At 43.9% G+C, this 71,690-nt stretch overlaps 3 protein-coding genes and 1 non-coding gene across 10 annotated transcripts in view; 2 read left to right on the top strand and 2 right to left on the bottom strand.

The window, feature by feature from the left end:
* The window catches only part of LOC121537907 (sentrin-specific protease 1), a 12,346-nt gene extending 1,913 nt beyond the window's left edge, over nt 1-10,433 (top strand). Inside the window, exons 5-17 of one of the 3 annotated variants that reach the window (XM_045207076.1) lie at nt 42-219; nt 483-633; nt 858-973; nt 1,234-1,496; nt 2,489-2,552; nt 2,640-2,678; nt 2,876-2,960; nt 3,187-3,330; nt 3,760-3,891; nt 6,342-6,545; nt 7,611-7,775; nt 7,884-7,979; nt 9,171-10,433. In XM_045207076.1, the coding sequence (XP_045063011.1) occupies nt 42-219; nt 483-633; nt 858-973; nt 1,234-1,496; nt 2,489-2,552; nt 2,640-2,678; nt 2,876-2,960; nt 3,187-3,330; nt 3,760-3,891; nt 6,342-6,545; nt 7,611-7,775; nt 7,884-7,979; nt 9,171-9,233 (1,700 nt within the window). In that variant the 3' untranslated portion in view covers nt 9,234-10,433. Of the gene's footprint in view, nt 1-41; nt 220-482; nt 634-857; nt 974-1,233; nt 1,497-2,488; nt 2,553-2,639; nt 2,679-2,875; nt 2,961-3,186; nt 3,331-3,759; nt 3,892-6,341; nt 7,320-7,610; nt 7,776-7,883; nt 7,980-9,170 lie in introns of those variants that run through there. The other 2 variants (XR_006657385.1, XR_006657384.1) reach the window with 2 other exon arrangements.
* A 5,287-nt stretch (nt 10,434-15,720) lies between these two features.
* Nucleotides 15,721-49,266, bottom strand: LOC121537906 (RNA-binding motif, single-stranded-interacting protein 2). Of its 2 annotated transcripts, none has more exons than XM_041845551.1 (13): nt 49,134-49,266; nt 35,754-35,926; nt 27,852-27,910; nt 25,939-26,030; nt 23,269-23,426; nt 22,786-22,865; nt 22,468-22,577; nt 22,187-22,233; nt 21,989-22,082; nt 20,532-20,585; nt 20,197-20,307; nt 18,328-18,408; nt 15,721-18,244 (listed from the first exon to the last, which is right to left on the bottom strand). In XM_041845551.1, the coding sequence occupies exons 1-13, from the start codon at nt 49,203-49,205 to the stop codon at nt 18,167-18,169; spliced, it is 1,209 nt and encodes a 402-aa protein (XP_041701485.1). In that variant the 5' UTR covers nt 49,206-49,266; the 3' UTR covers nt 15,721-18,166. The 2 variants fall into 2 exon arrangements, with proteins under 2 accessions (XP_041701485.1, XP_041701486.1); XM_041845552.1 differs by having other exon boundaries at nt 15,721-18,223.
* trnak-uuu lies at nt 21,850-21,923 on the bottom strand. The gene has a single exon. It is a non-coding gene; the product is annotated as a tRNA-Lys (tRNA).
* A 14,008-nt stretch (nt 49,267-63,274) lies between the features above and the next one.
* The window catches only part of LOC121537905 (low-density lipoprotein receptor-related protein 1-like), a 211,359-nt gene continuing 202,943 nt past the window's right edge, over nt 63,275-71,690 (top strand). For all 4 annotated transcript variants that reach the window (XM_045207075.1, XM_045207073.1, XM_045207074.1 and 1 more), the window contains exon 1: nt 63,275-63,854. In XM_045207075.1, the coding sequence (XP_045063010.1) occupies nt 63,758-63,854 (97 nt within the window). In that variant the 5' untranslated portion in view covers nt 63,275-63,757. The remainder of the gene's footprint in view (nt 63,855-71,690) is intronic.

Genomic DNA, 71,690 nt, shown 5'->3' with positions numbered 1-71,690 from the left:
AGTTGTTTGACACACTCTTTTTCCTCCTTTCTTCACTGCAGAGTCCTTTAGAATTGAGAAGTCGATGATGGGATCGAAGGTCTGCAGGCGGCAAGTTTGCATGGCTCTTACACATCGTGAAGCACCCAAAACAAATGGGCACTCTGTCAGTAGCACCCCTAAGCCATGTCCCTCTCCCCACCTGGGAAGGACCCACCTCAGAACACCTGCATCAAATAGGTATGCTCATATTGTCAATAGATATAGGCCTATCTTTCTCACTGATGAAAAAAGTAATTCTGCTATTAATTAATCAAGTATTGTACGGGTGCTTGAAAACCTCGAATAAGATCGATTTTGAACAGGACCATTTCAAGGTTGTGAAAGTGCTTGATTTTCAAAAGGAGTGCTTAAAAATGCTCTATTTTCTGTGCATGGTAGTGCTCCATTCACAATAATTTCATTCTCTCTCTCTCTCTCTCTCTCTCTCTCTCTGTCTGCAGACGGTTTACCTCAGCAGGGTTAGGGACAGGAAGCAGCTCCATCACCAGCATGTATGAGAAGACCTTCCCTATCCGCATGGTGCAGAGTCCTTCACACGGCAGCTCTTCCAACCGCCTCCTCAAAGCCTGGGCTCGCTGCACTGCACAAGAGGTCAGATACCCCTGACCAGAATTTTTATGGATCCCACTTGCTGCACTGTTTGCTGAACTTTTGCTATTGGGCTGTTTTGGATGAACTTTGTTATATAACTATTGTTCTGCATTGTAAGTCAAGATATACCTGGATAGATACAATAGAATAACTTCCCCCCCAATATTTTCCATATCAAAGCCTAATTTATAATATAGTGTTGGATCCTCTCTGTGTGTCTCCAGTCTGTCCGTGAGGAGGAGAAGGAGGTGTACAGACAGCTACTGGCCATGGTCTCAGGTGGACAGTCCTCGTGTCTCAACGGCAGCTCCCATGGCTTTCCGCACTCACACAGAGACTTGTGAGTACAACAACCACAAAGCCAACACGACAGTCCTCTCGCTCTCCTCTACACAGACAATTCAGTCATGCTCAATGACCTGTACTGGCAAGTTGATGCAAGCACACACGTTTTCATCAGGAAATGTACGTTTTCTACTTCTCCCTGGGGTTTGTAGTCCTACATTTGTGTGTACTGGTGCTCCCCTTTCCCTTAGTTCTGACATGTCCCTCTCTCTCTCTCTCTCTCTCTCTTTCACTCACTCACTCACTCACTCTCAGCACCAGCTTCCTGAGTACCAGCAGACGTCTGCTCCAATGTTCGTCCCCTGCCGGGTCAGGAGATGCCTCACAGGGCCCCAGTGGACCCCCCAGCCAGGGGTACAGCAACGTCCCCAGCCCAGGAGAGGGCTCCACCAGTGGGGCAGGGAACCAGCCATGGGCCTCTGACTCAGACCTCACCCCCAGGGGACCAGAGCCACTACAGTCTGCCCCCTCACCAGTTACCCTACAGGACACCTCTTCTCAGGACTCACAATCATCAGGTAATGATTGAGACATCATTATTCAATTCATCCAAGGTAATTATTCTAAAAATAGCTGCCGAAATTGTTGCAACCCCTATTACTAGCCTGTTCAATCTCTCTTTCGTAACGTCTGAGATCCCTAGAGATTGGAAAGCTGCCGCTGTCATCCCCCTCTTCAAAGGGGGTGACACTAGATTCAAACTGTTACAGACCTATATCCATCCTGCCCTGCCTTTCGAAAGTTTTTGAAAGCCAAGTTAACAAACAGATCACCGACCATTTCGAATCACACCGTACCTTCTCCGCTATGAAAGCCAACACCTCCTTTGGAAGCCATTCCTTCCAGTTCTCTGCTGCCAATGACTGGAACGAACTGCAAAAATCTCTGAAGCTAAAGAGACTCTTATCTCCCTCACTAACTTTAAGCATGAGTTGTCAGAGCAGCTTACCGATCACTGCACCTGTACACAGCCCATCTGAAATTAGCCCACCCAACTACCTCATCCCTATATTGTTATTTATTTTGCTCATTTGCACCCCAGTATCTCTATTTGCACATCATCTCTTGCACACATATCATTCCAGTGTTAATACTAATTGTAATTATTTTGCACTATGGCCTATTTATTGCCTTACCTCCATAACTTGCTACATTTGCACACACTGTATATATATTTTCTGTTGTATTTTTGACTTTATGTTTTGTTTTACCCCATATGTAACTCTGTTGTTTTTATCGCACTGCTTTGCTTTATCTTGGCCAGGTCGCAGTTGTAAATGAGAACTTGTTCTCAACTGGCTTACCTGGTTAAATAAAGGTTAAATAAAATAAATAAATTCAATCATCCCTTTTAATTGCTCGTAGGGAATGAATAACGTTTATTGAATTGATGGTTGGATGCTGTAGTAACAATTAGTGTAGTTATGCATCATGTTTACATTAAAGCCTGTCTGTCTGTCTGTCTTCACCATCATGGATTTGTGGTCACCTCTTGTCTTGTTCTGAACAGCTTATGATGGGGACTCCGTAATCATTGTGAAAGAACAGAAGGGCAAAAAGCCAGACAGTTCAAGGTAAGTGTTTTTGTTCAGTTGTGGATGTTTGTTATGTGCTTTGTTGTCCCCACCTAACCTGGTTAATCTATCTCTCTATCTCTACAGTGTACCATGCTTCCAAGCTGAACTCTGGATCAAAGAATTGTAAGTCCCCTGATTCCTTACACTCATGATTGGTACCGCTTTCGTTACTATTTCTTGATAAATTCATGGTGTATTTTGCTGTATATCGCAGTGCGCCAGTGCATACTAGATGCTCCGCATAAATAAAAATGAAACCCTCTTCTTGCTCATTACAGAAGTCCTTTCCTCAAGTCAATTTGTGTGTCTGTGTTTCCCAGGACTAGCATGTACGACTCCCGTGCCCGGGAGAGACGGAGGCAGATAGAGGAGCAGGAGGCCCTAGCTGCTCAGCTGCTGCGACAGGTACTTTCTCTGTCCTCCTCATTGGTGTGATGTCAGCCATCATGTCTATACATAGTCCCACACTTACCTCACCCAATAGAAATGATAAGTTCTCCCTCTAGGCTTTTATTCATCGTTGCATAAGAATATGAGATGAGATGCTCTTTCACCACTCTGAAATAAACATTCAACTCTGTGGTGGTAGCTCTAACCCTAACCCTCTTCTGCTGTGGTCTGGTGGTTCCAGCGTATATCAGATGACAGCCAGCTGGGCCACGGGGCCGTGGAGCTGCATGTTAGAGTCCCTCTGGAGAAGGAGGTTCCTCTGGCTCCCTTCATAGAGGAACCCAAACCCACAGAGGAGAAACCAGAGTTCCCCGAGCTCACCGAGGTACATTCACTGTCTTTTAGTTTTGTGTATTGTGCCTATTTTAGCACTTTGAGTTTGTGTGAGAGGGCATTACCAATACAATGCATTATTGTTATTTTATTGTTCAGTGCATTGAGGTGTTTTAAATGCAGTTTAAATAAATCAAGTTGGTTTGATCACAGTGCGCATCAGGAATGTACATAATAATGATAATAATAATTGATTGGATTTATATAGCGCTTTTCTACCGAGGTACTCAAAGCGCTTTACATAGTAGGGGGAAACTCACCTCATCCACCACCAATGTGTGGCACCCACCTAGGTGATGCACGGCAACCATTTTTGTGCCAGAACACTCACCACACATCAGCTGTCAGGTGGAGAGGTGAGGAGTGATATATGCCTATTAGCCTTTAGCTGAGCCAGCTTGTTTGTGTGTCTGCCACCCAGGATATGAAGGGGGAGGTGGGCCGGGCGCTGAGGGGAGGCAGCCAGGACGAGGTGCTGAGTGAAGGCTTCAGACTCACCATCACACGCAAAGACCTCCAGACACTCAGCCACCTCAACTGGCTCAACGATGAGGTGAGAGCACATCACACACTGCTTCTGTTTGTCATGCTGCTTGGTCATTTTTCTGTCCGTAATTTGAGTAGCTTTTATTTAGTGTGGGTTTGAGTGACAACTGAGTGTACTGGACAGGTGTGTGTGTGTATAGTGTACTGGACAGGTGTGTGTAGTGTACTGGACAGGTGTGTACAGTAGAGCAGCGATTCTTAACTGGTGGGTCGCGACCCAAATTTGAGTGGGTTGCAAGTGTCTGCGTAAAAAAAAAAGCCATGAAAACGACTTAAATTTTTTCAATATAGAGATATTAGCAGCACTATGTTGGTTGATTTCGTGGTCTCAAGCCAGTGAGTTTATTAACATACTTCATCAATAAAATGGGCAAAATTGTATTATTGACAATGAAAGAGGTGGGAATGTTGTTCCCTTGTCATATAATTCTTACATTTACTATCAGGAAGCGGCACAGGTCCTAATCCAGGCACTTGTCATCTCCCGTCTGGATTACTGCAACTCGCTGTTGGCTGGGCTCCCTGCCTGTGCCATTAAACCCCTACAACTCATCCAGAACGCTGCAGCCCGTCTGGTGTTCAACCTTCCCAAGTTCTCTCACGTCACCCCGCTCCTCCGCACACTCCACTGGCTTCCAGTTGAAGCTCGCATCTGCTACAAGACCATGGTGCTTGCCTACGGAGCTGTGAGGGGAACGGCACCTCCGTACCTTCAGGCTCTGATCAGTCCCTACACCCAAACGAGGGCATTGCGTTCTTCCACCTCTGGCCTGCTGGTCCCCCTACCTCTGCGGAAGCACAGTTCCCGCTCAGCCCAGTCAAAACTGTTCGCTGCTCTGGCAGCCCAATGGTGGAACAAGCTCCCTCACGACGCCAGGACAGCGGAGTCACTGACTCCAGACACAGACACTTGAAACCCTACCTCTTTAAGGAATACCTGGGATAGTATAAAAGTAATCCTTCTACCCCACCCCCACAAAATAATAATAATAATAATAATAAATAAAATAACAAATATATATATATATATATATATATATATATATAAATAAAACAAATTAAAAATATACTCTAAAAAAATTTGAGAAATATACTCTAAAAAACATTTTGTCCCACTGCCTATCATAAGGTGAATGCACCAATTTGTAAGTCGCTCTGGATAAGAGCGTCTGCTAAATGACGTAAATGTAATGTAAATGTAAATATAACAGTAAAAATTATTTTCCAGATTCTATTTTGGCGATTATTTTTTGTGATTAAAAAAACAAACATTTTTAGTCATTTAGCAGACGCTCTTATCCAGAGCGACTTACAGGAGCAATTAGGGTTAAGTGCCTTGCTCAAGGGCACATCGACAGATTTTTCACCTAGTCGGCTCGGGGATTAGAACCAGCGACCTTTCGGTTACTGGCACAACGCTCTTAACCACTAAGCTACCTGCCGCCCCATGCGAGTGATGCGAGTATTGGGTCGTGACTGAGAGAACTTGGTTCAATTTGGGTTCTGAGGCAAAACCACTTGAGAACCACTGCAGTAGTGTACTAGACATTATATTTACAGTAGTGTACTGGACAGGGTATTTACCGTAGTGTACTGGACAGGGTATTTACCGTAGTGTACTGGACAGGGTATTTACCGTAGTGTACTGGACAGGGTATTTACCGTAGTGTACTGGACAGGGTATTTACCGTAGTGTACTGGACAGGGTATTTACCGTAGTGTACTGGACAGGGTATTTACCGTAGTGTACTGGACAGGGTATTTACCGTAGTGTACTGGACAGGGTATTTACCGTAGTGTACTGGACAGGGTATTTACCGTAGTGTACTGGACAGGGTATTTACCGTAGTGTACTGGACAGGGTGTATGTAGTAGTGTACTGGACAGGTGGATACAGTAGTGTACTGGACAGGATATTTACAGTAGTGTACTGGACAGGTGTATACAGTAGTGTACTGGACAGGTGTATACAGTAGTGTACTGGACAGGTGGATACAGTAGTGTACTGGACAGGTGGATACAGTAGTGTACTGGACAGGTAGATACAGTAGTGTACTGGACAGGTGTATACAGTAGTGTAATGGACAGGTGGATACAGTAGTGTACTGGACAGGTGGATACAGTAGTGTACTGGACAGGTGTATACAGTAGTGTACTGGACAGGTGGATACAGTAGTGTACTGGACAGGTGGATACAGTAGTGTACTGGACAGGTGGATACAGTAGTGTACTGGACAGGTGGATACAGTAGTGTACTGGACAGGTGGATACAGTAGTGTACTGGACAGGTGGATACAGTAGTGTACTGGACAGGTGGATACAGTAGTGTACTGGACAGGTGGATACAGTAGTGTACTGGACAGGTGTATACAGTAGTGTACTGGACAGGAGTATACAGTAGTGGTCTACCTATGTTGTATTTTCTTCATTCATTGCTTCTCTCCTTTTACTCTGCAGGTGATCAACTTCTACATGAACCTGCTGGTGGAGCGCAGTAAGGATCCCAGCCTGCCGACGGTCCACACCTTCAACACCTTCTTCTTCCCAAAGCTACGCAGCGCAGGCTACTCTGCCGTACGCCGCTGGACCAAAAAGATGGACATCTTCTCAATGGATGTCATACTGGTGCCCGTCCACCTGGGGGTACACTGGTGCCTCTCTGTGAGTACTATACTAACACCCTGCTGGTGCCCGTCCATCTTGGGGTGCACTGGTGCCTCTCTGTGAGTACTATACTAACACCCTGCTGGTGCCCGTCCACCTGGGTGTACACTGGTGCCTCTCTGTGAGTACTATACTAACACCCTGCTGGTGCCTGTCCATCTGGGGGTGCACTGGTGTCCCTCTGTGAGTACTACACTATACTAACACCCTGCTGGTGCCCGTCCACCTGAGGGTACACTGGTGCCTCTCTGTGAGTACTGTACTATACTATACTAACACCCTGCTGGTGCCTGTCCACCTGAGGGTACACTGGTGCCTCTCTGTGAGTACTATACTAACACCCTGCTGGTGCCCGTCCATCTTGGGGTGCACTGGTGCCTCTCTGTGAGTACTATACTAACACCCTGCTGGTGCCCGTCCACCTGGGGGTACACTGGTGCCTCTCTGTGAGTACTATACTAACACCCTGCTGGTGCCTGTCCATCTGGGGGTGCACTGGTGTCCCTCTGTGAGTACTACACTATACTAACACCCTGCTGGTGCCCGTCCACCTGAGGGTACACTGGTGCCTCTCTGTGAGTACTGTACTATACTATACTAACACCCTGCTGGTGCCTGTCCACCTGAGGGTACACTGGTGCCTCTCTGTGAGTACTATACTAACACCCTGCTGGTGCCCGTCCATCTTGGGGTGCACTGGTGCCTCTCTGTGAGTACTATACTAACACCCTGCTGGTGCCCGTCCACCTGGGGGTACACTGGTGCCTCTCTGTGAGTACTATACTAACACCTTGCTGGTGCACGTGCACTGGTGCCTCTCTGTGAATACTGTACAGCAGCCCTATAGCTATAACTAACTATTATACTGCAACTCTCCTCCAGTCAGCAATGCCTGATTCCCACTAAAGAGCCGAGCTGTACTGGGCTGCCCTGGAACCTTGCTGGAAAGGACAGTGTGAAAGCGAAATATCCGAGCCAGCACTGTGCGGTTCAGGGCGGCCCTGTAGTGTGAATCACACTATCTGAAGTGGGATGTTTATATTAACATCCTTCTCCTCTCAGGTGGTGGATCTCCGTAAGAAGAGTGTCACATACTTTGATTCAATGGGAGGAAACAATGACGAAGCCTGCAGGATATTGCTGCAATACCTGCAGCAGGAAAGCAAGGACAAGAAGGGCAAAGAGCTGGATACCGCAGAATGGACTCTGCAGAGCAAGACACGCAACGTGAGTGTTACATAACTAACAGAGATCGGTCAACTCAACATTCATTAACACATCACTTATTGATGTTGCCATCTTTTTAAACATTTATCTCAATGTTTCTCCCACCAGGAGATTCCTCAGCAGATGAACGGAAGTGACTGTGGAATGTTCACATGTAAATATGCGGAGTACATCACCAAAGACAAGCCAATCACATTCACACAAGTAAGTACTGTCAAACTTCAATTAATATCCCGCACATGTATTTGATTCAAGCGCCAAGCTGCCCCTGTGTCTGTTGGAGACAGGCTCGTATTGGAGGCCGGTGTTTAATCCAGTCAGAGGGGTGCAAAGCCCAGCTCAACCTGTTATGATTCACGCTAGGAACACAAGCGTGGAGCGTGGTCCTCTGTAGCTCAACTGGTAGAGCACGGCGCTTGTAACGCCAAGGTAGTGGGTTCGATCCCCGGGACCACCCATACACAAAAATGTATGCACGCATGACTGTAAGTCGCTTTGGATAAAAGCGTCTGCTAAATGGCTTATTATTATTATTATTATTATGATTCAGTTTCCTCGCTCTGCTTCTGTCATTTAATAAGTTCTATGATATTTGTAACACTGGTTGCATATAGTTTGCACTGCATATGTTGCAAAAGGGATGAATTGATTAGTATTTCTCACTGGTTACATGGACAGACTTGCGTTTTGACATGCAGGGATCAATAATTTAGCGCGAGAAAAGAGATGCTGTGAAATTCTACTGGAGCAGACTGGCCTTAAGTGGCACGCATCATTTTTTGACCCGGCACTTGTAAGAGACTGCCGTTTTATTTGCTCAAATGTGAAGTGATGGCCAGCCACTATATGAAACCGGCCCTTGTTGGAGACTCTGGGTTTAATGGAAGTGTTATGGTAAGCATGAGCAGTCCTGCCAGTACAGGAAATGTCCTACAATCCAATGACTTTACTTCTATCTCAAGGCCATCAGACTGTTAAATAGCCATCGCTAGCCGGCTACCACTCGGTTACGCAACCCTGCACCTTAGAGCCTGCTGCCCTATGTACATAGACATGGAATCACTGGCCACTTTAATAATGGAACACTAGTCACTTTAATAATGTTTACATACTGCTTTACTCATCTCATATGTATATACTGTATTCTACTGTATTTTAGTCAATGCCTCTCCGACATTGCTCGAGCTAATATTTATATATTTCTTAATTCCATTATTTTACTTTTAGATTTGTGTGTATTGTTGTGAATTGTTAGAGACTACTGCACTGTTGGAGCTAGGAACACAAGCATTTCGCTTGCTACACCCGCAGTACCATCTGCTAAATATGTGTATGTGACCAATAAAATTTGATTTGAGTAACTAACTCAATATTTCCCCTCCCTCCAATTTACAGAAACACATGCCCTACTTCAGGAGACGGATGGTCTGGGAGATATTGAATCGTAAACTGTTGTGATGAAATTGGGGATATTTTTGAACTGATAGCTACAGTTTGGTCAAGGGGAGGTGTCTGAAATGATGATGGTGCCCAAGACGCTGTGGCTGTTAAACTGCAGGAGGATTCAGCTGGTCCGCTCCTGGATGGGAAAGAGACTCAGAACAGGGACCTATGACCTTTATCAGGTGGAGCTCTGAGGTCCCCCCCATACACACGTCCAATCCAGTGGAGGATCTGACACTGTCATCTCTAAGGGTTTTGCTTATTTGGTCTTGAGCTTGAAAGGAGGAATGGAATAGAAAAGCAAAGCACTGCCTCTGCATAAGTTCCCCCATCTCAGTGTTTTATGTTGTGGTCCACTGTCACAATTTGGGAAGTCCAAGGTGCATTTTGTGTATCACCCAGCAAAGTTTGAGTTGGCGTTGTTTTCATTTACAAATTATACTCTCATCAGAACTTCTGTCTAGTGAAGTTGGACCAACCAGAATTTTGTCACTGATATTTTTGTAAACTACTTAAAAGTACAGTTCAAAGAAAGATTGGTGTTCGGATCTGACGCTTACTGTTAACCATAGACTTTATAAAAATAAGGTGTTAACACCCATACCTGGTTCAATAAACTGGTTAACTCAGAGAACCGAGATTGAGATATGGTGACATTATTTGATTTATATCTGGACATCCACATTTGATCATTGTTTTTAGCTAAATTGAAAATATATGCAACTGATTACAGTACATGTACTATTACCTCAGAGTATAATTTGTAAATGGGTTGCAATTGTATTGTACTTGACACTAGTTTTTTCATTGGTAATTGGACCCCAAAACAGATCAGCTGCAGTGATGCTTCCTTGATCAAGAGACCAATAGTTCCAAGACTAAATTGTAACCTTAAGTTTAAAGTCTATTTTGTTTAAATAAGCAAAGTGAAAAAAAAAGAAAAAAAACAGTTCAGCCCTTTTTTCAGGATATTTTCAACATTGTACATACTAAGGAGTATACAGTTTCTTAGGTAAAGTATTTAATCTACATTTTGTAACTTTTTTGAATGTTTTGTATCTAGAACAAAATATTTTTTTAAATAAATCCTCAAGTGTTATGTATGTGCATCTCTGTCTGGAAAGGTGTACTGTACATGAGCATACACACTAAGTAATCAAAGGCACATGGACATAAACAAGTTCAAAAACATCAAACCAAAGAAACCTCTTGAAAGCTGTGTTTGTCTAGAATGGGGACAATTGGACCTGCTAGTGTGGCACACAAGCAGATTAATGGAGGAAAGTGAATAACATTGTACATGGTTGCTTTACAATGGACTTGCTAAAGCCATGGGATAGTAGATGTTAAGTCTGTGAGCCAATGATCTATGAAATGTCAGTTTTCAATCTGTCTGACCACCCATGACGTGGATGACTTATTGCTGGACTGAACTTCAGCTGATGATTTCCCCCACCTAGATGTTGTAGGACAATTACTAGAACCCACTCCTCCGCAAACCTTTCAAATCCTAAATTGGCAGCAAGATGTTTCAAGTGGACTCTTCGGGTAAATCACGTGTCAAACTAATTCCACGGAGGGCCGAGTGTCTGCCGGTTTTCATTCTTCCCTACATGATTGATGAATTAAGATCACTGAATAGTAAGGAACTCCCCTCACCTGGTTGTCTACAGTGCATTCAGAAAGTATTCAGACCCCTTCACTTTTTCCACATTTTTGTTACTTTACAGCCTTATTCTAAAATTGAATTATTTTAATTTTTTTCTAATCTACACACTATACCCCATAATGACAAAGCAAAAACAGGTTTTTAGACATTTTTGCAAACGTATAACATTTTTGCTGGAATATCACATTTACATAAGTATTCAGACCCTTTACTCAGTACTTTATTGAAGCACCTTTGGCAGCGATTACAGCCTCGAGTCTTCTTGGGTATGACGCTACAAGCTTGGCACCCCTGTATTTGGGGAGTTTCTCCCATTCTCTGCAGATCCTCTCAAGCTCTGTCAGGTTGGATGGGGAGCGTCGCTGCACAGCTATTTTCAGGTCTCTCCAGAGATGTTCGATCGGGTTCAAGTCCGGGCTCTGGCTGGGCCACTCAAGGACATTGAGACTTGTCCCGAAGCCACTCCTGCGTTGTCTTGGCTGTGTGCATAGGGTCATTGTCCTGTTAGAAGGTGAACCTTGGCCGCAGTCTGAGGTCCTGAGCGCTCTGGAGCAGGTTTTCTTCAATGATCTCTCTGTACTTCGCTCCGTTCATCTTTCCCTCGATTCTGATTTGTCTCCCAGTTCCTGCCGCTGAAAAACATCCATACAGCATGATGCTGCCACCAAGCTTTACCGTAGGGATGGTATTGGCCATGTGATGAGCGGTGCTGGTTTCCTCCAGACGTGACGCTTGGCATTCATTTACATTTACGTCATTTAGCAGACGCTCTTATCCAGAGCGACTTACAAATTGGTGTATTCAACTTATGATAGCCAGTGGGACAACCACTTTTTTTTATGGGGGAGGGTAGAAAGATTACTTTTATACTATTCCAGGTATTCCTTAAAGAGGTAGGGTTTCAAGTGTCTCCGGAAGGTGGCCAGTGACTCCGCTGTCCTGGCATCGTGGGGGAGCTTGTTCCACCATTGGGGTGCCAGAGCAGCGAATAGCTTTGACTGGGCTGAGCGGGAACTGTGCTTCCGTAGAGGGAGGGGGGCTAGCAGGCCAGAGGTGGATGAACATAGTGCCCTCGTTTGGGTGTAGGGTCTGATCAGAGCCTGAAGGTAAGGAGGTGCTGTTCCCCTCACAGCTCCGTAGGCAAGCACCATGGTCTTGTAGTAGATGCGAGCCTCAACTGGAAGCCAGTGGAGTGTGCGGAGGAGCGGGGTGACATGAGAGAACTTGGGAAGGTTGAACACCAGACGGGCTGCAGCGTTCTGGATAAGTTGTAGGGGTTTAATGGCACAGGCAGGGAGCCCAGCCAACAGCGAGTTGCAGTAATCCAGACGGGAGATTACAAGTGCCTGGATTAGGACCTGTGCCGCTTTCTGTGTGAGGTAGGGTCGTACTCTGAGAATGTTGTAGAGCATGAACCTGCAGGATCGGGTCACCGCTTTGATGTTAGCGGAGAACGACAGGGTGTTGTCCAGGGTCACGCCAAGGTTCTTTGCACTCTGGAAGGAGGACACAATGGAGTTGTCAACCGTGATGGCGAGATCATGGAGCGGGCAGTCCTTCCCCGGGAGGAAGAGCAGCTCCGTCTTGCCGAGGTTCAGCTTGAGGTAGTGATCCGACATCCACACTGATATGTCTGCCAGACATGCAGAGATGCGATTCGCCACCTGGTTATCAGAAGGGGGGAAGGAGAAAATTAAATGTGTGTCGTCTGCGTAGCAATGATAGGAGAGGCCATGTGAGGATATGACAGAGCCAAGTGACTTGGTGTATAGAGAGAATAGGAGAGGGCCTAGAACTGAGCCCTGGGGGACACCAGTGGTGAGAGCACGTGGTGCGGAGACAGATTCTTGCCACGCCACCTGGTAGGAGCGACCTGTCAGGTAGGACGCAATCCAAGAGTGAGTAACGCCGGAGATGCCCAACTCGGAGAGGGTGAAGAGGAGGATCTGATGGTTCACAGTATCAAAGGCAGCAGATAGGTCTAGAAGGATAAGAGCAGAGGAGAGAGAGTTCGCTTTAGCAATGCGGAGAGCCTCCGTGACACAGAGAAGAGCAGTCTCAATTGAATGACCAGTCTTGAAACCTGACTGGTTTGGCTCAAGAAGGTCATTCTGAGAGAGATAGCAGGAGAGTTGGCTAGAGATGGCACGCTCAAGAGTTTTGGAGAGAAAAGAAAGAAGGGATACTGGTCTGTAGTTGTTGACATCGGAGGGATCGAGTGTAGGTTTTTTGAGGAGGGGTGCAACTCTCGCTCTCTTGAAGACGGAAGGGACATGGCCAGCGGTCAAGGATGAGTTGATGAGCGAGGTGAGGTAAGGGAGAAGGTCTCCGGAAATGGTCTGGAGAAGAGAGGAGGGGATAGGGTCAAGCGGGCAGGTTGTTGGGCGGCCGGCCATCACAAGTCGCAAGATTTCATCTGGAGAGAAAGGGGAGAAAGAAGTATAGGGTAGGGCAGTGTGAGCAGGACCAGCGGTGTCATTTGACTTAATAAATGAGGATCGGATGTCATCAACCTTCTTTTCAAAATGGTTGACGAAGTCATCCACAGAGAGGGAGGGGGAGGAGGAGGAGGATTCAGCAGGGAGGAGAAGGTGGCAAAGAGCTTCCCAGGGTTAGAGGCAGAGGCTTGACATTTAGAGTGGTAGAAAGTGGCTTTAGCAGCAGAAACAGAGGAAGAGAATGTAGAGAGGAGGGAGTGAAAAGATGACAGGTCCGCAGGGAGTCTAGTTTTCTTCCATTTCCGCTCGGCTGCCCGGAGCCCTGTTCTGTGAGCTCGCAATGAGTCGTCAAGCCACAGAGCAGGAGGGGAGGACCGAGCCGGCCGGGAGGATAGGGGACATAGAGAGTTAAAATATGCAGAAAGGAGGAGAGGATGGTTGAGGAGGCAGAATCAGGAGATCAGAGGGAGAAGGATTTAGCAGAAGGAAGAGATGATAGGATGGAAGAGGAGAGAGTAGCGGGAGAGAGAGAGCGAAGGTTGCGACGGCACATTACCATCTGAGTAGGGGCAGAGTGAGTAGTGTTGGAGGAGAGCGAGAGAGAAAAGGATACAAAGTAGTGGTCGGAGACTTGGAGGGGAGTTGCAGTGAGATTAGTAGAAGAACAACATCTAGTAAAGATGAGGTCAAGCGTATTGCATGCCTTGTGAGTAGGGGGGAGGGTGAGGTCAAAAGAGGAAAGGAGTGGAAAGAAGGAGGCAGAGAGAAATGAGTCAAAGGCAGACGTAGGGAGGTTAAAGTCACCCAGAACTGTGAGGGGTGAGCCATCCTCAGGAAAGGAACTTATCAAGGCGTCAAGTTCATTCATGAACTCTCCAAGGGAACCTGGAGGGCGATAAATGATAAGGATGTTAAGCTTGAATGGGCTAGTGACTGTGACAGCATGGAATTTAAATGAGGAGATAGACAGATGGGTCAGGGGGAAAAGAGAGAATGTCCACTTGGTAGAGATGAGGATTCCTGTGCCACCGCCGCGCTGACCAGATGCTCTCGGGGTATGCGAGAACACATGATCAGGCCAAAGAGTTCAATCTTTGTTTCATCAGACCAGAGAATCTTGTTTCTCATGGTCTGAGAGTCCTTTAGGTGTCTTTTGCCAAACTCCAAGCGGGCTGTCATGTGCCTTTTACTGAGGAGTGGCTTCAGTCTGGCCACTCTACCAAAAAGGCCTGATTGGTGGAGTTCTGCAGAGATGGTTGTCCTTCTGGAAGGTTCTCCCATCTCCACAGAGGAACTCTAGAGCTCAGTCAGAGTGACCATCGGGTTCTTGGTCACATCCCTGACCAAGGCCTTTCTCCCCCGATTGCTCAGTTTGGCCAGGCAGCCAGCTCTAGGAAAAGTATTGGTGGTTCCAAACTTCCTCCATTTAAGAATGATGGAGGCCACTGTGATCTTGGGGACCTTCAATGCTGCAGACCTTTCCTTGTACCCTTTCCCAGATCTGTGCCTTGACACAATCCTGTCTCGGAGCTCTACGGACAATTCCTTCGACCTCATGGCTTGGTTTTTGCTCTGACATGCACTGTCAACTGTGGGACCTTATATAGACCGGTGTGTGCCTTTCCAAATCATGTCCAATCAATTGAATTTACCACGGGTGGACTCCAATGAAGTTGTAGAAACATCTCAAGGATCATCAATGGAAACAGGATGCACCTGAGCTCAATTTCGAGTCTCATAGCAAAGGGTCTGAATACTTATGTAAATAAGGTATCTTTTTATATATATAAAAAAAATCTAAAAACCTGTTTTCGCTTTGTCATTATGGGGTATTGTGTGTAGATTTATGAGGAAAACAATTAATTTAATCAATTTTAGAATAAGGCTGTAACGTAACAAAATGTGGAAAAAGTGAAGGGGTCTGAATACTTTCCGAATGCACTGTAGGTCTTAATTGAAAGGGAAAACCAACAGACACTACTAGGCCTTCCATTGAATGACTGACACACCTGAATGAATATCTGAACTATGGAAAAGGGCAAGAGCATTTTGACATTTCAAACTAAGGCTGAACATTTTATTTGAGTTAAACAACAATCTGGAATAATGACAGCCTCAAAATAAATACGACAGATAGTGTATCAAACATTGAATTGTGGTTTCCTAAGACTGATACTACAAATCTGATAAGAAAAGTATTCCTGTTTATCAAACAGTTTCAGACAGTGCATGAATGTTTCCAGATAGCAATGTAGTATGTAGCACCTTTTAAATCCCCTCTTGATGAAATCTAGAAGGCATTTCTGTGATAATATTCTTACTTCCTACCACAAATTAATTCATGGGGCAACAAAGCTTGGCATGTACAGTAACAAATCAACTAAAGGGAACAAGATAAAACAAATTACAAATTTATTCACTTAGAAATGTTCAATGCCTACCGGATGATGTCTTTGGTAACAAACAAAAAAATCAACAACCAATATTTGTTTGACCAACAACAATAAGGACTCTGTATCTGGATGGACAAGGTAGTCAGTATCCCATTGTTAGGAGATGGTGTGAGGCCTTTAGCAAGATAGTTTAGTGATTTTCTCCAATCTCATTAACCATGTTGTACACAAAAACATTCCCTTTTATGCAGCCATCTCACTGTCATTAGATGAACAATGAGGCTGATAATCTTACAACTAGAGGTTTTGGATGAAGTTAAACTCAAATGAAAGCCACCGATAGCAAAATGATAAATGAGTGTTTCAAAAGTCACTATTGACAAACAGTCCATTGTTGTCACCTGAAATATAAGTATTGCATTATTGTGGACAATAAATTAATTGCATAGATCACTGGCCATTTTGAGAAACAAAACAGTCAGACTGGAGGTTTGACCTCGGATGTAGGCCTAGTTTCTGAACATAGGACAGAAGAGTGAGGATATGGACACAGTACCTGCTGTGACTGTGAGAGCAGCCTTGAGAACCATGGAGTTGTGACCTCATAAAACGTCTCAGAACCTTGCACATTAACATTGTGCAAGGTTCTACGTTGCTCTAGTAGGAGGTAATATTACTTTTCAGACACTGCATTCCCTAACCACTGACTGACTGAATGACTGACTACCACTTGGGACACATTTCAGAAATAATTTGTAAGAGTTATAACACATAATTCATTATCTTGGACTGATGAACAGTAAGCTCTTGGAAAGTGCCAAAGTGTCAAAACTTGTTGACACAGACGGATTGGAAATCTCTCAAACATTTAAAGCCTTTTCCATGTGATTGAAAAATAAAAACATGGTTCTGACTAGCAGGAGTACAGCTACAACCGGAAGTGCCTTTTTCATATCAGGTTAGGAGAATTTATGAAGCAGGTTAGGATAATTAACATGGCATGCTAGGAGACTTAGGTTAGGAAAAGGGTTAGAGTTAGCTAAAATGTTCTCCTAACCTGCTACAAAAATGTACTTCCGGTCGTAGCTGTATTCTCTGTAGTCACAACCCAAAACACAAATGACAGTAATGGCAGACACTATTTCAAAAGAAAAACTTGAATCTACTGTCCAAAGAAACAAGTACCTACTCAATGCACACTACCAAAAATAACATTGATCAATCTTAAAAGTATTAAATTGAATACAAAATCTCAATCTTTTATAGAAAAAATTGTCCCTCGGAATCAAAACAAACAAACAAAAACAGGAATCAACAAACAGACAGAGAGAAAGCTGGAATCAAAAAGACACGGCTAAGCATCTCAGTACTGGCCATACTTTTTGGATCTCTAATTTACTTCTTTAAACTACTAGCTCAACACTCGATGATATGAACTCCTAAGAACAACTTTGGGTCTGTTAAAAGGGTAGCAGCTTAACCCACTAAAACCAAATTGAAAGATTGATTTATGTTGTTGGGTAGCATTGGAGCAATTTAGCATTATATTCCCCAAATATAACCAACAACTACATTTCTCTGTCAAATTTTATTGTGCGGATATTTTTCATTTTCCCTGTATAAGTTTATTATAATTGGCCAGAATCTGGAAATAATCAGTTAAATATATTTTATTGTCTTAAGTGTTCTTTCTAAATATCTATTTAGATTGTAAAAATTATTGTGAGAATTTTAACTAGGGACCCAAGTGCTAAAAACAGTAAGACAACTTCCAATAATGTTTCATTCTCCTGCAATACTTGTCACTTTGGAGAGAAAAAAAGTTGATAGCACCAGATTTGACACACATCTAAGTAACTTGAGCAGTTTGTTCAGCCTTCTCTCTTCAAACATTTACACAATTAAAACAAGCAGCGTGTAGGGAACAAAAACAATAATGTGAAATGAAGAAAAAAATCATTGATCAATTACTTTTTGAATCTGCAACAAAAAAACAGACGAAAAGCTTAAAAATAACAGACGACAAAAAACAAAATCTGCATATTTAACTAAAAAGTCAAACTAAACGATGACTCTAAAATGACACACGGTGGTGTAACTTTATGTTGCTGGTTTTCATCCTCCTCAGAATAGTTTTGAAAATAATTTGTTAATACATGCACAGAAAATAATGTGTGTGTGTGGTGTTTTTCTCTTTCTTCGACTATAGTCATGTTCTGTTATCAGAATAGATGTTCAACGTTCCGTTCATTTTCATTGTATCCATCTTCATCCAACAGTTTACCATAACCTCTGATTTGAAAATATCATTTTGTCTTTAGTGTGACAGTCTGGTCCATATTCCTCCTAGTGTCTGGTGTGTACTGTCCAGAGTCACTATGAGCTGAGCTGTACGGACGGCAGGCGGCCCAGGAGATGGACTCTAGGAAACCCACCTGTCCCTCCTCTTCATTTGCTGTGCTGGTAGGAGTAGTCTGGGTGTTCCATGGGCGTCTCCAGGGCAACCTGTTGTAGGACGGCACTTTCCTGTTAACATATTGAAGAGGTGAGGAGGATCAATTGATCATTCAATCGTCAGTGAAGTGACTGTGTAGGAGGACGTTTCTTACCTCGACTGAAACGTTGGTCTGAGGCACTTGGGTGTACTGAGGGATGTAGGTCCCTTGCATTGATGTGTTTGCAGGCATATACTGAAATAGAGAGGAGAAACATATTAGAAAGTAATCGTTTTAGAATCTATTCACGTGTCTGAGTAAAACTGTCTTTATTGAGGGATGGAAAGTGGCATTAGGAATTGCACTGAGAACACAATGTCTTTGTCCAGTGTATGTATCTACAGTGAGGGAAAAAAGTATTTGATCCTCTGCTGATTTTGTACGTTTGCCCACTGACAAAGACATGATCAGTCTATAATTTTAATGGTAGGTTTATTTGAACAGTGAGAGACAGAATAACAACAAAACAATCTAGAAAAACGCATGTCAAAAATGTTATAAATTGATTTGCATTTTAACGAGGGAAATAAGTATTTGACCCCTCTGCAAAACATGACTTAGTATTTGGTGGCAAAACCCTTGTTGGCAATCACAGAGGTCAGACGTTTCTTGTAGTTGGCCACCAGTTTTGCACACATCTAAGGAGGGATTTTGTTCCACTCCTCTTTGCAGATCTTCTCCAAGTTATTAAGGTTTCGAGGCTGACGTTTGGCAACTCGAACCTTCAGCTCCCTCCACAGATCTTCTATGGGATTAAGGTTTGGAGACTGGCTAGGCCACTCCAGGACCTTAATGTGCTTCTTCTTGAGCCACTCCTTTGTTGCCTTGGCCGTGTGTTTTGGGTCATTTTCATGCTGGAATATCCATCCACGACCCATTTTCAATGCCCTGGCTGAGGGAAGGAAGTTCTTACCCAAGATTTGACGGTACATGGCCCCGTCCATCGTCCCTTTGATGCAGTGAAGTTGTCCTGTCCCCTTAGCAGAAAAACACCCCCAAAGCATAATGTTTCCACCTCCATGTTTGACGGTGGGGATGGTGTTCTTGGGGTCATAGGCAGCATTCCTCCTCCTCCAAACACGGCGAGTTGAGTTGATGCCAAAGAGCTCCATTTTGGTCTCATCTGACCACAACACTTTCACCCAGTTCTCCTCTGAATAAATAAAAATAAAAAAGATGTTCATTGGCAAACTTTTGACGGGCCTGTATATGTGCTTTCTTGAGCAGGGGGACCTTGCGGGCGCTGCAGGATTTCAGTCCTTCACGGCATAGTGAGTTACCAATTGTTTTCTTGGTGACTATGGTCCCAGCTGCCTTGAGATCATTGACAAGATCCTCCCGTGTAGTTCTGGGCTGATTCCTCACCGTTCTCATGATCATTGCAACTCCATGAGGTGAGATCTTGCATGGAGCCCCAGGCCGAGGGAGATTGACAGTTATTTTGTGTTTCTTCCATTTGCGAATAATCGCACCAACTGTTGTCACCTTCTCACCAAGCCGCTTGCCGATGGTCTTGTAGCCCATTCCAGCCTTGTGTAGGTCTACAATCTTGTCCCTGACATCCTTGGAGAGCTCTTTGGTCTTGGCCATGGTGGAGAGTTTGGAATCTGATTGATTGATTGCTTCTGTGGACAGGTGTCTTTTATACAGGTAACAAGCTGAGATTAGGAGCACTCCCTTTAAGAGTGTGCTCTTAATCTCAGATCGTTACCTGTATAAAAGACACCTGAGAGCCAGAAATCTTTCTGATTGAGAGGAAGTCAAATACTTATTTCCCTCATTAAAATGCAAATCAATTGATAACATTTTTGACATGCCTTTTTCTTTGTTGTTATTTTGTCTCTCACTGTTCAAATAAACCTACCATTAAAATTATAGACTGATCATTTCTTTGTCAGTGGGCAAACATACTAAATCAGCAGGGGATCAAATACTTTTTTCCCTCACTGTATGTGTCTATAGTTGTGTTCTGTGGGGACTGACCGTGCCACTGCTGCCCATAGAGAGGTGGCTGAGCTGCTGTGTGAGAGGCCCCATCATAGAGGTGGGCTGGATGGACATGGTGTGGTCCATGCCCTGCGTCAGGACTTGGCCCTATGGACACACACAGAGAGTTATCATACACACAGACAAAGAGAAATGCATGTATGCACATACACACAAGTGTGTCTCAGAGCTCAAACATCAAAGAGAGCATCTGTTTATCCTTAGCAGGTGTGTCTTTCTCAAACAGAGAGAGATAGACAGAGACGGATCACACTGATTCACTAATAGGCAGTAACAGACCCACAATAACAGTAGTGGTGAGTACAACTTACTGAGGTCTGCATGAGGTACGACTGATGATGCATCCAGGACTGTGGGCTGTGAATCTGCAGCAGAGTGGAGACACACAACATAAGATCGATGATTTCTGCAGATTTTCAGAATAAGAAATACATCCTCTTTACACAGTAATACATCCATAGAAATACAGTAGACTGTGTACTGACCAGGTAGGTATTTACAGGAGAAATACAATAGACTGTACTGACTAGGTAGGTATTTACAGGAGAAATACAATAGACTACACTGACTAGGTAGGTATTTACAGGAGAAATACAATAGACTACACTGACTAGGTAGGTATTTACAGGAGAAATACAATAGACTACACTGACTAGGTAGGTATTTACAGGAGAAATACAATAGACTACACTGACCAGGTAGGTATTTACAGGATAAATACAATACACTGTACTGACCAGGTAGGTATTTACAGGATAAATACAATAGACTGTACTGACCAGGTAGGTATTTACAGGATAAATACAATAGACTGTACTGACCAGGTAGGTATTTACAGGAGAAATACAATAGACTGTATCAGGGGTGTAGGCACGCCCACCACTGGGGAACCAGGCCCACCCAATCAGATTGAGCAAAAATATATATATATTTTCTACATTTCTTATGCTCTTTTTTTCTCCGTATTCAAAATGGGACATTTGTTGTCTTTTACCTAAACATGCAAACACCATCAGATAGAATTCCTAGCAAGCAGTGCACTGGGTTAGTCAGATTTGATGAAATATAACAGAACAGTTGAACTGGAATGACATTCACTCTCAAGGAATTGGTTGCCAAAAAGAACTAACTGAAAGCCACACCCACAGTAAGCCACCGATATGACTGCATTGAGGCATGTCACTGTGCTTCTATAGCTATATGCACCATGCCACTGCCTACTTCATTTGTTCATTTAGCAAACAAGACCGCGCATGATCCAGTGCCTTTATCACAGTCAACACACCTATATTTTAGCTTTAATTAGCTTTAGAAATGCTAAATGTTCTCTCAGCCTCATGTAACAATGTGTAGAATAGCAGGAAATTAGCTTTAAAACAAAATTTTCTCTCCGCCTCATTGCAAAAAGTGTAGAATAGCATGAGATTAACTATAAAATGGCACATTTTTCTCTTTGACCAATGGAGAAATGTGTAAGATTGCAGGAAGTTAGCTACTTCCCTCCCCCAACAACAGACAGTGTACTGAGCTTTTAGGTATTTACAGGAGAAATGTATTTACATTTTTGTCATTTAGCAGACGCCCTTATCCAGAGTAACTTACAGTAGTGAGTGCATGCATTTTCATACTGGTCCCCAGTGGGAATCAAACCCACAACCCTGGCATTAAAAGCACCATGCTCTACCAACTGAGCCACACGGGACAACTGACAGTGTACTGACCTGGTAGGTACAGTATTTACAGGAGAGATACAACAGACTGTCCTGACCTGGTAGGTATTAACAGGAGAATGCATGTAGGGGGAGAGGGAGGTCTGAGCGATCATTCTGTTAGGGGCCATACTGTAGGGAGATGAGTAGAACCTGGAGAGAGAAGAAACCCATCAGTATCCAACACATACTGCTTCCCCTGCAGTACATATGTCTAGGATTATCTCAGTGAGGTTTAGTGGTGTATCTGAACTCACCCGTTCTGTAAGGCTGTGGTGGGGTCATATGTCAGGGTCATTCCTCCCTGTGGTCAAACAGATACATGCAGTAAGCACACATACAGTATGACATGCATTTGACTGAGAAATACCTAACCAGATAGAAGTTGTAACAAGACACACATTTGAGCTTTAGCGTTACTGTACTTGATACAATTAAACATGTATCTGAATAGCTTTGATAAAATGATAGCATTTGCAAAGACACGAGAGGCTACGGGGAAGATGGCAGACTGTTTACTGTCTGAATGAGAACTCACCGTTTCCCCATCTCTTGTCCAGGGACGGCCATGCTGCAGGTACTTTCCCTGGCTCTGTCTCTTCTTCTGTCCTCCATCTGCAAACTTACATAACAGGGGTTCCGAGGGCACTGTGGAGGGGAGGAGAGGAAGAGGGTTGAGTGACTGTGGAGCACTGAAGGGGGATATTCTGTGTGTATATACTGTATATTGTATATAAAAATAGGACAGTGAATCCAGATACTGTGGAAGAGCGTTTCTGTTACTCCTGACCTGCTCCTTAGCTTCATACAGAACTGTCTAATAAAAATAAAACATGTTCAGATAGAGATGTCTCACCTGGAACTCCAGGTGGAGTCTTGATATATTTGCCGTTGAAATGTTGAATGATAGTCTCACATTTCTCTGTTGACTCCATCCTGAAAATAAAGTGTGATTTACAGGATGACATACTATCCCCAATGACCAGCAGAGGATCCAGCAGATAGTTGAGTTCACCTGGCAAGCCAGCTATGCCTTAACCTGACGTAGCAGGCGTAAATGAAACGTCTGAGCGGGGTCTACAAAAACCAGAAGCATCCGGTTTTCATGCTTCGCCTCTTCCACTATGCTTTTGCCCTAAACCAGGTGCTTCCGGTTTCTACCGACCCCGCTGAGGGTGGCCATGCATTGACAAAGGTATATGTAACCATAACATTGCATTTGTCACTGTTTAAATATGGAGGTATGCTTTATTCAGTATGAGGGAGTCTGTTTATGCTTCTCCTACATACCTGTGAACTTACACTTTGTTTTCAGGTGAGAGGTGTAGAAGTTGTTTACCTGGCAAAGCCCACTCCTCTGCTGGTGCCATTGGCGTCTCTGAGGATGCGTGTAGAGATGACCTGACTGAATGGCTTCAGCATATTCTCCAGCTCCTGCTCATCCAAAGACACAGGCAGGTTGGAGATGTACAGGTTAGTGGGGTCCTGCTCCTGTTGCTGTGGGGAGAGGGAGGGAGAGAGAGAGGGGGAGTACAGGGTTAAATCTGCTCATCCATAGACATAGGCAGGCTGGAGATGTACAGGTTAGTGCATGGGGTCTTGTTCCTGGATATATATGAGAGAGAGAGAGAGAGAGAGAGAGAGAGAGAGAGAGAGAGAGAGAGAGAGAGAGAGAGAGAGAGAGAGAGAGAGAGAGAGAGAGAGAGAGAGAGAGAGAGAGAGAGAGAGAGAGAGAGAGAGAGAGAGAGAGAGAGAGAGAGAGAGAGAGAGAGAGAGAGAGAGAGAGAGAGAGAGAGAGAGAGAGAGAGAGAGAGAGAGAGAGAGAGAGAGAGAGAGAGAGAGAGAGAGAGAGAGAGAGAGAGAGAGAGAGAGAGAGAGAGAGAGAGAGAGAGAGAGAGAGAGAGAGAGAGAGAGAGAGAGAGAGAGAGAGAGAGAGAGAGAGAGAGAGAGAGAGAGAGAGAGAGAGAGAGAGAGAGAGAGAGAAGGATCAGGGGTAGGATCAGAGGTAGTAGGATCAGGGATAGGATCAGAGATTGCCTTTCTAAGCTTGAGGAAATAATTTCATAAGTCAAGATGTCTGGCAAAAACAATTGTGAGATGTTATCTGTGTGGTTCCTACATGGGTGATAAATGGGAGCTAAAGGAGGGAAACAGAAAGTTAGATACGAAGAGGGTAGAGGTAAAAGAGGGGGATGAGTTGAGCGGGAGTCTGGAGAGGCAAGAAATTAAGTGGAGATCTAGAGACAGTCTGGCTGGACTTCATCTGACCTCACTGAAGAGGGGGTTCTTTCTCTCTACCCCTCTCTCTGCCTCACTCCCTCTCTCTGCCTCACTCTCTAACCACCTCTGTCTCTGCTTCACTCCCTCTCTCTCTCTCTCCCTCTCTCTCTGCCTCACTCTCTTTAACCCCCCCTCTCTCTGCCTCACTCCCTCTCTCTCTCTTGAACACGTTATTAGACAGCCAGTCACTGAGGAGAGAGAAGACAGGTCCATTGTGTTAGACTAGCTGTGTTAACAGGACCGAGGGTTCATGCTTCAGTCATGTAATATGATATCACAGTATAATTACAATGCAATGGGCTCTGAGTCTCCACAGATGGTCTCTACAATGATTGTTTGATCTGGAGAATTATACCTTTCTGAGACGTTTGGAAATCATTCTGATTAATTTCCCAATGGGGATCTGACCAGGGCATGACAAAATGTGTCAGTCAAATGCATAATCCTGACCTTGAATTCATATGCAGGGACTAGCTCTTCTGGCTTGCATATATCAGTAATATTATGGTTACTGGCCCAACACTCTGCAGCTATGACAAATACGATCTGAAACTCAAAGAGCCAAGAAGTCCTCTGAAAAACTCTTGGAGTTTTTCTTGAAATACCTGAATTATGCTTTTGATTAATTCAAGTGATTTTCCACATCTACTCAGTATGCTACCTGCCTGCCCAAACAAACTGAATTGGAATAACAGCAAAGTAAGATAGCTGTATGATAGCATATCTGAATCTCAACCATAACTGTTTAACATATTCATTAGTGTGCCAATGTGATTAAAACGCTATAAAATGCATTTCAGATTAATCTACATCATGAATTATTCATAGTCTAATCACTGTGACCTGTAGTGAAGGTGATTCCTCTCTATGAGGAACACAGAGGGACACACACACATACACACACACACACACACACACACACACATACACACATACACACAGCCCACGAGGAACACACATACACACACAGGATCAGAACAGAGCAGATGAGAATTGCACCAGGAATGACTGTGAATGACAATGAACAATGCGGTTGTAAACCTCCCAATGAATGCCAGACAGACAGACTGAAATATGGGTTATTCGGTATGCGAGAACTATGGCTGCAAAAAAAGATGCCCGGAATAAGGAGGAAATCCGGAATCCTCCAACCAGGATTTCTGGAAAACCAGGGAATGTATTGAAAGTTCCCGGAATTTTGTAACCCTAGTGAGAACCCTTGTGTGAATGTCAATGATCCAGCACAAGGGAAGATCAGCTTCTCTGTGGTGTTTGGCGTGTGTCGGTGATGGTTGGAACAGTATGTGTGTGGTTGCAAAGTGTGTGTTTGGTGTGTGTTGTTGATGATGTGGCGCTGAGGTTAGAATTGCGTGTGAGTGTGTGTGGTTGCCAAGTGTGTGGGTTGAGATTGTGCCGAGGGGCCGGCTGGTGGGACGAGGCTCATGGCTGGGCCCTGGGCATTGGGCCCTGGGCGCTGGGCCCTGGTGACTGGGCATGGAAGGCTGGGGGAGAGAGCTGCTCAGACAGTGACTCAGCCTCCTGCCTCACCACCAAGGAGAACAGGCTAGCCCTTTGTACAAGGTGCTGAGGAAGCAGGAGCTGCCTGCCTGGGACACACTCCCTGAGCACCTCTCTAAGACACACACCACTTGGTGCACACACACATACATACACAAGCAAGTACACACACACAAACACACTCGTAGGCAGAGGGGAGGAGATGTCTTACCTTAGCCATCTGAGCCTGGACTCCACCAGCCTTCAGTGCTGTCACTGCTTTCTGTGCCGTGGACGGACTGTCAAAGTCTACAAAGCCATAGCCTGCAGAGACAATGACAGACAGACATACGTTGAGTTGTGACACTGAGAAATACACAATGTAGTAACAGGACTAGGGGCAGGAGTTTTGTGAAAACTCCAGGCACTAATTAGACTGTAGCTAAGGCCCATAGTTGTTCCTGGACAGGTGAAGGGTAATGAAAATCTCCTGGCCCTGTAAAGTACTATCTTATCTTATGCCTGACATCAACTTCTGGAAGCACTACTGTACATTACCCAGGTAATGTACAGTACACTTCCAATAGGTACGCTTTGAATGCAGGTTTGGGATCATGTTAAAGAACAGAAACAGGTTTAGAATACTAGTCTATCCCTCTACTGTGGCCAGATGTGGAGTTATGTAACCAATGCTACGCTGCCCACAGTGGCGTTATTGTTACATCATGACACACCTGCTGAGAATAAACAGACGGGCGCTGTCTGGGATGTTTGCACACAATGTTTGAGCTTTGTGTGACATATAGTATCAGTCAAAAGTTTGGACACACCTACTCATTCAAGGGTTTTTCTTTATTTTTACTATTTTTTACATTGTAGAATAATAGTGAAGACATCAAAACTATGAAATAACACATATGGAATCATGTAGTAACCAAAAAAGTGTTAAACAAATCAAAACATATTTTATATTTGAGATTCTTCAAAGTAGCCACCCTTTGCCTTGATGACAACTTTGCACACTCTTGGCATTCTCTCAACAAGCTTCATAAGGTAGTTACTTGGAATGGATTTCAATTAACAGGTGTGCCTTGTTAAAAGTTAATTTGTGGAATTTCTTTCCTTCTTAATGCGTTTGAGCCAATCAGTTGTGTTGTGACAAGGTAGGGGTGGTATACAGAAGATAGCCCTATTTGGTAAAAGACCAAGTCCATATGATGGCAAGAACAGCTCAAATAATCAAAGAGAAACGACAGTCCATCATTACTTTAAGACATGAAGGTCAGTCAATAAGGAACATTTCAAGAACTTTGAAAGTTTCTTCAAGTCCATTAATGAAACCATGAGGACCGCCACAGGAAAGGAAGACCCAGAGTTACCTCTGCTGCAGAGTTCTAAGTTCATTAGAGTTAACTGCACATCAGATTGCAGCCCAAATAAATGGTTCACAGAGTTCAAGTAACAGACACATCTCAACATCAACTGTTCAGAGGAGACTGCGTGAATGAGGCCTTCATGGTCGAATTGCTGCAAAGAAACCACTACTAAAGGACACCAATAATAAGAAGAGACTTGCTTGGGCCAAGAAACATGAGCAATGGATATTAGACCGGTGAAAATCTGTCCTTTGGTCTGATGAGTCCAAATGTGAGATTTTTGGTTCCAACCGCTGTGTCTTTGTGAGACGCAGAGTAGGTAAACTGATGATCTCCACATGTGTGGTTCCCACCGTGAAGCATGGAGGAGGTGGTGTGATGGTGTGGGGGTGCTTTGCTGGTGACACTGACAGTGATTTATTTAGAATTCAAGGCACACTTAACCAGCATGGCTACCACAGCATTCTGCAGCGATACGCCATCCCATCTGGAAATGATGGACTGTCGTTTCTCTTTGCTTATTTGAGCTGTTCTATAAAATATATTTGGATTTGTCTAACACTTTTTTGGTTATTACATGATTCCATATGTGTTATTTCATAGTTTTGATGTCTTCACTATTATTCTACATTGTAGAAAATAGTAAAAATAAAGAAAAACCCTTGAATGAGTAGGTGTGTCCAAACTTTTGACTGGTACTGTACATCCACATATAGGTGCGGTGTGTGTGTATGTGTGTGTGTGTTTGTCACAAAACACCTCTCCTCACCTTTGCATGTGTTAGTGGTCTTGTCCAGGATGGCTTTAGTGGACACAATTTTCCCATACCTGTAAAACACAAAGGTGGATGGATGGTCAGGGTTTCTGTGGATGGTCAATGCTTCTACTATACAGACCATTTTAGCAAAGTTGACAGGATTGAGGTATTATAAAGGCGTTGGGGTCTAATCTAGTTCAAAGTGATTATGCTATGTGAATTGAACTAATTGAACTGTGGAGATAAATGTTTTGAGAAGTGGAACGTGGTAGAGAGTAGAACCAGTGGACTAATTCCCTTAAGGAATCCCACATCCTACTCAATCCAACATCACTCCATCAATGTCTATGAGGCTCATCATAACCCTGTCATCTCAAGACGGAGCACACAGTGAATTGGATTGTTGTTGTATTAAAAATGAACCGACTTGCATTTTCAGACAGCATCACAGGACTGCATGTCCTGAACGGAAATTGTAGATGAGCAATTACACACTGTTTAGTTCTGAATATAAATAAACCCATATGATTTCCCTCTGTTTCTGAGCAACCATACATTGCTATCTTACTCATGGGCAATTCCATGGTAACGGAATTACGCTGTGACTCAGACTTTTCACTTTAAAATGTATACCAAACAAAAAACATTGATTTCAAAGTTTAACAAACCATAGAACTCTATGCACAAAGACTACAGAAATGTATACTTAACCATCTAGGTTTCAGGAGGAAAATATAGGGTCTTTACATGGCTGTCTAGTAACGTTGCTGACCTAGCTATACAGAGGAACATAGGGCCTATAGCTTTTGCTGTCTAGTAATGAATATTGTAGACCTAGCTTATAAAAAAACACCCAATGCATGATTGATCATTAGTTTGTTGTAGTTGGATTGCTGTCTACCAACTCTGTGTACTGTAGACCTAGCTATACCATCTCCCCTGTTTCTGAGCCAACACTACAGCAAGGTGGTCTCAGCTCCCTGCATATCTCTAGGCATGTGCATGTTCTGGAACATGATCTCTCACTCCTTGCCTTGGCTGTGCTGTTCTGAAACTTGATCTCTCTCTCTCCTTGCCTTGGCTGTGCTGTTCTGAAACTTGATCTCTCTCTCTCCTTGCCTTGGCTGTGCTGTTCTGAAACCTGATCTATCTCTCCTTGCCTTGGCTGTGCTGTTCTGAAACTTGATCTCTCGCTCCTTGCCTTGGCTGTGCTGTTCTGAAACTTGATCTCTCTCTCTCCTTGCCTTGGCTGTGCTGTTCTGAAACTTGATCTCTCTCACTCCTTGTCTTGGCAGTGCATGTTCTGGAACATGATCTCTCTCTCCTTGCCTTGGCTGTGCTGTTCTGAAACCTGATCTCTCTCTCCTTGCCTTGGATGTGCTGTTCTGAAACTTGATCTCTCGGTCCTTGCCTTGGCTGTGCTATTCTGAAACTTGATCTCTCTCTCCTTGCCTTGGCTGTGCTGTTCTGTGCTGTAGAAGCAACCCTGGCTGGCTGAGATCCACAGCCACACTCTCTCTGGGCTACACAACAGCCAGAACAGAGCCTCGTCTCTGGGTCCTACTGCCCCTCTATCTACCTAGCATAGCTACCCGAGTAAGGGCTGCCCTTGTTCTCTCTCAGCACCGATCATACTTTTTACTACAGTATATGAACATAATACTTGTTAAGGAGACAGGTGTTTTGAAAATCCATATAGCTGATGATGATATTGTTGGATTGATATAGTGAATCTATGAAGAATACAGCAAGTGGTAGTAGTGTGATAGTCCCTGAGAGTGTTTCAGAGAGTGTGATAACCCAGGTGTTGATATCCTTGTGAAACAAACCTCTCATTGTTCCTCAACCTGCACTGTGCTAACAGAGCCAGACAGAACAGGAAGTAGAGCCCCCCCTTATCTTTCTATGTAGACTTTCCTCCAACTATATACAGGTATTTGGGATATACAGTGAGGGAAAAAAGTAAATTTGCCCACTGACAAAGAAATGATCAGTCTATAATTTTAATGGTAGGTTTATTTTAACAGTGAGAGACAGAATAACAACAAAGAAATCCAGAAAAAACGCATGTCAAAAATGTTATAAATTGATTTGCATTTTAATGAGGGAAATAAGTATTTGACCCCTCTGCAAAACATGATTTAGTACTTGGTGGCAAAACCCTTGTTGGCAATCACAGAGGTCAGACGTTTCTTGTAGTTGGCCACCAGGTTTGCACACATCTCAGGAGGGATTTTGTCCCACTCCTCTTTGCAGATCTTCTCCAAGTCATTAAGGTTTCGAGGCTGACGTTTGGCAACTCGACCTTCAGCTCCCTCCACAGATTTTCTATGGGATTAAGGTCTGGAGACTGGCTAGGTCACTCCAGCACCTTCATGTGCTTCTTCTTGAGCCACTCCTTTGTTGCCTTGGCCGTGTGTTTTGGGTCATTGTCATGCTGGAATACCCATCCACAACCCATTTTCAATGCCCTGGCTGAGGGAAGGAGGTTCTCACCCAAGATTTGACGGTACATGGCCCCGTCCATCGTTCCTTTGATGCGGTGAAGTTGTCCTGTCCCCTTAGCAGAAAAACACCCCCAAAGCATAATGTTTCCACCTCCATGTTTGACGGTGGGGATGGTGTTCTTGGGGTCATAGGCGGCATTTCTCCTCCTCCAAACACGGCGAGTTGAGTTGATGCCAAAGAGCTCGATTTTGGTCTCTTCTGACCACAACACTTTCACCCAGTTCTCCTCTGAATCATTCAGATGTTCATTGGCAAACTTCAAACGGGCATGTATATGTGCTTTCTTGAGCAGGAGGACCTTGCGGGCGTTGCAGGATTTCAGTCCTTCACGGCGTAGTGTGTTACCAATTGTTTTCTTGGTGACTATGGTCTCAGCTGCCTTGAGATCATTGATCGTGTAGTTCTGGGCTGATTCCTCACCGTTTTCATGATCATTGCAACTCCACGAGGTGAGATCTTGCATGGAGCCCCAGGCCGAGGGAGATTTACAGTTATTTTGTGTTTCTTCCATTTGCGAATAATCACACCAACTGTTGTCACCTTCTCACCAAGCTGCTTGCCGATGGTCTTGTAGCCCATTCCAGCCTTGTGTAGGTCTACAATCTTGTCCCTGACATCCTTGGAGAGCTCTTTGGTCTTGGCCATGGTGGATAGTTTGGAATCTGATTGATTGATTGCTTCTGTGGACAGGTGTCTTTTATACAGGTAACAAGCTGAGATTAGGAGCACTCCCTTTAAGAGTGTGCTCCTAATCTCAGCTCGTTACCTGTATAAAAGACACCTGGGAGCCAGAAATCTTTCTGATTGAGAGGGGGTCAAATACTCATTTCCCTCATTAAAATGCAAATCAATTTATAACATTTTTGACATGCGTTTTTCTGGATCTTTTGTTGTTATTCTGTCTCTCACTGTTCAAATAAACCTACCATTTAAATGATATACTGATCATTTCTTTGTCAGTGGGCAAACGTACAAAATCAGCAGGGGATCAAATACTTTTTTCCCTCACTGTATAAATTTTTTAAATAGGCTACTAAAAGCTAAGATCAAAATATCCTATTCTGCATATACTACAATGGTGGTTTGATTGAACGAACCCAGTGTCTCTACAATTCCAAACAACTCTGAAGAATTGGCTAAAGGACATTCTCCACCATACTGTAAATGTGCTCTAAAGCAAGCTTGTGTAATATACATTTGACCTCCAATGTAACATTACTATTTCACGTTACATTTCCTGGTCTATGCAGGATGCCGTCAGTTACATTAGACCTCGGCATAACATGTCCATTATTTTCTAGTAACATGAACAATACGTTCATCAGTTATTTATGGATGAACATACATTTTTATTTTTAATTCCAGCCCGTCCCTGCAGGAGGCCTTTTGCCTCTTGGTAGGCCGTCATTGTAAATAAGAATTTGTTCTTAATTGACTTGCCTAGTTAAATAAAGGTTAAATAAAAATAAAAATACATTGATAGTATTGCCCTGTGTGCACATGAAAAACACCCCTAGAATAGGCCAACTGCATGGGGGAAACGGATTGCTACTAGCTCTCTGCTCTGGGCACTATATACTATTTGCTGGCCTACTTAGTTGAGCAATGGATATCCCCATAGAATACTGCATGAGGGAAAGATTGCTACAAGCTCTCTCTCTCTGGGCACTAGCTGTGTACAGTACAGTATTTACTAGCCTCCTTAGTTGAGCAATGGAGAGATGCCTGTCTACTATTGCATTCAACTGGGAGATCTGACTCCGTAGCTATATAATGTGGAGAGAGGGAGGTTGGAGGAGCAGGAGACTCAGTCATATGTGAGAGAGCAGAGAACAGTGTCCAGCGTAGCACAGCGCCCATGGTCAGCTGGAGCCACGCCAGAGTCAGCCACCCAAAGAAGCGCTCTGCGGGGGCTAGGAGGCAGAACCCCCAGTGATGGGTTCAAACAGTATTTGTTTTCGTTCAAATAATTTGAGAGTGTGATTTCGCATGCCAATTGTGTGCCAGATGGGCTCTTATGAGACTCTTCCATTGGTTTCATTGCACCAGGCAAGCCTAATCAAGCACAGAAAAAGTATTTGAAAGATTTCAAATACTGTTTAAAACCCAGCTCTGTGTGTTCTGCCTCCTAGCCCCCGCAGAGCGCTTCTTTGGGTGGCTGACTCTGGCGTGGCTCCAGCTGACCATGGGCGCTGTGCTATGCTGGACACTGTTCTCTGCTCTCTCACATATGGCTGAGACTCCTGCTCCTCCAACCTCCCTCTCTCCACATTATATAGCTACGGAGTCAGATCTCCCAGTTGAATGCAATAGTAGACAGGCATAGTAACATATATACAGTAGACCATGCTGCTCTCTATAGTAACATATATACAGTAGACCATGCTGCTCTCTATAGTAACATATATACAGTAGACAATGCTGCTCTCTATAGTAACATATATACAGTAGACCATGCTGCTCTCTATAGTAACATATATACAGTAGACAATGCTGCTCTCTATAGTAACATATATACAGTAGACCATGCTGCTCTCTATAGTAACATATATACAGTAGACCTTGCTGCTCTCTATAGTAACATATATACAGTAGACCTTGCTGCTCTCTATAGTAACATATATACAGTAGACCATGCTGCTCTCTATAGTAACATATATACAGTAGACCATGCTGCTCTCTATAGTAACATATATACAGTAGACCATGCTGCTCTCTATAGTAACATATATACAGTAGACCTTGCTGCTCTCTATAGTAACATATATACAGTAGACCTTGCTGCTCTCTATAGTAACATATATACAGTAGACCATGCTGCTTTCTATATAGCTACATACACTACAAAGTGTGTGGACACCTGCTCATCGAACATCTCATTCCAAAATCATGGGCATTAATATGGAGTTGGTCCCCCTTTACTGCTATAACAGCCTCCACTCTTCTGGGAAGGCTTTCCACTTGCTTCCATTCAGCCACAAGAGCATTAGTGATGTCGGGCACTGATGTTGGGCGATTAGGCCCGGCTCGCAGTCAGTGTTCCAATTCATCCCAAAGGTGTTCGATGGGGTTGAGGTCAGGGCTCTGTGCAGGCCAGTCAAGTTCTTCCACACCAATCTTGACAAACCATTTCTGTATGGACCTCACTTTGTGCAGATGGGCATTGTCATGCTGAAACAGGAAAATACCTTTCCCAAACTGTTGCCAGAAAGTTGGAAGCACAGAATAATCTAGAATGTCACTGTATGCTGTAGCGTTAAGATTTACCTCCACTGGAACTAAGAAACATCATGAAAAACAGCCCCAGACCATTATTCCTCCTCCACCAAACTTTACAGTTGGCACTATGCATTCGGGCAGGTAGCGTTCTCCTGGTGTCCACCAAACCCAGATTCGTCTGTCGGACTGCCTGATGGTGAAGCGTGATTCATCACTCCAGAGAGTCCAATGACGGCAAGCTTTACACCACTCCAGCCGACACTTGGCATTGCGCATGGTGATTTTAGGCTTGTGTGTGGCTGCTCAGGGCTTCAGCACTCGGCGGTCCCGTTCCGTGAGCTTGTGTGGCCTACCACTTCGCGGCTGAGCCGTTGTTGCTCCTAAACATTTCCACTTCACAATAACAGAACTTACAGTTGACCGGAGCAGCTCTAGCAGGGCAGAAATGTGACAAACTGACTTGTTGTAAAGGTGGCATCCTATGACGATGCCACGTAGAAAGTCACTGAGCTCTTCAGTACGGGCCATTCTACCGCCAATGTTTGTCTATGGAGATTGCATGGCTGTGTGCTCAATTTTATACACCTGTCAGCAACTGGTGTGGCTGAAATAGCCGAATCCACTAATTTGAAGGGGTGTCCACATACTTTTATAGTGTATATATAGTAGACTTTGCTTACCGACATGCATTCCTATTTTATTGCCTTTTTCTAACATAGCATATTTTCATGTCAATAATGGTACACAAAACTGTACACCTTTTTTAAAGCCCTCCTCTACTCAAAAGCAAATTTCATGCAGTGATTTGATCTACTCTGTAAAAGCCAAAGCAGAAACATAACTACCCACATACCAGCAGCCTGATACAGAAAACCTTAGCTCCCTATATTCCTCTGTCTGATTACCCCTCCCTCCCTCCCCCTCTTCATGCCATTGGCCTTGTTTGTCTTTCCTTTTCCCCTGGGCGCAGGGTTTCCTGTAGGGTTGGGCAGCCTCATGTGAGCCATATCTTCCAGACAGCTGTAAAATAGCGGGCCTCACTCCCTTTCCTTCTCTCCTGTCTCTCTCCCCACCCTTTCTTGCTCTCCTTCATTCACCCTCGCCTCTCCCCTCCCCTCTGTCACTCTCGCTCCTCGTTGCATTACTTCATGGAGCAAAACATGTATTTATTTTAATAACGGAGCATTTTCTAAATTCAAACGAACCACCTGCAACTGGACACGGACAGTTTAGAAGATACATGTTTGGCCGAATCGAGAATGAAGATAGTTTCACCAAGTTAATGTTGGTCGAAAATTCTCTGGGCTACGCCAAACAGTACCTATCTTGTAACGGTTAATAGAGCTGCATTACATTAGCCCATTACAATCTGCTAACTACAGGGGAAGAGACAAAACATGCTTAGTAAGCTTGCTGTTGGAAAGTCTGCCTTCAGTTCAAGGCATTCATAGACGCATCACTTGCGGTACGGTTTTGGAAACATAAGGAACGTATCTTTCATATCTGCGAGAAATTATTTCCAAAAAACAAAAGGTAAAATGACTACATAGGGTTTCCGCTTGTTTACGGAAAACAGGCAGAAGACGGAGGCGTACCTATGCTAATTAGCTATCTGAATCTCCGAAACACCTGTGTGTAAATGGAAGACGGACGCACGCCACAATAGTTGTCACTGAAAAATACTGTCGGCTGCAACTGTGTTAAAACCGGTTAAAACAGTGTACAGTAAGTGTATATTTTGCCTTTGTGAAATTATTTTTATGCGATATGAAAGTAGAGGTCATTATGTTTCTAGAACCGTACCACAATTGAGAATCGATTCACGTTTAGTGAGTATTTGGCTGTTTTAGCTTCCAGAGCCAATTGGCCTCTAAAATGAACATGTAAGGTCCTTGGACTATAAGGAGTAACATGAGGCTCCTTTAGTCCATTATTGGGCTACCCTCAGTTGTGCCAGTCTGAAAGGTCTGAGGTTGCAACCCAAGCTCCTGTTGATCTTTCCACAGGTCACAGACTGGTGATAACTTGTGTACCCACTTCTTGCCCTTTTCACCTTAAGCATTATTTCAGGCCCCCATTAACACAATTTCCTCAATCACTATCCTCTTCTAGCTTAGTTCATTCATATTACACAGATCCATAGATTTACTGTGTGGTGTGGTGGTAGTTTGTTGATTAGCTACTCACGGCTGACACAGTTTGGCCAGGTCCTGGTCTGTGGTTCCCGGATGTAGGCCGCGGATGTAGAGGTTAGTTTTGCTCAGCTGCTCTCCACTGAGGCTGCCGTTACTGCTGCTGCTAGTGGTGGTGTGGTTGGGGCTGGGTGGAGACATCTGGTGGCTGGAGGACACATACGTCGGCTGGGGCGAGACAGAGACAGGATATTACATCAGCAACAGGATATGATGACATTGGGTAGTAGCTGGCCAGCATGTATGCGAGATTTGGTTCTGGGAGAGATTAGACATCTGGTGGTAATGTAACAGAGGTTGTTCGGTAAAACAAATTTACGTGAAGAGTAAGCTAACCTTGCTTGAGTTGAGACTTTATGCCTATAGGCTTTAGCTCAGAAGGCTAAGATGTGCAGGAGACACAGATTTAAACGGCAATCTGTCACTGTACAATCCTACAATCCTCTACAGTTCACAATCCTGAAAAGGCACCTCGAAACATGACCCACCAAACCGCACTTCTTAACACCTGCTCGCTTAACCCGGAAGACAGCCGCATCAATGTGTCTGAGGGAACACCGTTCAACTGATTACCGAAGTCAGCCTGCAGGCGCCCGGCCCACCACAAGGAGTCGTTAGAGCGCAATGAGCCAAGTAAAGCCCCCCTGGCCAAACCCTCCTCTAACCCGGACGACGCTGGGCCAATTGTGTCCCTCTGGGACTCCCGATCACGGCCGGTTGTGAAACAGCCTGGAATCGAACCCGGGTCTGTAGTCGAATACTGACTTGTATCACGAGTGACCTGGCTAGAATATACAATGCCCCAACCAAAAAAAGCGAAGAAAAAAAACAAACACTTCAGAGACTGAAATAGACGTGCTAGTGTCAGAGATTGAGCACAACCAAAAGGTTTTATTTGGCTCGCTCAGTTGTGGCTTGACCAGTAAAATAAAAACATAGCTACAAAGAGATTTATTTTTTATTTTTATTTAACCTTTATTTAACTAGGCAAGTCAGTTAAGAACAAATTCTTATTTACAATGTCGGCCTACACCGGCCAAACCCGGACGACGCAAGGCCAATTGTGCGCCGCCCTATGGGACTACCAATCACGGCCGGTTGTGATACATCCTGGAATCGAACCAGAGGGTCTGTAGTGACGCCTCAAGCACTGAGATGCAGTGCCTTAGACCGCTGCACCACTCGGGAGCCCATTAGGACAACTCAAGTTGCTTTAGCAATGACAAAATATACTTAAAATGAGTAGGCAACACTCACCAATAAGCCATCCATCCTCAACAGCTCCCTCTTGTAGGTGTATAGGCCAACATTGCTGTTCTGCATAGTGATTGAGTGGTGCATTCCACCTGGCCACCACATTCAGCAGCGTCTTTTGCACATCACATAACCTATCACCTGCACATTAAGAGTGGAAGCCTTTTCTGTTCACATAGTTTAAATCGTTTTGGGATGGTGATTTTACGGCGATGTGGGTGCCGTCTATTGCTCCGTTCGTATTTGGGAACCTATTGATGGCAAAGAAGCCACTCTTAACTTCAACCTGTTGTGCGATGGTGTATGGAAACTGTATGTGTTACTGTTCGTTTTGCTGATGTTTGTTTTGCTGATGATTGCATCCAAAATATTGGCTCATCGAGGGCTGTGAGATGCCGATCGACAAGCTCCCCCTGAAAAGTGCCAGTTCCCAAAAACCTGAGGGAGGATAGGACTTGGATGTGCACCGAAATGGCATGTGTTCACCCTTTTAAAGTAAGTCTTAAAGCTGCAATATGTAACTTTTTGGGCGACCTGAAAAAATTAACATAGAAAAGTGAGTTATAGAGTCATTCTCATGGAAAGCAAGTCTAAGAAGCGGTAGATGTGTGCTATTTCTATGCTTCCTGTTCTTATGGTTAGTTTTTGCGTCTTTTACATTAGGTTTTGTACACCAGCTTCAAACAGCTGAAAATTAAATATTTTTGGTTATGGAAAATATATTTCACAGCGGTTTAGATGGTACAATTATTCTCTACACTATACTTGCTTGTTTTGTCACATAAACTGAAATTAGGCAAACAATTAGAATTTTAGCAACCAGGAAATGGCGGAGTAATTTCTGCATAGTGCACCTTTAAATCCTCGCATAAATTGGTTTTGGGAAACGATATCTGATGAGCCAATCTGTACTTTCTGCAGAAAAAGTCCCACCTGTCTCTAAAAATGCGCTCTCTGCAAAATGCAGCGTGTGCCAAATCTTCCAACAGAGCAAGATCAGCCATCTCTCATTCCATTTCTCATTTATCTCAGACTTTTATAGTATTTCAACAATGGTTTCACTTTCACACGTACCTTTCATTTAACAAATTACTGTACATTATATGGATTATTATCCTAACGAATGCACTGATGTGGTCAGATGATATAGCATGTCAATATGTTGCATGAATTACAATGGAAATACAATGAACTAAAACATTTGTTTAAATTATTGTTCTCATCATTTCACACATTTTCAACATATACAGTATTTTCCCCATTCTGCTCTTCCAGTTCCCTTATTCCACCACTTGGCACTGTGCGTACGCATGGTCATGGCTGTATGTAAATCTACGCACACTCTCAAGCAAACGTTCATATTGATGGTTTACGTTCATGCATGGTTTGCACATAGATTTGTGCCTACGCATGATTGATAAATGAGGCCCCAGGCTTCTCATGGCCCACTGAGAGTGTAGCCTAATTTACACAAATCAATGAAGAAAACAATTACAGGGTCAGCCATAGTAGTAGTAAAAACACTTATTTCACTGCACCTATCCAGTGTATTTGACATTAAAACATACTTTTTAAAATGTAACTACACTGCCTGCTAGATAGGCTTTCAGTGTACTTAACTGTCTGCTAGATAAGCTTTTAGTATAGGGATACCCTGATCTGCTAATAGGGGCAATATGAACATAAACATTACCATCATGACGTATAATCACCAGACCGTGGATACACTTCTAGACAGAGAACTCTTCACATTAATCACATTTCAGTTGAGTCAGCACTTTGCACGGCTGCTATAGCAACAACTCAATGTATATCAATACTGCGCTAACCCCGCTTTGGAGTAGAAATTAGTTACTGTTCGAACCAATAACAGGCCCCTGTGAATCAATGCTGTCAGTTTGGTGAAAAAAGAGATAGAGCATATTAGATGCAGCAGAAGGGGAAAGGAAGCAGTGCGCCTCAAAATGGATGAAGCTCAATTAGCGTAATGAGCTTGATTCCAGCCCTCTGTAGTCACCTCCCACTCTGTAATAACCCTTCTCCAGTACTGACCTTGTGGTGTCCAACTAGCTGGGCCATTGTTTCCTTTGGGTGTGATTGGTGACCTGCTCTAATTAAACAGTACCTCCTCTTTCCCCTCCTCTCTCTCTAACAACTTACATCCTTCCCCAAACCACTGATACTGCTCCTCTCCCTTTCTGACTCTTTCTGCTCCTCTCCCTTTCTGACTCTTTCTGCTCCTCTCCCTTTCTGACTGTCTTTCTACTCCTCTACCTTTCTGACTGTCTTTCTGCTCTTCTACCTTTCTGACTGTCTTTCTGCTTCTCTACCTTTCTGACTGTCTTTCTGCTCCTCTACCTTTCTGACTGTCTTTCTGCTCCTCTACCTTTCTGACTGTCTTTCTGCTTCTCTACCTTTCTGACTGTCTTTCTGCTCCTCTACCTTTCTGACTGTCTTTCTGCTCCTCTACCTTTCTGACTGTCTTTCTGCTCCTCTACCTTTCTGACTGTCTTTCTGCTCCTCTACCTTTCTGACTGTCTTTCTGCTCCTCTACCTTTCTGACTGTCTTTCTGCTTCTCTACCTTTCTGACTGTCTTTCTGCTCCTCTACCTTTCGGACTGTCTTTCTGCTCCTCTACCTTTCGGACTGTCTTTCTGCTCCTCTACCTTTCGGACTGTCTTTCTGCTCCTCTACCTTTCTGACTGTCTTTCTGCTCCTCTACCTTTCTGACTGTCTTTCTGCTCCTCTACCTTTCTGGCTGTCTTTTTGCTCCTCTACCTTTCTGACTGTCTTTCTGCTCCTCTACCTTTCTGACTGTCTTTCTGCTCCTCTACCTTTCTGACTGTCTTTCTGCTCCTTTGCCTTTCTGACTGTCTTTCTACTGCTCTACCTTTCTGAATGTCTTTCTGCTCCTCTACCTTTCTGACTGTCTTTCTGCTCCTCTACCTTTCTGACTGTCTTTCTACTCCTCTAGCTTTCTGACTGTCTTTCTACTCCTCTAGCTTTCTGACTGTCTTTCTACTCCTCTAGCTTTCTGACTGTCTTTCTGCTCCTCTACCTTTCTGACTGTCTTTCTACTCCTCTAGCTTTCTGACTGTCTTTCTACTCCTCTAGCTTTCTGACTGTCTTTCTACTCCTCTAGCTTTCTGACTGTCTTTCTACTCCTCTAGCTTTCTGACTGTCTTTCTGCTCCTCTACCTTTCTGACTGTCTTTCTGCTCCTCTACCTTTCTGACTGTCTTTCTACTCCTCTAGCTTTCTGACTGTCTTTCTGCTCCTCTAGCTTTCTGACTGTCTTTCTACTCCTCTAGCTTTCTGACTGTCTTTCTACTCCTCTAGCTTTCTGACTGTCTTTCTACTCCTCTAGCTTTCTGACTGTCTTTCTACTCCTCTAGCTTTCTGACTGTCTTTCTGCTCCTCTACCTTTCTGACTGTCTTTCTGCTCCTCTACCTTTCTGACTGTCTTTCTGCTCCTCTACCTTTCTGACTGTCTTTCTGCTCCTCTACCTTTCTGACTGTCTTTCTGCTCCTCTACCTTTCTGACTGTCTCTACTGCTCTAGCTTTCTGACTGTCTTTCTACTCCTCTACCTTTCTGACTGTCTTTCTTTGCTCTACCTTTCTGACTGTCTTTGCACAGTTCTGTATTCAACATGGCCTTCACAACATCCAGCAGCACCCAGCCTCGAACCTCTCCAGAGGAGTTTTACAACCCCTTCATTTATCACTGTTGTTACTCTCACAGAGCGCCTTCCTTCACCATACCCATTCTACACCTCTAATCTGCCTCTCTTCAGCATCAATAGCAGGCAGTGCATTGTTTGTTTTCCCACAATCACAATCTCTTCCTGTGGTTTGCTGTTGCCTTGACTGCCAGCCTGCCTGGAGACCCTATCATGAGGGATGCAGCTGCCTGTGTACTGGGTAGATAGGATCTGTACACGGCTGGTGAATGGATGGAGCTGGGTCTGGGTATGGCTATAGAATCTGTATGATACTGGATGGAGCTGGGTCTGGGTATGGCTATAGAATCTGTATGATACTGGATGGAGCTCGGTCTTGTATGGCTATAGAATCTGTATGATACTGGATGGAGCTGGGTCTGGGTAGGGCTATATAATCTGTATGGAGCCTGGTGGTGGACAGGAAGTGTATGGTTAATGGTTATAGAATCTCTATGCTGGAAGGAGCCTAGGCCTGTCTGGATCTGTCTGTTGATTGGATGATGGGGGTGGATAGATGGTCCTGGGCCTTCCCATAGGATTGGTGTGCTGCTTGACAGAGGATGGCACCTGGGCTTGGTGCTGAATAGAGCTGTGTGCTGCTGGATGAGGCCTGTCTGGATATATGTGCTGCTGGATGAGGCCTGTCTGGATGGAGCTGGATGGATGGGCCTGGGCCATTGAGCCCCGTCTGGATCTATGTGTTGCTTGAGGAAGCCTGGATGGCTGGATGGATGGATGGGGCTGGATGGATTGGCCTGGGCCATTGAGGCCTATCTAATTGGGGTTCTGAGCTTGTTAGCGGAAGGCGTTAATCCCTCTCATGTGCTCTCCGGTCAGAAGGTACTGACTCATTAAGGCTGCTCTGCTATGCTCTGTTCGTTCTGAGAAAAGGAAGATGGCAGAGAACCAGAGAATCAGATGGATCCATACCCACCAGGCTCCCACCTGCCTCAGCCCTGCCGGCTGCCTGCCTGCCTGCCCGCCTGCTGCTTGCCTGCCTGCTGCTTGCCTGCCTGCTGCTTGCCTGCTTGCCTGCTGCCTGCCTTCCTGCTGCTTGCCTGCTGCCTGCCCGCTGCTTGTCTGCTGCCTGCCTGCTGCTTGCCTGCTGCCTGCCTGCCTGCTGCTTGCCTGCCTGCTGATTGCCTGCCTGCTGCCTGCCTGTTGCTTGCCTGCTGCCTGCTTGCCTGCCTGCTGCTTGCCTGCCTGCTGCTTGCCTGCCTGCCTGCTGCCTGCCTGCTGATTGCCTGCCTGCTGCTTGCCTGCTGCCTGCCTGCTGCCTGCCTGCTGCTTGCAAGCTGCCTGCCTGCTGCCTGCTGCCTGCCTGCTGCTTGCCTGCTGCCTGCCTGCTTGCTGCCTGCTGCCTGCCTGACAGCTCCAGGTCTTCTCTTCTGACACACAGTACAGCAGGACTCCCATGAAAAGGAGATTAATATCTCAATCGGACTCACCTGGTTAGATAAAGGATACATAGACAGTGCAGCGGCAGAGTCAGACCCATGTCAGCCCCAGTACAGGAACTGTACATTGAATGAATTCAAGTGCAGCACTACCAACCTGGATAGGTTGCAGTGATAGTGTCGGTGTGGTATTAATAAATAAATGTGTAGAATTTCTGTAGCCCTTTCCACTCACAGCTCCTTTCATCCCGTATACGTGTTGAAAATGGCAGATTTGGTCATTGATACGCGCCTAAAATGGAACTCAGTGGCTGTACAGTAACATGCTATACATAACGTCAGAACTCAGTGGCTGTACAGTAACATGCTATACATAACGTCAGAACTCAGTGGCTGTACAGTAACATGCTATACATAACGTCAGAACTCAGGAACAGACTATGGGAGGCACACAGCACTACATAGAGCCATGACTACATGGAACTCTATTCCACATCAAGTAACTCATGCAAGCAGTCAAATCTGATTTTAAAAAACAGATAAAAATACACCTTATGGAACAGCGGGGACTGTGAAGAGACACAGACACACGCATACATACACACGATAACACACGTACTATACACACACTTACACATGGATGTTGTGTTGTAGATACAGTATGTCGTTATAGAGCAGTGGCCTGAGGAAACATACTCAATGTGTTGTTAAATCTGTTATGAAATGTCATGTTTTTCATTGTATATAACTGCCTTAATTTTGTTGGACCCCAGGAAGAGTAGCTGCTGCCTTTGCAGGAACTAATGGGGATCCTTAATAAATACAAATACATATACAAATATCATAAAACTCATGTAATTGACAGTGTCAACGTTTATCGCTATGTTTGATCCACAGTTACAAGGATGACATGCGTTATACCCTGGGTTGTCCTGAACAGAATGACCCTATGTTTGTCATATTGTGAAGAAAATTAGCCGTGGAACACACACTTGAATGCACTCATGACTCCATTCTAAGCGCACCAAAATTACAATCTGTTTGTCTGAAGTGACTTTTGAAGCCTATTACTGTAAGATCTTATTTTATAACTTAGCTAGCCATGTTGCTAATAAAATAAGCTTTCAAATTATGCCCACCTGACCCAGATTGCGATTTATAATGGAACATTTTTGGATTGCATAAACACCAACAGTAATTGTGTGATGGTGGGGACGCAGGGCTGTGTCCAAACAAAAAACTATAAGTGTGCTTGCTTCAGTTCCTCAATGGCAAAGCTCAAATAAGCAGCTTATAGTTGAAGGCTCTTTCCTTGAGTCATAAACGTTCATTGAAATTACTTAGGAACTGCGCACAGTTTGGAGAGGTGTGTGGCCACTTGGAGACACCAGATAGACCTCTCACACAAACCCTTATAATCACTTTTTCTTATCTTGCACCTACTCCAAAATATAAATTAATGTTCTTATTATGTTACTGAATGTATCCAGAGTATTTTCAGATTTCGTTATTGACAAATGCTGTGACAAGTACAGTAAATGTTAAATGAACATCAAATCAACAGTGTAATTTTTGGATTCAGTCTTGTGTCAGGTGAACTGTTGTGTCCTCACCTTTGGTCTGATGATTTCTCCATAATCTCAAAATGCATATGCTTTTTAAAGTGTTTCCGTTAGAAACATTTAAATTTGTCCATATAGGCCAGTTTCCACGAGTTTAATGAATAGGTGTATACACTAGCTATGACTAATTACATCCAAATAGACAGAGTAGGCTATTTCCACCAGTGTGTGTGCAGTCAGTGTTTGTAGCTCGTCTTTAATTTGTTTCTGAACATGATCACAAATCTTGCGTCACCATAAATTGGTAGCCAGGTTGGTTTTGCAGCATCGTGTGAACGACGTGCACTCTCACATGCACTCTGTCACTGCACTGAGTTTGACCCACACTGGCATCTGATGGATGTCCTTCTTGTCCTGTTCCTTGTCTAAACAAACAGCCTGCTCCATGGTGGTTCATACTGCTCCGGACATACAGTAGCAGCCGGAGCAGTACAATGTGGAGGAGTATTTACACTCTTTCTTTACATTCCGGCGCTGTAAACAAATGTTTGTTAGTAAGTTACCCTCAGAATGGGGGGGTGGGGGGAGTAAGACAGAGGGTCTATCTTTTCAACAGTCGTTTTCACATGCACCACATTCCTAAATGCCTCCACAACACAGACTATAGAATGTCCCTCAAGACAATGAAGGCTTAAATGTGCCTGACAGAGTAGAGAGAGAACCCTATTCTTGTCCAGTGCTCTTTGTATATGTTGCAGCTGAGGCCGACTCTTCTACCGTTGACAAGCCATACTTCTTTGGCATGACAATGATCGAACACAGAGAGGAGTTGGCTATTAGCACAAGCAGACTGGATCCAGCACCAAGCTAGGAAAACCCTCACTTTTAAAATCAGGTGCAGGTATAATGTGTTATAACTTGTTATAAGCACATATATGAGCCTTTATAATGTATTGTAATAAGGCTTTATACACTCTAATATCCCTTCTAAGTGCAGTCTTTACATTCTTTACCAGTACATGTGAGGACATATTTAAGAGACATATGAAGTGTGACAGAGTGATTGCTCTGAGCTGTTCCTTCCTCTCTCGTTGAACTGTATCACTGTAAGTATTAGCCCTGGAGGTTATAGGTACGTTCCTGACCTGGCATGTGTCTGTGTCCACAATGTACAGTATCTAACTGTACGGCTGCACATGATGGAGTTTTGCTCACACAACTCAGATATGAGGTGAATCTCAAAAGTAGTTTCCTCGATTCCTCAAATCCACTATCCTTGCCTCCTCATAGCTTCATAGGGAAGCGAGGAAAGCCTTGGAGAAGAAGATCCAAGGAGAGAAACGATCCCAGTGTCATTTATTCTCAGTTCTCAATAAAACACACTTTCGAAATCTTTCAACATTGCACATTCGGCACGAACACATCACACATTGCACGGCACTCAATTTCTGCAAAAAGTATTCAATTGTTTTTGATCTTAGACTTCTATATGAAAAAGTAAAGGTCTACCTGCTTGGCACAAATGATTTTCAGAGGCACTGTAGAAAATATGTTTATGAAAATACACAATCTCTCTGTATTTTCTGCCTGGTACTGTATTCTGCCACAGTGTGCAGAAAAGGTTTTGGGAAAAACAAAAGATGGTGGAAAAATAGCGATGGCACTCTTCTGATACGTCTACTTCAACCTGCAACCTCACCAACTCTTCAACAATTTAGAGACAACTAGTGAATCTTCATTCTCCTCCTCTCTGAGTCAATCTAGTGCTACCCTCAAAAGTGCAAAAAAACTAAACCAGCAAACTGTTGTTTTAGATATGCAGAAAAGACATTGAAGAAAGACGAACGGTTTGAGAAAGGGGGTTCACTTCAGTCTGTACAGAGAAGGAAAGATCTGCTGGCTCCCTTGTCCATGGGAACAGAACCACTGACAGCCAAAGAAGTCAAGGTATGTAAAACAGAGAGAGTGAAAAAAGGAGAGGAGGGGAAGGGAGGGAGGAGGGGATGGGAGGAGAGGAGAGGGGGGGATGGGAGGAGAGGAGAGGAGGGGATGGGAGGAGAGGAGAGGAGGGGAAGGGAGGAGAGGAGGGGAAGGGAGGAGAGGAGGGGAAGGGAAGAGAGCAGAGGAGGGGAGGGGAAGGGAGGAGAGGAGGGGAAGGGAGGAGAGGAGGGGAAGGGAGGGGAAGAGAGCAGAGGAGGGGGAGGGAGGAGAGAAGGGGAAGGGAGGAGTGTGTAATCAAAAGCAGGAGAAAGAAAGAGAAAAAATCTGTTAATCCCTCTCCTTCCTGGACCCTTTTTTCTCGTAGTAAAAAGACACAGAGCAGAGTTTACCACTTGACGTTGGTTTTACAAGTTTTCCCTCAGTAACTTTTGAGCTCTCACAATGAGACTAAACCTTTTCCTGGCAAAAAAAAGGCTTGAGTTTGCAAAAGCAGAGCAACAGACACCCCTTCTATCCTGAAATGAGCACATTGTTTGAAACCAGCGCTATCGTCCCAAACGGCACCCTATTCCCTATGTAGTGCACTGCTTTTGACCAAGGCCCACAGTGCTCTGATCAAAAGTAGTGCACTACAGGGAATAGGGTGCCATTTGGGAGACAAACAGAATTCCAGGAATTCCAGGTCATTAATCTGAGCAATCTGAATTCCTGCCAACCATGAGGCAGGGAAAGGAATAACACAGCCCGGGAGAAGGGAGCTAGTGTTATGTTTCAAGAAAGTTAAACACTACCTAGGCCTATTTCAGCAATGTTGCACCAAGTCAGAACTAAGATTCGCAATAGGAAATAATAAAATATGCTATTGACAGAAGAAATAGATTTTCTATTGTGTTTTGACTGTACGTTTTGTTTACCCCATATGTAACTCTGTGTTGTTGTTGTTTTTATCGCACTGCTTTGCTTTATCTTGGCCAGGTCGCAGTTGTAAATGAGAACTTGTTCTCAACTGGCTTACCTGGTTAAATAAAGGTGAAATAAAAAAACAAAAACAAAAAAACAAGTGATATGTGAAAGCATCAGGATGAAAACTAGGATCACGAAAAAAATTAATTATAATTTTGAATTGTACAATTACCTGTGGAAAATTATAAACTGGGTGGTTTGAGCCCTGAATGCTGATTGGCTAACAGCCGTGGTATATCAGACCGTATACCACGGGTATGACAAAACATTTATTTTATTACGTTGGTAACCAGTTTATAATAGCAATAAGGCACCTCTGGGATTTGTGATATATGGCCAATATACCACGGCTAAGGGCTGTGTCCAGGCACTCCGCGTTGCGTCGTGCTTAAGAACAGCCCTTAGCTGTGGTAGATTGGCCATATACCACACCCCCTCTGGCCTTATTGCTTAAATATACGCTTTATAGTTTCTTCATTTAAATTCCCTTAATATCTCACCCAGTCTAACACCCCATATTCATCATTATGTTCTGTTCTCTGGATGTTCCATAGCAAATCATCAGAGTACATCTTTAAATGGGCAATCAGCAGTTGAAACAATAACAAAATGTCTTCCCTGCCACTGTTTCTGTAAAAAGCTGGGCGATGGGGCTGGAGAAATTTAACCACTCTCAAATTCATAGACAGACAGAGACTGACCATCCTGGATATAAAAATTATATTTGTAACTATGTTTTGAGGCTATACAGTGTTTGTTTATATTTAGTTTGTTTACAAACATTGGAGTAAACAAGCTATATTTTGTGTTCTGGTGGGGTATGACAATTGAATTAAGCTCATGAGGCATTTATACTTCAAGAAACAGTGGGTACAAGTCAAGAATTGGATGTAGCACCTGCAGATTGCCCCTTTAAATGGTTCATTTTAAAATAAAAAAATATTTTCAACTACCAATCAATATCATTATCAATACAATACACAGGTGCACCTTGTGCTGGGGACAATAAAAGGCCACTCTAAAATGTGCAGTTTTGTCACACAACACAATGCCACAGATGTCTCAAGTTTTGAGGGAGCGTGCAATTGGCATGCTGACTGCAGGAATGTCCACCAGAGCTTTTGCCAGATAATGTAATGTTCATTTCTCTACCATAAGCCGCCTCCAACATTATTTAGAGAATTTGGCAGTACATCCAACCGGCCTCACAACTGCAGACCATGTGTAACCATGCCAGCCCAGGACCTCCACATCCGGCTTCTTCACCTGCGGGATAGTATGAGACCAGCCACCCGGACAGCTGATGAAACTGAGGAGTCTTTCTGTCTGTAATAAAGCCCTTTTTACATTTACATTTTAGTCATTTAGCAGACGCTCTTATCCAGAGCGACTTACAGGAGCAATTAGGGTTAAGTGCCTTGCTCAAGGGCACATTTACGTCATTTAGCAGACGCTCTTATCCAGAGCGACTCACCAATTGGTGCGTTCACCCTATAGCCAGTGGGATAACCACTTTACAATTTTTTTTGGGGGGGGGAGCTCGCATCCACTTTCAAGGACACTACAGTTTATAGCCGAGCAACCTAATTGCCAAGACCGATCCAGGAATGAGAGCGGCATATACTATAGACTACCATTAGCATAAAAAACTCAAAAACTCATTCTGATTGGTTGGGCCTGGCTCCCCAGTGGGTGGGCCTGGCTCCCAAGTGGGTTGGCCTATGCCCTCCCAGGCCCACCCGTGGCTGCGACCCTTCACAGTCATGTGAAATCCATAGATTAGGGCCTAATTAATTTATTTCAATTGGCTGATTTCCTTATATGAACTGTAACTCAGTAAAATCGTTGAAATGTTGAATGTTGCCTTTATATTTTTGTTCAGTATATATTCAGCATTTTTATATCTGTAAGAGTAACTGTTTTATATGAGCAAAACAATGCCAACGTTCCCAGCCATTTCAAGGGGTGGGGCAAATATTTACCCGTAAAGAAATCTATTCTATTTGGTTAATTTACGTTGCGATCTATTCAAAGAGAGACCTTATTCTCATCAAGATGTAAAACTGATTTGACACATCCAACAATTGGTCGTTGGGATTCCAATTAGCCATTGGTATTAAACCCGACAATGAGCGCAAAATGATCTCTAGGATATTCGCCGCGCAAGTTTAATTCGTGCATTTACTTTCTCTGTGCCTATGGATAGAGGAAGAACACTAACGTTCGGATCGCCCCCGACGCATAGCCTACAATAGCCTGCAATGCATACATAGCCTGTAATGCATGCATTATACCGGTATTCTATTCTATTATCTATTCCCAATCTTATTTGGAGGATAGAAAATAGTTAAAAGCAATGTTAAATCTACAAAATAGCCTACAGTTGATTTGTATATGGTCCACTTTCAAGGACACTACAGTTTATAGCCGAGCAACCTAATTGCCAAGACCGATCCAGGAATGAGAGCGGCATATACTATAGACTACCATTAGCATAACATTCTGATGGAGTAAATAAAATATAGTATCGCTTTACCTTTTTACTAAGTCTGCTGGTATAGCCGTTGTATGGGTTGAATCCTGTCCTTGGCGGCACAGAGAGCAGCATTTTTACAGCAGCAGGCAGCAAGCACTATGTCCGGAGCCGAGAGCACAGCCAAGCAGGCAGTCATCAGCTGACGTCAGCCAGGGAAATTCAGATTGGAATCTGACTGTGGTTGTGATTTGAGTGGCGCTCTCCCAGCTCTTCAGCCATTGGTGGAGCGGCAGCGTATGTATATGTGCTTTGAAGAGCGCGCTTTTCTGTGTTCCTTTTTCCATGTATGGCTATTTGGTAAACCTGGATACCACCAGGCAGTGAACATGTAGGCTTTGGACATAACTACTTTTTTATGTTCCTATTAAGTATAAATGTCTGGACACACATTTCACTTTTATTGGTATTTTATAAATGCTTTTATAGTCCTCAAAAACATTATACAACATAAGTACTTATCATTAATCATATCTAACAGCCTAATAGGATTATAGGTTACTAATATTGACCATGGCCCAATTGATATTTTAGCAAAGGTGCATGGCATTACACCATCACCATCACTATAAAGTATGGCAGTGGGTCATGAATGATCTCTAAACCTTATGTCATGTTCAGGACACTGATGTCTTTGGATGGCTCTGTGACAGTGTTTTTATAACCAACTGCAAGTCGCTTGGCAACACAGTCAGTCCCTCAACCCTCTCTCTGCCTTTGCTCCTTGTGTATCTACCCTGATTAGCCCTCAAGGGTGCACAACATGTGTATGCAAGTGCTCACTCTCAGCTACATAGTAGTATGAATACAATGAACAGAATACAATGAAATAAAATAGAATAACTCGATTGTTTCCAGAGGGAACTTCGGTTGCGGCATTTGGATTAGATAATCAACATATAACAGCACAATTAATTCATTCACATGACAGATACAGCTACAAATGTTCTTTCAGAGACTGAAATACACTGCCACAAATTACAGTTAAAAACTCCTTTAAAGGCCAGTTTAGACTAGGCAGAACACAGAAATAAGCTCCCATTTATCTCATTGACATATTACGAAAACTGGGATTTCACCCAGATTTCATCATAGTGTCTAGTCAGACAGAGTAGAAGCAGAGTGGAATGTATAATAATTGTGTTCCGTCTGTTCCGAGCCAGGACAGTGTGACTAAAGTGACTTATACCAAATCAAGGACATTTTATTCTCGGATGGGTGCAGGTGCATTGCAGTTAGATCTGAGTTATAGTTTGGACTTGAATTAACACAGAATCATTGAGCATATTTTAGAGGATATTGTTTTATTTGAATGGGGGGACATGTAGGCTGTAACAGCTGGAAGTAGGCTATGATGTATGCACCTACATTGTTATTACCACAGACAATATAACAATGTTCTATATCTATGGTTATTACATTGTAACTGCCGGCAACCGTGTAAATACACGGTTCAGGTTTTGGACACCTGTTGTGAGCTAAAGAGCGGCCAGAACTGTAGAGTTTTGGACACATGTTGTGAGCTAAAGTGGGGCCAGAACTGTAGGTTTGGACAGTTGTTGTAAAGTGGGGCCAGAACTGTAGGTTTGGACACTTGTTGTAAAGTGGGGCCAGAACTGTAGGTTTGGACACCTGTTGTAAAGTGGGGCCACTTGTTGTTGTCACACCCGGATCTGTTTCACCTGTCTTGTGATTGTCTCCAACCCCCACCAGGTGTCTTCCATTACCTCCTGTATTTATACCTGCGTTTTCTGTTTGTCTGTTGCCAGTTCGTCTTGTCCCGTGAAGTTCTACCAGCGTGTTCCCGTGTTTCCTGTGCTCTAGTTTTTTCTTTTTCTAGTCTTCCCAGTTCTGATCTTTCTGCCTGTCCTGACCCTGATCCTGCCTGCCGTCCTGTACCTGCCTGACTCTGATTTGGATTACGACTTTGCCTGCCTTGACCTACCGATTGTCTGCCCCTTGTACTATAATAAACTCTGAGACTCGTACTATCCGCCTCCTGTGTCTGCATCTGGGTCTTAGCCTGAGCTGTGATAGTTGTAAAGTGGGGCCAGAACTGTAGGTTTGGACCCTTGTTGTAAAGTGGGGCCAGAACTGTAGGTTTGGACCCTTGTTGTAAAGTGGGGCCAGAGTGGACCAACAGTGTTGATGTTTCCCTCTGCCCAAGAACAATTTGTAGAGTGACTCAGAGCCAGCACACAGCCCACACTGTACCGGTAGCATTCTAAATGGCACACTATTTATTTATTTATTTTACCTTTATTTAACTAGGCAAGTCAGTTAAGAACAAATTCTTATTTACAATCTCGTCACCAGTAACGGGAAAGTATTCAAGAAAGGGGCCTAGCTACAGTGACTAAGGTCGGAATGGAGGGTAATGGTTAGGACACAAATTCCTCCATTTGTGAAAACCACATGCAGACTGATTCAACAAAAAAAAAAATCAGTCTTCGGGCAAAACTCTGTTGTGTTGTGCAATGATGTACTTTTTACATTCACCCCTCGATATACAATTTTGTCTTTGTCCCAAACACATTCCATTCAGCCTTGTACCAAAGTCATCTTATTACCTGTACCAACAGGTTTTATGTATTTTCATAGGTAATCTATGAATTCTGTGAAAGCGAACAGAATGTGATGTCGAGTGGGGGTTGAGAGAGGTAGGGAAAGGGTTGCGAGTGTAGGGGGGAGGAAGCGAGGGGTTGAGTGTAAGGAGGGAAAAAAGGTTGAGTGTAGTGAAAGGAGATGGAGGGATGCCAGTGAAGTGAAAAGGAGGTGGAGGGATACAAGTGTAGGAGGAGAAGAGGTGGAGGGATACCAGGGTAGGGGGAGAGGAAGTGGAGGGATACCAGTGTAGGGGGAGAGGTGGAGGGATACCAGTGTAGGGGGAGAGGTGGAGGGATACCAGTGTAGGGGGAGAGGTGTAGGGATACCAGTGTAGGGGGAGAGGTGGAGGGATACCAGTGTAGGGGGAGAGGTGGAGGGATACCAGTGTAGGAGGAGAGGTGGAGGGATACCAGTGTAGGGGGAGTGGTGGAGGGATACCAGTGTAGGGGGAGAGGAAGTGGAGGGATACCAGTGTAGGGGGAGTGGTGGAGGGATACCAGTGTAGGGGGAGAGGTGGAGGGATACCAGTGTAGGGGGAGAGGTGGAGGGATACCAGTGTAGGAGGAGAGGTGGAGGGATACCAGTGTAGGAGGAGAGGTGGAGGGATACCAGTGTAGGGGGGAGAGGTGGAGGGATACCAGTGTAGGGGGAGAGGTGGAGGGATACCAGTGTAGGGGGAGAGGAAGTGGAGGGATACCAGTGTAGGGGGAGTGGTGGAGGGATACCAGTGTAGGGGGAGAGGTGGAGGGATACCAGTGTAGGGGGAGAGGAAGTGGAGGGATACCAGTGTAGGGGGAGAGGAAGTGGAGGGATACCAGTGTAGGGGGGAGTGGTGGAGGGATACCAGTGTAGGGGGAGTGGTGGAGGGATACCAGTGTAGGGGGAGTGGTGGAGGGATACCAGTGTAGGGGGAGAGGTGGAGGGATACCAGTGTAGGGGGAGAGGAAGTGGAGGGATACCAGTGTAGGGGGAGAGGAAGTGGAGGGATACCAGTGTAGGGGGAGTGGTGGAGGGATACCAGTGTAGGGGGAGTGGTGGAGGGATACCAGTGTAGGGGGAGAGGTGGAGGGATACCAGTGTAGGAGGAGAGGTGGAGGGATACCAGTGTAGGGGGAGAGGTGGAGGGATACCAGTGTAGGGGGAGTGGTGGAGGGATACCAGTGTAGGGGGAGTGGTGGAAGGATACCAGTGTAGGGGGAGTGGTGGAGGGATACCAGTGTAGGAGGAGAGGTGGAGGGATACCAGTGTAGGGGGAGTGGTGGAGGGATACCAGTGTAGGGGGAGAGGTGGAGGGATACCAGTGTAGGGGGAGAGGTGGAGGGATACCAGTGTAGGGGGAGAGGTGGAGGGATACCAGTGTAGGAGGAGAGGTGGAGGGGTACCAGTGTAGGAGGAGAGGTGGAGGGATACCAGTGTAGGGGGAGTGGTGGAGGGATACCAGTGTAGGGGGAGAGGTGGAGGGACTCCAGTGTAGGGGGAGTGGTGGAGGGATACCAGTGTAGGGGGAGAGGTGGAGGGATACCAGAGGAGGGGGGGAGTATAGGGGGAAGGGAGACAGTGGAGAGAGGTGTGGAGGGGGGAGAGGAGGAGGGGAGAATGGGGGGGTAGGGAGAAGTCTTTCTGCTGGTGAGAGCATGCTCTACATTCCTCAGGTGTTGTCAGCGTAGCCTGCTAAATAATTGCCTCAGTGATAACAGCAGAGACTCCCTTTACCAGGCTAGATACCTGCAAGACAAACACACACACAGACACGCACGCACGCACGCATTCACACACACACTCACACACACACCTAAACTTATTTCTCTCAAATTTTGTGCAGAAATGTGTTTACATCCCTGTTAGTGAGCATTTCTCCTGACAGGTGTGGCATATCAAGAAGCTGATTAAACAGCATGATCATTACACAGGTGCACCTTGTGCTGGGGACAGTAAAAGGCCACTCTAAAATGTGCAGTTTTGTCACACAACACAATGCCACAGATGTCTCAAGTTTTGAGGGAGCGTGTAATTGGCATGCTGACTGCAGGAATGTCCACCAGAGCTGTTGCCAGAGAATTTAATGTACATTTTTCTACAGGCCTCACAACCCAGACCACGTGTAACCACACCAGCCCAGGACCTCCACATCCAGGTTCTGCACCTGTGGGATCGTATGAGACCAGCCACCCGGACAGCTGATGAAACTGAGGAGTATTTCTGTCTGTAATACATACCCTTTGTTGGGAAAAACTAATTCTGATTAGCTGGGCATGGCTCCCCAGTGGGTGGGCCTATGCCCTACCAGCCCCCCAAGGCTGTGCCCCTGCCCAGTCATGTGAAATCCATAGATTAGGGCCTAATGGAATTTATTTCAATTGACTGATTTCCTTATATGAACTGTAACTCAGTAAAATCGTTGAAATTGTTGCATGTTGCGTTTCTATTTTAGTTCAGGATAGATAGATGTAGGCTACACAGACAGGCACAATATCACAAGTGAAGTCATTCTTCTCGAAGACGGCTCTTATTGAACAGGTACACATAACTGTCTCCCATTCATTTTGTGTTTTCTTGCAAACATACTGTAGATGGAGCACAGAATTCTAGTGGAAGCTGAGCATTGGTGACAGAAAACGTGATTTATTTTATGCAACAACAGTCCATCTTATTCTAGGGCTGAGGGCCGATGCAGTTGGGTAATGTTGTTGGCCAAGGGGACTGTGCACTGCTCCAGTAGTGTGACACAATTCAGCTTCTGGTATACTTGTGGATTTACACCAGTGGGAATGTGTGGACACATTGTGTGGTCCTCTGTAGCTCAATTGGTAGAGCATGGCGCTTGTAACGCCAGGGTAGTGGGTTCGATCCCCAGGACCACCCATACGTAAAAATGTATGCACACATGACTGTAAGTCGCTTTGGATAAAAGCGTCTGCTAAATGGCATATTATATTATTATTATATCTCAATCACTGTGTGACACGACACCAACCTCCATCAATCCCATATTGTTGTGAGCATCTAGGTCGAATGGATGCCAATTTCATTTAGATGGCAAGTTTGCTTTGCTTGGCCTTACATGCTGTAGCTAGTAGACACAATGTACCCCATAAAAATGAAAACATAGAAGTGTTAGGTTGGCAGGCTCAGTAGATAGTGTTATCTTAATTCACCTCCTCTGCTCTTGAAGACAGGTTTTTCCACCTGTGTTGTCTTTCATCTGTTCAATTACCCCATATATCAGCAGGTAGCCTACCTCTCTTGTCATTTCAGCTGGGTTGTCTAGGGGTTGATTGGGGGTTGTCTAGGGTTTGTCTAGGGTTTGTCTAGGGGTTGTATGTCTGTGGTACTGAGGGAAGCAGGTTCTTTCTGTCTGGGAAAATGTCCCTTCTCACTTCCTCCTCCACTACCTCTAACTCAGTTGCTGGAGAGGAAGGAAACCGCTCAGGGATTTCACCATGAGGGCAATTTTCACGACTTCCTCCGAAGCTGCCTCCTCTCCTGGTTCGGGCAGGCTTCTGCGTTCGTCGTCACCGGCCTTCTAGCCACTGCCGCTCCTCATCTCATCATTCCATTTGTTTTGTCTTGTTTATTACACACACCTGGTTCATATCCCCTCATCAGTACTTGTATAAGTGTTCCCTCTGCCCCCTTGTCTTTGTGTGTGATTGTTTATTGTGAAGATAGTGAAGCTCGGTTGAGCTCCTTGTATTTTGTATTGCCAGGTTATTTTCCCTGTGTGCCTTGTTGGTTCCAGTGCGCCTGTTTTGCGCACTGGACTGTTTTGACGCATTACTGCATAACGCTGTATTCTGGAATAAATCCTGTTATTCTGTGATTTACCCTCCTGCTCCTGACTCCTTCAAATCACAGAATCACTTATGGGTGGTCCCGGGAATCAAACCCACTCTCCTGGCATTGCAAGCGCCATGCCAACTCCCTCCATGCGCAGACCATCCCCCCTAGATTACCTTCCTCTCTCTCCTCTCATTCCCACGGGGGGCCAGTATGAAAAATGTATGCACTCACTAATTGGAAGTCGCTCTGGATAAGAGCGTCTGCTAAATGATTCAAATGTAAAAATGTAAATGCCCTCCCCTGTCCCATCTCCTTGGCTGGGTCAGTAAAGCAGGGGGATTGACTGTGTGCTGTTGCAGATGTACAGTCTGGAGAGAGGCCAGGTTGCTCTGGCTGGGATAACATGTGGTCAGGGACTGTTCACCCTGGCACCCTTTCAGACTGTCTCCCACACAACATGCTGTGTCCATGCCAGATTCACAACGCTAGCACTGACTGAACACCCTGCCTTCTTCCTCTAGGGGTATTATCAGGTTGAGATTATCAGGTTGAGTTGTTACCAAGTATAATTGATGATTCATTGTATTGACATAACAAATTCAGACTTAATAAGATTCTATGTCTCTAAAAGGAATTCAAGTATATACAAAACTAAACATAAAATCCAGTCAGATATGTTGCTTTGTAATGAGGTTAATTCACTTCAACTTCCCCAACCTTGTTTATTCTCAACTAAGGACTGAGGTGTGATTGTCTGGACAATCGGCTAGGGTCTAGGGATACCCGGACACTGTTTTTCTCAGATTCTCCACAACATTACATTCTATCAATCAATCAATGAAATGTATTTATAAAGCCCTTTTTACATCAGCAGATGTCACAAAGTGCTATACAGAAACCCAGCCGAAAACCTCAAACAGCAAGCAATGCAGATGTAGAAGCACGGTGGCTAGGAAAAACTCCCTATAAAGGCAGAAACCTAGGAAGAAACATAGAGAGGACCCAGGCTCTGAGGGGTGGCCAGTCCTCTTCTGGCTGTGCCGGGTGGAGATTATAAGAGTACATGGCCATTTAAGATTGTTCTTCAAGATGTTCAAACGTTAATAGATGACCAGCAGGGTCAAATAATAATCAGTGGTTGTAGAGGGTGCAACAGGTCAGTACCTCAGGAGTAAATGTCAGTTTGCTTTTCATAGCCGAGCATTCAGAGGTCGAGACAGCAGGTGTGGTAGAGAGAGAGAGAGAGAGTGGAAAACAGCAGGTCCGGGACAAGGTAGCGCATCCGGTGAACAGGTCAGGGTTCCATAGCCACAGGCAGAACAGTTGAAACTGGAGCAGCAGCACGACCAGGTGGACTGGGGACAGCCAGGAGTCATCAGGCCAGGTAGTCCTGACGCATGATCCTAGGGCTCAGGTCCTCCGGGAGGGGAGGGAGAGAGAGAGAGTCAGAGGGAGCATACTTAAATTCACACAGGACACCAGATAAGACAGGAGAATTACACCAGATATAACAGACTGATCCTAGCCCCCCGCACATAGACTATTGCAGCATAGATACTGGAGACTGAGACAGGGGTGGGACGGGGGACACTGTGGCCCCGTCCGACGATACCCCCGGACAGGGCCAACCAGGCAGGATATAACCCCACCCACTTTGCCAAAGCACAGCCCCTACACCACTAGAGGGATATCAACAGACCACCAACTTACTACCGGCTGAGTATAGCCCACGAAGATCTCCAAAACCGGACAGGAAGATCACGCCTGTGACTCAACTCACTTAAGTGACGCACCCCTCCTAGGGACGGCATGGAAGAGCACTAGTAAGCCAGTGACTCAGCCCCCATAATAGGGTCAGAGGCAGAGAATCCCAGTGGAGAGAGGGAATATAATCTGCCATGACTACAAGGTCCGATAGGAATTCAGGGAACTCAGTGAGGAACGCTGTATACAGCCCAGGAGGCCTGTAAACAGTAGCTATAAAAAGTGATTGAGTAGATGGCTTTATAGATTTCACGACTAGAAGCTCAAAAGACGAAAACGCAGTCATTTTTTTGTTGTTGTGTAAATTGAAATTTGCTGTCATAAATGTTAGCAACACCTCCGCCTTTGCAGGATGCGTGGCAGATATGGTCACTAGTGTAACCAGGAGGATAGGCCTAATTTAACACAGTAAATGAATCAGGCTTGAGCCATGTTTCAGTCAGGCCAATCACATCAAGATTATGATCAGTGATTCGTTCATTGACTATGACTGCCTTGGAAGTGAGGGATCTAACATTAAGTAACCCTGCAGGGACTGTGCAGGGGGATTTATACTACTATCTGTACTTACTGGTGGCACAGACGCTGTTTCATCCTTTTCTACACTTAAATTGCCCTTGCCTAACGATTGCATCTGAAGCTGTGCTTGCAACACGGCTATCTTCACCATAAGGCGATAGTTCTCCTGTATATTATGAGTACAGCGACCGCAATTAGATGGCATAGTGTAAATGTTACTACTTAGCTTTTTCGGCTGGTGGAGGTCCTGTAGAACCATATCCAGATAAAGCGTCCGGGGTGAAAAAGTTGAATGAAAAAAGTAGAGCAAGGAAAAAACTAAGACATTGATAAATGTATTAAAAGTAAAAACCGAAAAGTTTGGCAGATAGCCAAGTAGCAACAAACAGCACAGAGACAAGTCCAGAAGTGCTTCTGTCTCTACACTCTTAGAAAAAGGGGTTCTTCGGCTGTCCCCATAGGATAACCCTTTTTGCTTCCAGGTAGAACCCTCTGTGTAAAGGGATCAAGATGGAACCCAAAAGGGTTCTACCTGGAACCATAAAGGGTTATTCAAAGGGTTCTCCTATTGGGACAGCAAATAACCCTTTTTAGGTTCTAGATAGCGCGGTTTTTCTAAGAGTGTATGTTGGAAGACTTCTGCAGGCTGGGGTGTTCTCTGCACCAAACGCTGAAAACAAACATCCATGCCCTGCAGCTTTTGGTGGTGAGAGTAAGCTCAAATGTAACATTTGAAAGCTGCAGCAATTATTTCTATTCAATTTTCCTCCCACTTTTATAATGAATCTCTGTTATTATTAAAATGATTAAACGGTTATTGTGCTTTTAAATGAAATAACACCAGTAAACATAAGATATCTAAATATGAGTTGATAATCATTTGTCATCAATAATCATTTATCCTATATATCTTGATGGTTGATACTTGATATACAGTACATTGAAAGTCTAACTATATACTACAACGAACGTTCCATTTACACCATGTTAAGTGTTCAGTGCCCTCTGCAGGTCTGGAAGGGTTAGATCATTTTAGTTTCTGGTGTCTATATTAGGATGTTGGTGTTTTCATACTAAAATCAACTGACTATAAGCTGTCTATCTAAAATCCACCAGAAGGCATGATATCATCTAAGGTCACGATAGAAGTACTTTTTTGGGTCAAGTAGTTTTACAGATTCATATTGTAGTTTGACTATGGCAACAAGCCAGGTCAACCCCTGTGCACGGAAGTCATCAGTGGAGGCATGCAAAAGATATGTGTTGTGGATGATCTGTCCTTTGTCTGCCTCTCTAAGTATCCAAATCCTTCCACTCCATATTTGTAATAGTTGCTTATTACTTATAACAGTAGGTGTCAGCCTCAGTGGCGGCTCCTGAAAAAATTCTCAGGAGGGGCAATTTTTCTGATGATTTAGGTGACCTACACACATTTTTAAAAAGATATGTCCAGCAACAACATGAAGACAGGGGCAGCATATAAGTCAATACCAGTATCATTTATTGACTGATCTCAGGGAGTGCTCCTAATCTCAGCTTGTTACCTGTATAAAAGACACCTGTCCACAGAAGCAATCAATCAATCAGATTCCAAACTCTCCACCATGGCCAAGACCAAAGAGCTCTCCAAGGATGTCAGGGACAAAATTGGAGACCTACACAAGGCTGGAATAATAATAATAATAATAATATGCCATTTAGCAGACGCTTTTATCCAAAGCGACTTACAGTCATGCGTGCATACATTTTTGTGTATGGGTGGTCCCGGGGATCGAACCCACTACCTTGGCGTTACAAGCGCCGTGCTCTACCAGCTGAGCTACAGAAAGTGGATACTCATGGATGCGCATCGCAATTGTAAAATGTCAACACAATTGGAGACACCACGTCATTTTGGAGACATGTTATTGACAGTAAACTATTGTAGATGCGACTGCTAACTAAATAAAACATTTTAGCTGGCTAGCTAATCATCTTAGCTAAATGTGGGGCAAACAATTCAGTTATTTACCGTTAATTTGAGGGATTGGGGTGAAAGAAATCGAGTTACATAGTGATACTTTACGATATACTGTATTGACAATATCGCAATATAACCATATCCACCCTGTCCAAAGTCTCTACTTGGTCTCAGTTCTCCAGTAAACTTGTGATTATCAACACTAACCTCATCGTTGTGGCGGCGGACAGCTAGCCTGTATCCCTCATCCAGTTGAGTGGCAATGTTATTTTTTCGTTCGTACCATTTTTTGGAAAATCCTCGGGTGTAGGACTTCCCCCCTTTAGTAGAAACCTGTTGAATTATTAAATTTGGTCTGGGAGGTCCTAATTGTTTCGTTGCCAATTTATCTTCATTTGTTCGCCGACAAAAAGGAAATTCTTTCAAAGACACAATCGAGTTGCACTGAAGCCTAGCCATGTTGATAGTAGTAGTGAATTGATTGACGCTGCTACCCTCTCTTTTCTTAGTTACGTTCATGTGACGAAAGCGCGTAAGTGCAAGCCCACAGACACCCATTGAGATTGTATTGAAGGCTCTGAAATTTGAAAAAAATAGATTTTACATGGGAGTCTATGACAGAAGTTCTGGGCGATTTTCAATCTGACTGAAATCGCCCCAAAAGGGGGTGGAGCCATTTGAAGCACGACTTTAGCCTGATTCGACATTTAGTGGCAGTGTGGCACTGTGGCAGATCAGACGTATAGATTACAACACTGATAACTACTGTTGCCGTGATATAATTGATTAGAAAAAAAATCCCTTCCTTTTCCCGTTTGGCAGTGCGTCGCCCATATCGCCCTATTGAACAGGCCGTCCCTGGTCAGCCTTATATTGCTTGCTTCCCAAATGGCTCCCTATTCCCAACATAGTTCACTACTTTTGACCAGAGCCCTATGGGCCCTTATCAAAACGAGTGCACTATATAGGGTATAGGGTGCCATTTGGGACATACATTCTCTTAGAGGGGGATCTAGATAGGATCTCTGTTTGTACTCTGACTTCCCCTGTCGCCCCAGGCCTTGGAAACCACACCAAATCCCACTCTATGTTTTCTAAGTCCATGATAATGGATTATCAATGGGCCAAAGTTTGTTAGATCGATATATGTTTTGACACACCATCTTCGTGTTTTTGACTCATCAGGAGAATCTCAATTGCATACTCCTCGTGTCCTCTCTCCTCGTCTCCTTCTCGAAACGCATTGGATGAGAACGCCAGAGGTCCCTCCCCCCTGACTATGTCACTCAGATTCTTAAGTATCAGTCTGAGAGAGAGAGAGAGAGAGAGAGAGAGAGAGAGAGAGAGAGAGAGAGAGAGAGAGAGAGAGAGAGAGAGAGAGAGAGAGAGAGAGAGAGAGAGAGAGAGAGAGAGAGAGAGAGAGAGAGAGAGAGAGAGAGTTATTTAAGCCAGCCTCAGATCTCTGTTTCTCTCCGATGGGTTATAGACATTTTCATTGTCTAACTGCACCAGATGGAAACCAACTTCCTCTACTACCCCAAGCCTTGGTTGCTTCCCAACTGACACCCTATTCCCTATGTAGTGCACTACTTTTGACCAGGGCCATAAGATATCCCTATGATAGGGAACTGGTCAAAAGTAGTGCACTGTACGAAATAGGGTGCCATTTGGGACTCAACCTTGGAAACAAGCCATAATACAACTCTGCTGCTTTGGGAATAAAATAGGGATTTTTATTATGCAGCATTGTGAACTGAGCTGACATTCATAGGATGGGAATCCATATATCACAGATGATTGAATCATGATGTCAGATGTTATGTCAGAGTCCAGAGTACATTTTTTATGTGCATTAGTTTGGCTATGGCTTTGTCTAAAGTGAATGAAATGTGTAAGCTATTTTATAGCCTAATTTATAGGCTATTCAATGCTTATGAATTGCATTGCTTAAAGTTATTGTTCAGCACATTTGCCTAAAAAGCTGTATATATATTTTTTGCATTCATTTTCCCCCAGCCCATATACTCTACAGTTATTATGAGCTGTTACCACATTAGACTATTGAGATGCGCCTGCTAGGAAAACTCTGTGCTACTACTGTTGAAGAATGGTGCTCTCTGAGTTAGATGCCATGTCCTTCATTTACCACAAGAGGAGGTTCTCTCCTGAGAAATGCAGTGGAGTGGGTTCAATTATGTATATAAACCCTGGTTTGCTGATGCTATGTATTGGCCGTTGAGAGTAGGCACAGTCGTCCATAGGAATGAATGGAATTCTATTGTATTTCAATTAAATGTTTCAAGGACAAAATTACATGTATTTAAGTATGTTCTTGTTGTAGTGGGGACAGTAACATTAGTAATCTCAAAAAAGTATACTTTAAGGAAAATGTTTTTATACATTTTTATGTTTAGCTCACATAATATCATTTAAAAGTATGCATTAAGGTGTCTGTAATAGAATAAACATGGAAAAAACGAATGTAGACATTAATAAATAGCTTCTATATCTTCCAATATATATTTTTTAATGGTTGGGGCGTCCCAAGATGGAGGCACAGACAACTTAATGCATACTTTTTAATTATATTATGTGAAATAAACATTTTTTTTAATGAAAAGATATATACAAATATTTTCCTTTAAGTATAATTTTTTTAGATGACTAATGTTACTGTCCCCAGTACAACAACAAAAATACTTAAATACATGTAATTTTGTCCTTGAAACATTTAATTGAAATACTGTAGAATTCCATTCATTCTTATGGAGGATTGCTCCTACTGGGGAGTGCCACTGCCAATATGGCCGACCAGTGGCTTCAAAGCTTCTCAATGGCACAAACATAGCATCAGCAATCGAGGGTTTATATACATCATTGGTCTGAGTCAGAGAATGTTCTCTGAGTGGGATGTCATAGAAAGTCCAAAGATCTGTTTTGAATATAGCACATCCTTCCTCTCTGGAACCCTGGCTGGGAGGCATCTCATGATAATAATAATAATATCCATGATCTCATCTGTCATCATAGCAACATAGAAGCCTAAGGGTATGATTCTGGACAGCTCTACCATGCACACTTATCAGTGCTGAAGTTAAGAGCAGCTGTGTGTGCACAAAGCTAGGGAAAAGCTTCAAAAGTGTTGCAAGACCCAATGTGACATTCTTTAAAAAGTATTAAAATATGGACATTAAATATGTTCTGTGTTATATACAGTAGGCCAATGTGTTATAATATTTCGGACCTGTTCAACTCTAATGACAGACAGATTTGAGGGTGTCCACTTGTTAACCAAATTGAAACTGCAGAAAACAACTGTCCTTGTGCCAATATGGTTGGTGTAGTGGCGCCAGTTGAATGCGCTGAAAAGCGTCTCGGCGCTTGCGCAAAGGGAGCTTGCCGCGTAGTTTCCGATTTTCTGTAAGAATTTAATTGGTGACGTCATCCACTGGTTCCAGAGTGCTGTGTGTGTCGGCGCTTCAGACTCACCAGCATCCACTCAATGTGTTGTAACCACCAGTAACAGAGGCGGTTGAGCTCCCAAAGAAAAAGGCGCTTTTATTTTTAATTTTATGGCATGGGATATTTTCAACACTGCCGCAGTGACGGAGATTTGAGGAGCTTGTGAACTAGTTGGACATTTCTAGAGGAATGGTGAAGCCACATTGTGTTCACAATAGATTTTCCTTTGAAAAATAGTGTGTGGGCTTATATGGATCATGCATGCTGATAATGTATAATACATATACATGACTGTGCATGAGCACAACACGTAGGCTCACTAGGCTTTAGCAAGCCTCTCTCTGTTTCTACATTTGGATCCATAGCCTACTGCTGCCTACCTTTGCTATTCTCAGTGCGTGGTTGCAGGGCGCAAAGAGAACGGGCAATCGCACCGGACCATTCGGGGTGTTCGGATGAGGTGTTTGAATATATTATTTGATTTTAGAATTCTAGCCAACGTTATATCCAGTATTTTTTTTTTAACAAAAAAGCAATGCCATCTGGCATTGCAAAGGTGTTGGCAATGAGGTTGTTCTTCGTGGGATTTCTGCTCAGTTTGGAGATCCTATCTCCTACAGCAGCTATTGATGGTAAGTGACAGTCTAGTGTGTTGTAGCCTATTGCATTGTGAAACTGCATGCCCACTCTTTAGCAATATAGGTCTATCATGCAATGTAGGCTATTCACCACATAGCCTGCTGTTCGCCCCAGCAAAAATGTCTTCATAACACCTATAGGCTTTAGACTCAACCAGTCTGCTAGTGATCGATATGAACAATAGGGCCAGGCTATTCCTTCTAATCATATAGGTGCCATATTTGTGAGACATACTTCATAGGATATAGGCAATCTAACCTGCTCACCTTTTGTCAAATGCTCATTTCATAACCACCTGTCTGTAGCCAGCATACATGATTCATTTAGTGTGTTATTGACATAACAAAACAACTGTCGTCAACTAACCTACAGATGTGTTGAGCTTCATATGGGTTCATTTTTTTGCTTAAATCAAAGGGGATTCAAAGCCATGTATGACAGTGTCGTGCTACCAGCTGCTCGGTTTGACTCCCATTCCCAGATGAGATGTAGCCCCACGAATGATTCAAAATACTGTATGCCCTTTGTTCTTGTTCTGTTGTTGACATGCTCGTTCAATGTTGTCTTATAAGGTTATTCAGCAGCTAGACAAAACATATATCACAGCACATCGCTGAAAGGGAAAGGCCTGCGCGTCCCCAGTTCTAGGTAGGCAGCACACTTTCCCTTGAATCGATCAGTAGGCTATACGGACCCGATCAATATGCACATGCATTGCACCGATTTCGCCGCTGTAGAATGCCCAAACATTTGTAGCTATCATTCGCGGGTTTTAAAGGTGGCCTATTTATGCGTGTGAATCGTTTATGGTTCAGAATCTATGTGGCTGTAGGCTAGGGATTTTTTTTGTTGCAGTGATCAGGTTACACCTTCGCGGGTTCAGTTCAAACCAAATCCTATTGAAATATTTGTGTTGAGCTGCATGCGATTTAGGATGTAAAAACAACTATGTTGCGGTTGTTCAGTTGTAATCTTTATAAAGGTAGGCTATTGTCGTGGCTTGTCCGGAGGAGAAGCTAAGGTTAGAAAGTCTTGGAAACGATACATTCATCACAACGTCATAGGCCTACTCACTTGATGACAGTCAGATAGACTATAGAGAACTGAATTAAATAATCGAGTAATTTTCGAGTAATTTACAATAATGATCGGCTACATTCTAAAGTGCATTCTTGCAACAATTACACTATCTCGTGCGACAATATGGCCATGCACTTTCAGAGCGAGAACATTGTAACATTGTAGCCAATGATTTGGAAAGTCTGGCAACTTCGTTGCTATACAGTGTCAAATAGACCAGCATTTGTCATATAGTGTCACTGGCATAGTTAATTTGACTTGAAGGGAATGAATAGGCTGCTCTTGTATTATAGGTAACTCATACCACATCGGCTATGCATATCTAAAGCCACACAACCAGATATTGGACTGAATCGTTTTTCTCATGAACATTTTGTTACAAAAGAGAGATGGACTTTAGTTGTTTTGGTGTGTTTTAAAACCTCATGGTCACTCAATAGTGCACTACTGAGCCAGCACAATGAGAGTTACAAAATACACTCTTACTAAACAACCCACTAAACACATTTGCAAAAATACCCCAAATTATTTGCAGTGATGTGCATAAATAATGCATTGTGTTTCCAAGGCATTGAAGGCATTTTTATAAAGGTCCCTCCCAACTGATTTGAATAATACAGTTGGCCTACATCTGCTCATTTAGTTCTTGAAACTAAGGATACTGAGATTTCAGTAGGTTTCCTTCCATTCACCTTCATAATCCTCCATATAATCCATATTGTTAAAATGTAGGCTACTCCATAGTAGAAGCTAACAATGATGCTCTTGTATGGATATTAAAGAAAGAGAAAATACTTCAGTCAATCACTGAAGGCTCACAATCTTACTCACTGTCACTGTCTGGGTTGGGGGGAATGTTGGGAAACATTGGACAGTACAGAACAGTACAGCAGCTGATCTTGTTGCTAGCACTCGCCACTGATGGGAAATGCACAAAACAAAAACTTTACCAGCAGGAATCAATCCGTCTGGAGACCCTTGTGAGTCTCCACATGACGTTCAGGTAACATTTACATTTACATTTACGTCATTTAGCAGACACTCTTATCCAGAGCGACTTACAAATAGGTGCATTCACCTTATAGCCAGTGGGATAACCACTTTACAATGTTGTTTTTTTTGGGGGGGGTGGAGTAAAGTGGGGGGGTTGAAGGATTACTTTATCCTATCCCAGGTATTCCTTAAAGAGGTGGGGTTTCAAATGTCTCCGGAGCCCAGCCAACAGCGAGTTGCAGTAATCCAGACGGGAGATGACAAGTGCCTGGATTAGGACCTGTGCCGCTTCCTGTGTAAGGCAGGGTCGTACTCTCCGAATGTTGTAGAGCATGAACCTACAGGATCGGGTCACCGCCTTGATGTTAGCGGAGAACGACAGGGTGTTGTCCAGGGTCACGCCAAGGCTCTTCGCACTCTGGGAGGAGGACACAACGGAGTTGTCAACCGTGATGGCGAGATCATGGAACGGGCAGTCCTTCCCCGGGAGGAAGGGCAGCTCCGTCTTGCCGAGGTTCAGCTTGAGGTGGTGATCCATCATCCATACTGATATGTCTGCCAGACATGCAGAGATGCGATTCGCCACCTGGTTATCAGAAGGGGGAAAGGAGAAGATTAGTTGTGTGTCGTCAGCGTAGCAATGATAGGAGAGGCCATGTGAGGATATGACAGAGCCAAGTGACTTGGTGTATAGCGAGAATAGGAGAGGGCCTAGAACTGAGCCCTGGCCGTACATTATGTACGGCCAGACCAGTGATGGGGAAATGTTGGGAAACACTGGACAATCACAGGACAGTACAGCATCTGATCTTAGAAAAACTAAACAAACATTAGCAGCAGGAATCAATCCCTGTTTATGTTTGGGTAACAGTAAGTACGACCAGAGCAATGATAGGAAATGTTGGGAAACATTGGACAGGACAGAATCTGATCTCATGTTGCAAGCAGCATGATGATGACAAATGGGTGAGTGAGTAAGTGAGTCGATGCTATGCTAGAGTCCAAGGGAGAGAGGAGGGAGGGGGTGAGTGAGTGCTTGGATGCTAAAGGGAAGGGAAGAGGAGGAAGGGGATGAGTGAGTAAGAGAGGGATGCTGCTATGCTAGAGGCCAGGTTCAGCCACTTAAGCTGAAACACAATGATTCATCCGGATCACAATTGGGCTCGGCTGGACGCAGTGTGAATTAGGGATTTAGGAAAGGAGGAGATTGAGCAAGCTAAGGTCAGAGTTTAGGGCCATCCACTGTTCTGTTCCAGGACTGTCCTGGCTAGCTGGAGATGGTTTACCTTTAGTTGTTCTGTTCCAGGACTGTCCTGGCTAGCTGGATATGGTTTATATATCTTTAGCTGCACAATCAAACAACTCTGTTTAGATATCAAAGATGCAAATCCAGAAACATCGGACACTTGATCACGTTAATGTTGTAATTGTGGCATAAAGGTTTTATCAAATAGCAATTGTATTATGTTACATTTGCTCCAGTATGTTATGGAGGGAGAAGATATACTGTAGCCTATGTGTAGCTTCTGGATCATTTCACCACCACTAAAAACACATAGCAGTCCTCGTACTGTATGACTCATATCTGACAGGAAAAGATACAGATGGGACGCCTCCTACAAATCAACCCATTATGTGTAGGATGTACAGTATTTATATGTCCCTTTGACAGTGAGCATGTTTTGTAGTAAAAAAGATAAGAAGAAAAGGTCCTAAGAAAATGACCCCCCTATGATCATCCGGGGTCATTTTCTTTTGACGTTTTCTGTGGGTCAGGAGGTGAAGAGAGAGGGTGAATTCCAGAGACTGTTTTCCTGACCCTATAATTTTTTTTCTATAATCCAATCAAATAAAATGTTTATTGTCACATGCGCCGAATACAACCTTACAGTGAAATGCTTACTTACAAGCCCTTAACCAACAATGCAGTTTTAGGAAAAATCATGCAAATAGTTCGGGTAGCCATTTGATTAGCTGTTCAGGAGTCTTAAGGCTTGTAAGGGTTGGTTTGAGGTGTGACCCAGGTGCGGTTAAGGATAGACAGTAGGCAGAGATGGTGAAACAAGGATCTTTACTGGTGGTCCAAAAGCCAGGATACAAAACAACAGACTATACATGAAAACAAATGAGGAGCACATAGGTCTCCAAATAACAGGCTGACAACAAACAATACGAAATACTAACTCTGACTGGAAAAACACAATGACACAGGGAGGACACTTCTCGAGTACCTACAACTCCGTCACGTAATCCGACACTGATACGTACTGCTTGACATCAAGAAACTGAGCAAGGGAACACAGGGACGTGAGGGCATAAATACACAGGTGAATCAGATAGCCACAGGTGACACCAATAGGCAGATAATTAGTCCCGACTGTGAGTGAGGAGGTGCCTATGGTTGATGGAGGATGACACCTAGTGGGTCGCTCCGGAACTGCGACCCACTCCTGTAACAATGGCTTGGGGGTAGAAGCTGTTAAGAAGCCTTTTGGACCTAGACTTGGCGCTCCGGTACCGCTTTCCGTGCGGTAGCAGAAAGAACAGTCTATGACTAGGGTGGCTGGAGTCCTTGACAATTTTTAGGGCCTTCCTCTGACACCGCCTGGTATAGAGGACCTGGATGGCAGAAAGCTTGGCCCCAGTGATGTACTGGGCTGTACGCACTACCCTCTGTAGTGAATTGCGGTCGGAGGCCGAGCAGTTTCCATACCAGGCAGTGATGCAACAAGTTTGGACACACCTACTCATTCAAGGGTTTTTATTTATTTTTTACAATTTTCTACATTGTAGAATAATAGTGAAGACATCAAAACTATGAAATAACACATATGGAATCATGTAGTAACCAAAAAAGTGTAGAACAAATCAACATATATTTTATATTTGAGATTCTACAAATAGCCACCCTTTGCCTTGAGGACAGCTTTGCACACTCTTGGCATTCTCTCAACCAGCTTCACCTGGAATGCTTTTCCAACAGTCTTGAAGGAGTTCTCACATATGCTGAGCACTTGTTGGATGCTTTTCCTTCACTCTGCGGTCCGACTCATCCCAAACCATCTCAATTTGGTTGAGGTCGGGGGATTGTGGAGGCCAGGTCATCTGATGCAGCACTCCATCACTCTCCGTCTTGGTAAAATAGCCCTTACACAACCTGGAGGTGTGTTGGGTCATTGTCCTGTTGAAAAACAAATGATAGTCCCACTAAGCCCAAACCAGATGGGATGGCGTATCGCTGCAGAATGCTGTGGTAGCCATGCTGTGGTGGTCCTCATGAGAGCCAGTTTCATCATAGCGCTTGATGGTTTTTGTGACTGCACTTGAAGAAACTTTCAAAGTTCTTGAAATGTTCCGTATTGACTGCCCTTCATGTCTTAAAGTAATGATAGACTGTCGTTTCTCTTTGCTTATTTGAGCTGTTCTTGCCATAATATGGACTTGGTCTTTTACCAAATAGGGCTATATTCTGTGCTATATTCTCTCCTCAGAACATTCAGAACCAGCACTGGAAACATCTACCAGGAACATTCTAGAACATTCTGTATCCTCCACACACATTCAACGGATCATAGATTTTACATTACTCTCTTTAGACTCTACCTTAGCCTGGACACCATTTTATTGCTGCTCTCTTACCATCTCCTTATGGAATTGTCATGTTTGGCTTGACAATGATAGCAATGGAGTTCGCAAGATCACAAAGACATCTGGGACCAGGTTATCTCTACCTGGCTAGCCTGTCACTAGCAATGGTCATCAAAATTGTTGAAAGGTTTTTCTAATAAATAATCATTCTAATAAATGCAACAACTGGACAATGGATGAAGATTATCCAAAAGTTTTGAATTTTTTAAATGTAGATATTGACAGAATTATAGCATATAAAACATTTTACTGGCACGGACAAATAATGAATGGAGTTCAGGGATTTTGGTGGGAATTCAGGTATTCAATTTATTGTAAAAATAATAATAATATATATATATATATATATTAGAATGCACTCATATATACATTTTGTAATGGTATCAAGTATTTACAAAATATTTTATGTTAAAAGAAAGTCAAGTATATGTGCCTCATTTGCATAAATACACTGGGTGCAGTTGCATATATTAAAACATTAACATAAATGGGTGGAACAGGCCTGAAACCACCAAAGACTTGCTGTCTAGGCCTACCTGCAATCCCCTGCGCTGTCTAGACTGCATCATTAATGACTGTTGTTGTCACGTTCTGTTGCATAATTCAAGAAGTGTGTCAATAGCAGAATACCCTCAGATAAAAAATCAACAGGCTTGGCTCTAGATTACACCCATCTATACATACTTTAGATTGTTTGCGAGATCAGACATAATATCGCTATAATCCAAGTGTTCATTTTCGGAAGTTGCTTTCATTTCAGCTCATCTAATTGTAAACATTTCAATTGTTTTACATTTTTACTTTTTTCAATTCCACAAAATAATGTACACCCATCAAAATAAATGTATCTTTCTTCTCTTTCTTGTGATGTAAGTGTTGAGACGATGCGTTAAAGCCCTGACGAAGCTTTAGCGTTCTTATAGATGCAACGGAAAGACAATGCATTCCACTGAGCCCATTTCAGCCATTACCGGGGTGTTTGACAGGTCATAACACACATTTACTCGGTGATAACGTTAAAGGGAAAAACCAGAAGGCACAAGCAAAGCAATCAATCCAGCGAGATTTAAGTGACAAGTCGATTTTGCACCCATCAAACACAGGAAATAGATGGCTGAAAAAAAAGAGATCCTCAGCTGGACAGGGCATGCGCGTTGATACTGTCACATAGGAATGGCCATTGATTGTGATGCTGCCTGGCCTGCAGCAGCTGCCAGCTGAAGCTTTTAGTTAGTCAGCCTTTGTACTCTCTCAGATGGCACACCAAATTCTCTGAAATAATTTTCTCTGTAATGACATTTGAGAAAAGGCGATGTATAATGCCAACTTAAGTAGTGAATGTGAAGTGTAGGGAAATGGAGCTGTGTCTTTTGGAATTAACATGCAAACAGGTCTCCATGTTTTCACAAGGCAGCAGTTTAGCCTTTGAATAGATTGTAGTAAAGAGCTTATGGTGGTGGGTATTAACTAATACTTCCTTTCAGGAGACAATGCAGCTTGAACCTAAACAGAATTATTAGTGAAATAATAATGTGGAGACAGCCTTGACAATAACTGTATAAAACCCCTTCCTGTATAGCATTCCTTCCTGTATAGCATCCCTTCCTGTTAGCATCCCTTCCTGTATAGCGTCCCTTCCTGTGTAGCATCCCTTCCTGTGTAGCATCCCTTCCTGTATAGCATCCCTTCCCTTCCTGTGTAGCATCCCTTCCTGTATAGCATCCCTTCCTGTATAGCATCCCTTCCTGTGTAGCATCCCTTCCTGTGTAGCATCCCTTCCTGTGTAACATCCCTTCCTGTGTAGCATCCCTTCCTGTGTAGCATCCCTTCCTGTGTAGCATCCCTTCCTGTATAGCATCCCTTCCTGTGTAGCATCCCTTCCTGTGTAGCATCCCTTCCTGTGTAGCATCCCTTCCTGTATAGCATCCCTTCCTGTATAGCATCCCTTCCTGTGTAGCATCCCTTCCTGTATAGCATCCCTTCCTGTATAGCATCCCTTCCTGTATAGCATCCCTTCCTGTATAGCACCCCTTCCTGTATAGCACCCCTTACTGTATAGCATCCCTTCCTGTATAGCATCCCTTCCTGTATAGCATCCCTTCCTGTAT

The sequence above is a fragment of the Coregonus clupeaformis genome, chromosome 24 (genome assembly GCF_020615455.1).
Source record: "Coregonus clupeaformis isolate EN_2021a chromosome 24, ASM2061545v1, whole genome shotgun sequence".
Taxonomy (NCBI): Eukaryota; Metazoa; Chordata; class Actinopteri; order Salmoniformes; family Salmonidae; genus Coregonus; species Coregonus clupeaformis.
The sequence above is the reverse complement of the archived record's forward strand: the minus strand, read 5'-3'. Positions and strand labels throughout refer to the sequence as shown.

What these genes read in the sequence shown, in the direction of transcription:
- LOC121537906 (XM_041845551.1), bottom strand. Translation starts at nt 49,205, where the DNA reads ATGCTGCTCTCTGTGCCGCCAAGGACAGGATTCAACCCATACAACGGC. An exon ending in ACCACAGCCTTACAGAACGG is followed by an intron (nt 22,083 to 22,186) that starts GTGAGTTCAGAT and finishes TTCTCTCTCCAG; the next exon opens with GTTCTACTCATCTCCCTACA. An exon ending in AGACCAACGTTTCAGTCGAG is followed by an intron (nt 18,245 to 18,327) that starts GTAAGAAACGTC and finishes ATATGTTAACAG; the next exon opens with GAAAGTGCCGTCCTACAACA.